This window comes from Hibiscus syriacus, unplaced genomic scaffold (assembly GCF_006381635.1).
Source record: "Hibiscus syriacus cultivar Baekdansim isolate YM2019G1 unplaced genomic scaffold, ASM638163v2 tig00110377_pilon, whole genome shotgun sequence".
Classification (NCBI taxonomy): domain Eukaryota; kingdom Viridiplantae; phylum Streptophyta; class Magnoliopsida; order Malvales; family Malvaceae; genus Hibiscus; species Hibiscus syriacus.
Window position 1 is genome coordinate 2,831,442 of NW_024062711.1, and position 72,089 is coordinate 2,903,530.

General features: G+C 34.5%; 3 protein-coding genes and 2 pseudogenes across 3 annotated transcripts; 2 read left to right on the forward strand and 3 right to left on the reverse strand.

Moving 5' to 3' along the window:
- The first annotated feature begins 6,887 nt into the window (after positions 1-6,887).
- LOC120121640 (NAC domain-containing protein 37-like) lies at positions 6,888-8,491 on the forward strand. The gene is made up of 3 exons (XM_039140956.1): positions 6,888-7,062; positions 7,243-7,514; positions 7,825-8,491. Exons 1-3 carry the CDS (start codon positions 6,903-6,905, stop codon positions 8,464-8,466), a joined length of 1,074 nt encoding a protein of 357 aa, XP_038996887.1. The 5' UTR covers positions 6,888-6,902; the 3' UTR covers positions 8,467-8,491.
- Positions 8,492-11,631: 3,140 nt separating this feature from the next.
- Positions 11,632-11,907, reverse strand: LOC120121567 (auxin-responsive protein SAUR50-like). The gene has a single exon (XM_039140889.1). The coding sequence runs from the start codon at positions 11,905-11,907 to the stop codon at positions 11,632-11,634; it is 276 nt and encodes a 91-aa protein (XP_038996820.1).
- A 19,878-nt stretch (positions 11,908-31,785) lies between these two features.
- Positions 31,786-33,733, forward strand: LOC120121568. Its single transcript, XM_039140890.1, has 2 exons — positions 31,786-32,224; positions 33,609-33,733. Exons 1-2 carry the CDS (start codon positions 31,786-31,788, stop codon positions 33,731-33,733), a joined length of 564 nt encoding a protein of 187 aa, XP_038996821.1.
- A 3,617-nt stretch (positions 33,734-37,350) lies between these two features.
- On the reverse strand, positions 37,351-40,275 carry LOC120121619 (annotated as a pseudogene).
- A 12,157-nt stretch (positions 40,276-52,432) lies between these two features.
- LOC120121620 lies at positions 52,433-54,561 on the reverse strand (annotated as a pseudogene).
- Positions 54,562-72,089: the final 17,528 nt, after the last annotated feature.

Genomic DNA, 72,089 nt, shown 5'->3' on the forward strand with positions numbered 1-72,089 from the left:
GAGTTATCTCTTTAACCAATTGTTTTGGCGGAATAGATCTAGCTTTATTATACTTACCTTATGATGACACTTCATTAATTTCATGGGTATTCGGATTCAAGATTTCTAAAGCTCATCGAGAAGAACCTTTTATAGTCTGGGTGTCTCTGAAAGTAAAAAAAAAATCATCTTTAGAGTTCAATTTCCAAGCGACTAACCTAAACTAAAATCATATATTGAACCACTCCAACCCTAAGAAAAAAAAATAAACGAAAACAATAGTTAAACGACCAAAAACGTGTCATAAGGGAAGAGAAGAATAATAAAAGCATACAAATGTACCCTAAAAGCAGAGTTATTAAATAAAAAATAAATATACAATATAATAAAACAAAATAAAACAATGAATATCAACTACCAACGACCAACATCGAGATTAGTGTTGTCATCCACAAAGATAAATAAAAAAAGAAACCAGAGGCAACACAAAGAGAAGAGAGAAAACTAGATCTGCTACACTATAAAATAATTAATTTTACTTGATTCAATGATTCGAGCATAGAAGTTTGATAAAAAAACAATCTATTAAAATAATACAAAACAATAATTACACCATTAATTTACATGTGGACTGTCATGTTAGTATCATTGATCATTATGTTATCATAGTTTATTGTTATACAAGCATCGTAACAAATAATGCCCGTTAATCAAAGAACAAAATTAATATAATTAAATGAGTTTAAAAGTTAAATTAGTATAAATTAGAAAAATAAAGATAACATTATTTATTCAAGTTTAAATGTTTTAAAGTCTATTCGGAATCGTAAAATAAAATCTTAAAAATGTTGCAAAGATTAAATGTTAACTTATGTGACATTTTGTACATCAAGGTGAGCAGATTGATGAACTTGAAAAACGATGATTAATCTCAAATACTTTTAATCTAGAAGGATCCACACGCTCACTTGGGGAATCTTGTATTTTCTTGAAGACAAAGCGGACCAAGAGTAAGTATGCAAAAAGGACCCCCCGAAGAATTAATGCATTCGATTTTGAAATAATTACAGGGCCAAGTGTAATCATTTCAATGTTCTACACATGACATATTTTTAGGTGATGAGTCCATTTTGTGATTATAGCATTTGAAATGAACCTATTCTTATAGGGAAGAGATGTTTTTTTTGTGGAAAATCATAGATAGACAAAATTCCATGTCATTACAATAAATTGATCATCACCATAGTCATACTATTTGATTACTGCCTTTGCTTTCAGTTTCAATGATGGCTCCATCAATTTTATAGCTTGGCAAATTGCTACACATAGCCTATAAACCCTATTGAATACGATCAAAAGCTTTCAATAAAATGTTTTGAGTATTCCTTCGCTGCACCCACTTTTACTATCCACATTGGTTATAACTTACAATAGAATTATAGATGAGACAAGACAAATAGTAAGTTTTTCGAGTTTAATTCGATCGAAATTTTTCAATAATTTAGATTCGAGTTTAATTCGTCTTTTAATTTTTTAAATTAGTTATAACAATAATAACAACTATATGTTGTTGTTGTTTTTAACTATAGTAAAATATATTTATGTATTTAAGATTTAGATTCGAGTTTGATCTTCAATCTAGTCAAGTTTGAGAATATTTTTAGTTCAAATTCTTTTAATATTAAGTCGAACTTTAATTTTTAATTTTTAATTCGAATCAAACTTAATAATTTTAAGCTCACAAATTTTCAAATTACACTGAATTCAATTTAATTTCACAAACTTTCAAATTATATTGAATTCAATTTAACTTTTAAATCGAATGAAATTCAACTCAAACACGTTTATAACCTAATTCCAACTATCACTATAGAAAAATATCACTTGTATAACAGCAAAATAACAAAACCCTTTGGGGTCTTGTCAAAACCCTACTAAAAACGGAATAAGGAAGCAAAAAGTTAAGGCCAAACGAATCACACCTTTTTGACAAACCAAAAAAGAAAAAACAATTCTCTAGAAGACTAGAACCCAAACACCCATCACTTGGCTTTGCAACATCCAAGGATCTTACAGGTCAACAGTCAACTGACACGCGTCGTAATAGGTGTGAACTGGACCTCCCACTTCCTACCCCCGTCCATCAAACGCCGATCATTAACCACCACGGACGCCATCATCTGCTCACCCGTGGCCATCTATTTTCTTTCCCTGGCACTGGCCCCCCATTCCCTCACAAATTTGAGGGTTCCAAGTAAGAAATGTGGTCTAACTTACAGAACTTTATCCCTTCCCTTTTAGTAAAAGATATTGTAGGCACCCAACTAATCAATATATGACATATTATAGCGCAATACTACTACTAACACTCTGTCAGTAGATATTTTCAATTCTCAAAGGCCATGGTTACATGTTACCGTGTGGACCATTTGAGAAGAAAGTGTCAGTTTGGGTGCAATTCTCAACTAATCAATAGCTTTTCCAAATTATGATGATGACAATAATAATGCATGAAATAGCCACATGATATCCACTCTAATTCACATGATGCTCAATAATCACCTCATAGAATCACATATTACTCATAATATTATCTTATTAATTCCGTTACAAAAGCCAAATGGAATAAATCGACAAGTGCAAAATATTTTGATTCTGAATGATAAGAAAATGCTATATTTTATATAGAAAAATACAAGGGGTACTGCAATCATGGTTGATGTCCCCTTTGAAAGAAGCCTTGTGTTTCACACCTTAGAAATTAAAAAAAAAAAGAGTTGAAGCATGTCGAGTTATGAGTGTGAAAAACAAGAAGTTGGAAGGGTAAGGTGGTGTTTTTGGATTGAAGGGAAAAACGTCAAAGTTTGGAGGGTGGTCGATGTCTTTAAAAAAGGAGTACTGACATCCTAATAGGACCCTCCCAGGATCTCCTCTTTTGTTTGTTACGCTAACTCTTGTAATATAACGCTGAATGTGAGAGAAGGGGTTATTTCTTTGAGGTTCACCGCCTCAACTTTCATGGTGGGGTTATTGAATTCAATGATGAGGTCCGCCGCATGATTCAAGACCGCAGCCGACCCACCACCGTCCTACGTGGACGTCTCTTCCACTTATTCCCTACCAAATTTACTGTCAACTTGTTTATTCACTTATCCCTTTTGTATTCTATTCGTGTTTTTGCTGAGATCGAGTCAGATTCTAGTTCAAGGAATAAGATATAAATATTAATAGGAAAGGAGAAGAACAAAATCAAACTAAATTAAAATAGGAAAAACAAAATTAAAATAAACTAAAATCTAAAAATCTAAATACATATTTATTTTTTTATATATTTTTAATAATAAAATATTTCGAGGAACAGTGGTCCTCAACCTCACACATAAGTAATGTCTTTGTGCTTTTGGATGACATTTCGTAACTTATTGTCGAACTAGAGATAAGGATGTAAATGAAGTTAATTTAAATAAATAAAATTGTATATATATTTATTTGTTTATTTTTAAAGGTATGCATATTAAATTTATGTTTATTTAAATTTTTAATTTTATGTTCATGTTTTATTTTATTTTTGAATGTATTCGTGTTTCATTCATTTAATGTTAAATATTTTTTAAGGTATTTACATTCGCTTAAATTTTTAATATTGTGTTCATGTTCGCTTATTTTATTTTTTAATGCGTTAATGTTTGTTCATCTAACGTACTCGAATATATGGGTGTTCAATCAGTCGGTTCGGTTAATCGACCGAACTGAACTGGCAAAAAATATCAACCAAGTTTTTTTTACCTATAACCATTAGCATAACTGAATTTTTTTGAAAAATTTTAATCAAACCGAACGTTGTTCGGTTGATTTGTCGGTTAATTGAATTAATTGAAAATTTAATAATATATGCTATATAATAAATATTTAATATTTTTCAGTTAATTCGATTAATTTGGTCGGTTAATTCGATTAAAACTAAAATTTAAACGCTCATAAAGCTAAGTGTTAGGTATGGCTTGTAGCCCTCGCGGTACGATACAGGGTTATTTTTGTAAATATGTACCAGAGTTTATTTATTATAAAAGGAGATGACATTGAATTGAATAAAATTCTAGCACCGCCTAAGGCACTGAGGACGTAAGCATATTGCTGAACCTCGTTAAAATTCTTGTGTTCTTTCTGTTTTCTTTACACGATTAATCAACACTAAGTATATGCAAATAATATAACAAATATTTAAAAATTTTGGTTAATTAATCAATTTTAAATCGAATTAATTGATAATCAAACTTTGAAAAAATTATTAATCGTTAACTAATCAAACATAAAATTAACCGATAGATTAACCGATTTTTTTTTGGTTTGGTATGTTTAATCAGTTTTTACCGATTAATGAACACCCCTACTCGAACATGTTCATTTAAATATTCATAAATGATGAAATTATGTTATTAGTCCTTTAGCTCCTTAGTCAGTTTAAACTCAAAAGTTCACATTGTGTTCAATTTAGTTTATATCTTCACCAATATTAAACTGTAAAAAATAAAAAGAAAAGAAGAATCAGGTGCTGCTATATTCAAGCTGGATGTTTGATGGTCGCGGTGGAAAACTTCTTTATTGTTCGTTACTATCTTTTTGTTTCTATGGTAGGCATTTACATGGACGGTCAATGTTGGGAGCAGGCAGTTGATTTAGATGGTTGTTGTTGGGGTGATTTCTATTATTTGTCATTCTTTCTTTCGAGTGATAGTTGGTCTATGTGTGTGGTTTTTGTCCTAATCGTCAGTATTCTTTTCCTCCACCTAGTTTAGGAAGGTTTTTAACGAGACTTATGATTTAGGCGAAAAAATTCTTCTTTAATAAAAATTTCTTGTTGAGTAAAAAATAAATAAACAATTCTATAAACAAGCTTTCAAACGAGTTTATTAGTGAATATAAAAGAACCAAACACACATTTGTCTGTATTCGTTCATTTATTAAATAAACATAAAAAATTTGTTCATACTTGTTTATTTAGTTTACTAAATGAACATAAACGAACGTTAAACGAACCGTTCATTGAATATTATGTTGATTAACAACCCTAATTATAAGATTAACAATATGCTTAAAGAGCTTAACTCTTAAATTTAACATAGTAGATATAGTACAACAATGATCAACCAATTCTGAATTGTAGAAGTTAATGATTTTGTTCAAGTTCTATCATATGTATTCGTTGTTAAGATTTTGTTATAATATAAATTTTATTATATAAAAGCTCTATTCAAATTTAAGTTTATATATATATTGATTATGAATATAATTATACTTTGTAATAATTAATTATGACGATATGTGTTTAATTTTTTATTATTTATGACAGTAGCTATATGGTAGATGGTCATATATACGAAAGAGAAGAATTGGGATCGAAGTTGATAAGAAATACAGTGAAAGCAGGAGGGTTTAAAGATTTGCGAGAAAGGTAAAGACATTTGTTTTGTAAGATGAAAAAAAACTTAGCAAGTTAAGTATGCATTGACGTAAGCCAAGTGGGGGCGGCCATGAACCATGCGCAATGGAGCGGTCCTCCCCCTCCCCTTTTTATATTCTCTTCCTCTTTTGTCTCATTATTCTTCAATTCTTTCCCTTTTCATTTCCTCTCTTTGTCGTCTTCTTCTTCATTCCTTCTCCATCTCAACTCATCAAAAACTAATAATTAATTAACTCCACCGCCACCTAACTTAGTATCCAGGTAAGCTTCTACATTTGCATGTGAAAAAAATCTATTGTGTCATGTCATCTGCTTGTCTTGCCTCAATTACAAGGTTTTTCTTTTATGTTTTTGGGTATGTTTCTTCTTCATTTAGCATATTCTGACATTAGCCATTTACTTCCAATGAAGAATCCTTGTTGCTTCTGTCACTTGTTCTTCTATCAAAGGAGAAAGAAGGGTCGGCTTTGCTATGAAAATTCTCGACAAATAGACAAACTTGACAGAATCCTTTCATTTGTAACGAGACACTAACTTCTGCAACTGCAAGTGGAGTTCGGTTTTTTTTTCACCTCTTTCACTTTTTTTAGGCTTTGATCCATTCAAAACTGTGTCTCTCATTTCGCCTCTCAAGAAGAAAAGTTTTATTTTTCTGTTTTTGGTATCTCAAACAAACGCGTGCTTAATCGTGATGACGTCATCCACCTTTGTCCATTATTCAACTTTCTAATCAGCCATGGAACTACTCAAAATCCCTTACATGTGTTTTATACTGATCTTTCTTTGATTAATTTATGTGTTTTTACCATAAAGTAACTTTTCTTTTGTTTCAGACCCTTTTGGTTAAAACTTTCTCTTGTTGAGTTTGTATGCATTCTAGAAACCCCGTCCCTTTTCTTTTAAAAGAAGAATAAAAAATTGTTATCAGTGAGTAAAATTTTAGATGAATTCTGGTTTAGTATGATGACTAAATTCAAAATTCGAAGATGATAAATGGACTAAAAGTATAATTTGACAAATTGTTTTATAATAGTTTTAGTAATGGAAACCCCGTTCTTTATGCATCATTCCCACCATTCACCAACAGAAGACAACATCATTAGCACAAACACGTAGCTGTCCGTTCCAAGTATTCTCTCTCGGTTTTCATCAATAAAACAAACCAAACTTTTTCATGATTCATTTTCTTCTCCCCTTTTCACATCAATGAAACAATGGGTTTCGTTTTATAACACGCGTTAAATTTTGTTTCCAAGAGAGTGATAAACATGGGGTTGAGCCCGTTGAGTGTTAATCACTACCGATCACCAAATGAGCTATAGCCTAGTAGCCAATGATCATTACGGGACTTTATTTTTCTTCTCTTTTCTAAGTTTTCTTTTATTGGTTATGATTTAGAGATGATGAAGTTATAAAAGAGTGGTCTGCTAATATCCGGGAGGTGGAGTCAGTGAAGCGATCAATGGAGTCGTGTGTGTGTGTCCCACCCGGATTCCGGTTCCACCCGACAGATGAGGAGCTTGTTGGGTACTACCTGAGGAAGAAAGTTGCATCGAACAAGATCGATCTCGACGTTATCAGAGACATTGATCTCTACAGGACCGAACCATGGGATCTTCAAGGTATACTATTACTCATCTTATTTTAGGGTTTCTGTAAACTAAGTTCTTCACTCTGGGGGTTAAGATGCAAGCTAGGGTTTCTCATTTGCATGAGAACTTAATTTTAAGTTTTTAAGCCTAAACTGTGTATATGTATGTCTTATTTTTATATAAGATGCGAGTGTTATTGGTGATGAGCAGAGAGGTGCCGGATCGGGAACGAGGAGCAAAACGAGTGGTATTTCTTCAGCCACAAGGATAAGAAGTATCCAACGGGGACGAGAACCAATAGAGCGACCATGGCGGGTTTTTGGAAAGCAACCGGGAGAGACAAGGCGGTTTATGATAAATCAAAGCTGATTGGCATGAGAAAGACTCTGGTTTTCTACAAAGGAAGAGCTCCAACTGGTCAGAAAACTGATTGGATCATGCATGAATACAGGCTTGAATCCCTCGACAACGGACCCCCACAGGCAAGCATATATATATATGGTCGTCCAACATTCTAAGTAGCTTTGAGTAGCTTTGTTGACCCAACTCAGTCCAAAGAAAGGGTTAGGCTTCCATTACTATCAGTCACCAAAGAAAAGACAGGATGATTAGTTAAATGTCAAACATTTATGATCATTTCTAGAACAATGAGTCCCACCATCCTAAGTCAAAATTTAACATGCATGCTTACTTCTTTCTATTCCTTTTCTGGCACATGATCTTTTTCATGTTTCTTCTGTGTTCATCAGTTTTTTCAAAGATGAAATTATTAACTTTGATTTCTTTTTTCAGGAGGAGGGATGGGTGGTTTGTCGAGCGTTCAAGAAGAGAACCGGTACTACTGGTCAAAACAAGACCATCGAACAGTGGGACTCGATCTACTTCTGCGATGAAGCGAGTGGCATCAGCACCGTTGTCGATCCGATCGATCACATTTCAAGGCAGCAAATCCAGAAATTCGTACCTCCAAATATGTTGTGTAAGCACGAGATAGATGCGGATCACTTGAACTTCGTCCGCTATGATCAGTTCGTCCAGCTTCCTCAGCTGGAGAGCCCTTCTCTGTCACTGATAAAGAGGCCGAACTCGATACCTCTAATATCAGAGAATAATAATAATAACTATCATGACAAAGAAGAAGAATGTCAGAAGCAGCAGCAGAAGAAGAACAAATTATTTTGCGACAACTCGAAGAAAGTGACTGACTGGAGAGCCCTCGACAAATTCGTAGCGTCTCAACTGAGCCAAGAGATCAGATACGGTGGTGATGAAGGTGTTTCGAGCTTTGAAGCCAATAATGAAAGTAACTCAGACATGGCATTGCTGTTATTACAGAGTAGTAGTAATGGTGAAGAAGAAGGGAATTACAAGTTGAACGAGTTCTCGAATTCAAGTCCAGATTTTGATATTGGATTCTGCGTATTTGATCAATGAGGATCGCCTAGTATATTATAAACGTTTGATGCGTAAGACGTTTGGTTTTAACTTTTTGTAAAAATATGATTGTGTAATGACTGAAGGAACCCTCTTACATAAATCATCTCTAAACTTAATTTTCCTGGAAACCAAAGCATGATGGGGAAGACAATAGTAAAAACAAAATGAATCTCCATACAAGAAAAATAGTAAAAGCAATATATATCAGACGACACATTGATTGATCTAAATGTGTGGACTTAGTGGGTCCATGGCTTGTCTCGCATGCGCTGGACATGCATGCCTCCACGATTCCATCTTTGCTCACAATATTAGAACACGATGAAACCAACAAAATCATTTCAAAATATATAACCCCTCTGGTAATTTAATCCTTTATTTTTGTAATTTTATTAATAGATTTAAATTGTAATAAAAATTTTTTTTTTTTGAATTTTTAAACAAATAACATCTTATAATTATCGTAAGAAAATTGATCTAACAGTTAGTTATTGTCGTTTAAGTAATGGTATAGCACTGGTACTAATTTTAATTTTCTGATAACATTTGTTGAAGGATGGTGATTTGTGATCGTTTATGGCAGTTAATTTTTTGATTTATAGAGAAAATCACTATTATGATAAATGAATGACTGGAAAAGATGATAATTGTACAACTTAGGCGTAACTCCTTTTCTCTCATCTCTCTCAATTTTAAGTTTTACTGCTATCAATTTCTTTAACCATCGTACCAGTAATTTTTAACCAAGTTAAAAGGGAATCAAAACACTGTACCTAAGGTTGTGCATCAGTAATATTAGAAAAGTAAATGATGTCAAATTAAGGTAAAAGGGAAAAAAATCCTGGTTTTCAGTATACTGGAGGGAGTAAAACCAACCACCAATTTTCAATCACTTCACAAAACTCGGATCTCTTCTTCCGGTTCGTATTGACCCATTAACCCGACTCAATAATACCCGCGCGGATGTTCTGTTGAAGTAGTGCACCTCGAAGACTTCCCAAAAAAAAAAATAAGGGTAAACTACATAAATGATCACTAATTGAGGGTTGGTCTCAAAATTACCACTATTTTTAAATTCCCGTCAATATGATCACATAACTATCTAAATAATTTCAATATAGCCACTTGGATAGAAGGGTTTACGTAGCAGTTAATAAAATTGATATAATTAGGATATAGGTCCTTGTAAAGTTAGGTATTTGCGACAATAGTACCCTGCTATATTTTATTCAATTTTGGTCACTACTTGTATATGATTTGTTTTCTTGAATTTTCATTTAATGCAATTTGATCGCGATTCTGTTTTAATTGTCTAATGCCTTAATTTGAGCATTAACTTTAAAATTTTTTATTCTAGTAATGTATTAAATTTATAGATTAAATCCCCTATACTTTAAAATTAATCATTGAGTCAATTCTCACACTGTTATCAAGATAATACATATGTTATATAACTGGCTCAGGTTTAAGCAGAAAAATAAAACGAAAATAACTTACTTGAACAAGTTATATAACATATGTATTATCTCAATAACAAGTGTGAAAATTAGTTTAGTGGTTAAGGCATGCGCAGGTTACCCTTGGGTGTCAAAACTCATCATTTATTTTCACTTCAATTTAAAAGATGACACATGCCACCTTTCTATTGGATTGAAAATTTATTAAATTAGTTACATTAAAAATTAAAAAAATCCTCTAATTAGATTGTGACAAAGAATTCTTTGATTTGCAAAGTAGGGTCCTAGCGCTGCAAATACGTAACTTATAAGGATCCATGCCCTAATTATATTAATTTTATTAACTGCGACGAATACACTTTTGTTAAATATTAACACAAGTGGCTATATTAAAACCATTTAAACAGTTTTTTCTTTGGGTTTATATTTGAGAAGAGTTTTTTTTTTCAAATAATTTTAGGATTTATATTTTCTTTAATTGGTTTGAGTTTAAAATTAATTGAGTTTAAAAATATTAATGGGTTTAAGGTTAAAATTTATTAAGTTTTAATATTTCAAATGGGTCTAGAGAACACCAATGAACATAAACGAACGAGCATAAACAAACGAACATAAACGAACAAATTATCGAACGAATGAGTCTTTTGTTCGTGCTCATTCATTTAATTAAACGAACATAAAAAATTGTTATCGTCCGTTCGTTTAATAAATAAATGAACTTCCTGCCGAACGATTCGTTAAACGTTCGGTGAGTGACCAAAACGTAACTTCATATAATTTAAAAAAAATAATTGAGCGACTAAAATAAGAGCGCATGAATAGTTGGATGCTAAATATGTTCTAGTTATACCAAATGATACGAATCAGTGTTCCAGTTATTACAATGGGATCGACAGGTGAGCGCTCTTTCTGTATGTAAAAAAAATTATTGAAGAACATGGCTGCCCTTGTTCATGTTTCAATCTAGACCCTTCTTCCAAGAAGATCTACGAACTCACTCTACAATCTACATCAGGCTTCTCTATCTAACAACAGTATCAACATTAATTTGCAATGAAACAAGATCAGTTGTGTTGTCTGTTTTTTCTTTCTTTCTATTTTTCAACCCCTCAAATATTGGATATTTTCTTCCACTCAAAGTAAGCACATGTGACCTTAATAACAAAATTATTAGTAAAATTTACCATCTTTAAGATGTTGTAATTGATAACTTGGAGGCTTCAAAGGTTCTAAGGCACCAAATAATTAAAGGAACTCTATCTTTTACCGTTGTTAAGTCCGTTCTATGAAATCATTAGGTTTATTTTACTATCTTCTTCCTGCTAAACCAGCAAAAAGAATATTTTGCAGTATGGTCACCTAAACCAGTAACCAATGCGACAAGACTTTGTTGGAGAACCTTTTAAACTCCACAAAATCAACTCCGTGGAGTCCATGTTTCAAGTACATCTTTTGATTCAGATAAAAATTAACAAAACCTGGAGAGGCTGGAGTTTCCCATGAATCTTTTCATTGCTTTTAAGGACACTCCCAACAGCACATGGAATGGAATACGTGCCATTTGAGAGAGAAAAGAAACTTGCTTATACATGCATATAATATACAAATATGAAGAATCAAAACAAGAAAATGTCAAAAAGTTGATGTCATGCATAAGGGTCCTGCTTATATGTAATGTATATAACATGATTGCAATGAAGCATCTTCATCCGATCATGGCCGTTAGAGATCGAAAATCGACTTCTTCGCAAGGAATCGTAAGGCCCGAGTGGTGGCAGAACCCGAACTCCTCTTCAGCTCTTGGAAGCAAGTTTTGGAACTCAGGGTGAGCCAACCATGATAAGGGGATTATGTATCTGCTCCTGTTTTCTCCGACATAGACAACGAAGTGGCCTTTAGGTACATCATCGTAACCATGTTTCTTACCGAAACTCGAGCACTTTTTGACAATCTGTTTGATGGTTGGTTTCTTGAGAGCCATGGATCGCTTTTGGAGGAAGAAAGGTTAAGGAGGTGGTGGAGGGAAGGGTATTTATATGGTGGAAATTTTTGAGCTGAGAAAAAGTAATTTCATGTGGTATGTGGGAGAAATGAAGAGATGAATAGGGTTGAACTTGTAATGGAGATGAGATGGGTGCACCTTTGTTGGCTGTCCTAAAGACAAAGATGGGTCCATTTTCTTCTCAAGTTTTCCACCAGTTGTCTGTTGTGTTGTGTCTAAAAGCGAAACACTCTCGAGTTTTGACACGTTTAAGATACAATTTCAACTTCTCCGTGATTGGCTTAATCTTCTATAAACATTTTTCTTTTGACTAATTAGTTTCTATAAACTGATAGATGTAAATGAAGAAGAACCAAATAAATCCACCAATAAAAGTGCTTTCATTTCTCTAGCTTGTGTCGCACCGGTATTGCGCCCTAATTTAGTATTGTTTTCTCTGGATGCTCATTAGTTTATATAACATTTTGTAGTAATCTTAATGAATTTTAAGATAAATTACAACAAATTTTTATAACACCTTGCGAGGGTCATCACAATTTTATATAATAGCACATTATAAAATTACGTTAAAATTTGTGAGAAAGGGGCCATCAATGACTAAAATCTGATATATTATTATGCTTCTCATGCAACTGCATCATAACCAGCTTAGATAGCAGCTATGACTTCAAGCTTACTCAATCTCTTAACTTCCTATAACAACATTCATAACAGAATTCAAAACAATCATAACAACTCACACTAACTCACACCACACTCAATGCACACATTAGCAGTGCATGTTCTAGAATGCACTGCATATTCTAGAATGCATATTCCAATATTCTCCTTACTCTTTTCCTTCTTCTTGAGCAAATGAGAAAACGAACACTTGGATCGGAAGTGCCGATGCTTCCTTCCGTTCGACTTGAATCGGAAGTGCCGATGCTTCCTTCCGTTCAACTTGAATCGGAAGTGCCGATGCTTCCTTTCGTTCGATTTGAATCGTCGGTGCACCTTGAAGGCTGAACGTGCTCGACACGCACATGAATCCTCATCATGATACTCCTGTTTCCCACCTGCTTGTTGACTTCAACACCGATGACGCGTTTCGTGACATTCCAAACCCGACCAGTGCGGCCGTGGTAGAACTTATGGGGCATACCCTTATGAACGGTGCCGTTTCCCTTGACGTCGACATAGTTGCCGATCTTGTAAGTCTTGAGATAAGTGGACAAGGGAATGCAATCCTTCTTTCTGAAGGTCTGGAGAATGAATCCTTTGTTCGAGAGCGGACACCATGACCGGTTGGCATTTCCATGAAGTAGAAGGAACCTCTTTCATCTAAAAGAAACTCAATAGTTCCTACACCAATGTAACCAATAGAAGCTGCAGCAGCAACTGCTGCATCACCCATGGCCTTCCGTAACTCTGGTGTCAATGCTGGAGAATGTGCCTCTTCTAGAAGATTTTGATTCCGTCTCCGGATGTTGTAATCACGCTAACCCAAGTGAACAACATTACCATATTTATCTGCGAGAACCTGGAACTCAATATGCCTTGGATTCTGAATGTACTTCTCCAAATAAATTCCATCATTTCCAAATGCAGCAGCTTCACTTTTGGCTTGTTGCAATAACTTCACAAACTCATGAGGTTCTTTAGCAAGATGCATCAGAGGAAAATAAGAGGGTTGCAGAAAATTGGTGCAAGCAGCAAAGGAAAGTGACAATCCAATGGAAGAAGCAACAATAGTTGAACTGATTTAGATCTACAAAAAAAATAAAAATAACAGCAGCAGATGAAGAAAAACAAATACGTCAGGATCTTTGACGACTGATACCATGTGAGAAAGGGGCCATCAATGACTAAAATCTGATATATTATTATGCTTCTCATGCAACTACATCATAACCAGCTTATATAGCAGCTATGACTTCAAGCTTATTCAATCTCTTAACTTACTATAACAACATTCATAACAGAATCCAAAACAATCATAACAACTCACACCAACTCACACCACACTCAATGCACACATTAGGAGTGCATGTTCTAGAATGCACTGCATATTCTAGAATGCATATTCCAATAAAATTAGGGATAATAAGATATGATATATATTTTTATATCATACTTTTTTTTAATGAACACAGCACATAAGCGTGCAACATTACAGCCTCTGCATGATTTCCTTCTGGAAAATCAGCTCAACCTCCCTTGGTGGTGTAGTAAAAACCGTGGAACCAATAGGCACCTCTCTCCCAATAGCTGCCAACTTATCCACAAGTTAGTTCGGCTCGTGGCCAATACGCTCCACTCGAACAACCCAGACCCTTGTACGAAGCCCCTGGAAAGCAGAAGTCAAGGCGTGACCCACCAATGCGTCGGAGCTATTATCAAAAATCCATGCTACCTTGCAATTATCAGTTTCAAGTATCACCTACCAGTAGCCTAATCTCCAAGCGTGCAATAAAATATCATGAGCTGCCCAAAGTTTGGCTAACAAAATCGAACACCGTCCTAACCGTCGCGAGAAACCAACAATTCAACCTCTCTCATGGTTCTGAAATAACACCACCTGTTGTAGCTCTCTGATTATTGGGGTTAACAGCCCCGTTCGCATTGGTTTTGACTCATCCGATAGGAGTCCACCCTACAGTCCCCTGCCCAAACTGTAACCGCTGCGTAGTATGCTCAACACTCGCACGAATAACCTCATCAGCAAACCTATGACCACGACTTAAGAGACTCTCCCTCTCAAAATAATGCAGGTCGAAAACCATACCACATCTATGCTTTCATAGAAACCAACAGAAAACAGCAAAGTGGATCGGCCAATTTACCTCAGTAATACCAAACAGACCTGTTGGGTGAATATTCTCTTCGAGCTACTCCAGCAAAGGCAACGACAAGAAGCCCCCAAGCTTGTTAGCATTCACCACAATTGGTCAAAGGCCAGCCGCAACATTGCATTTAAAGAAGAACATGGTCTATACTCTCCGCTTCTCTGGAACAAATCCCATACAAGTCATCCAATAAGATATGTCGTCTCACCATTTCAACATTATTAAAAAGCCTGTTGTGGAAAACAAGTCAAATGAATGTTTTAATTCGTTGTGGAACCCCAAGCTTCCATAACCAATCCCAACGAATTTGTCTTATCTCATCAACTCTATTATAACAAGCGTTGTAAGTTGATGCCACCGAAAACCGCTGATCCCCTTCCCATCGCCAACCAGGGATATCCCTTCCGAAGTGCGCTCGAAGCGGAGGGATGCAAGCAATCTTCACCACTATTCACTCCGGAAGAACGGGGGAAATCCTATACCAATCTCAAACCCTGGAATCTGTCACCATAGCACTCACTGGGTGGAGTATGGAGGCACAGAACCTTCAAACGAAAAAATTAGTCTCTTCTCATTCTCCACCAAGTGATCAAACCAAAAATCAGTGTCTCTACCATTACGAATATCCCTCGTAATATTCTCCAATAAATCACTCCAGATACTTCGAAGCCAATTCCAAAGTCGTGAACCATATTTATTCGAAAGCGAAAGTGGTACAGGTTCCATCCAATTATACTTTGCCCGCATCACTTGTACCCATAACTTATCCGGCTTTGTATCCAAGTGAAAGCAAGTTTCATCATAAATGCCTTGTTCTAGTGGAATAAATTCTTCAATCCCATTCCACCACTATTCAAAGGCTTTTGCATATCATCCCATTTAATAAGAGATAAGGCATTCTTCGTATCTGTACCACCCCACACAAAATGTCGGTTAATCCGTTCTATTGCCTCACACAGTCCTTTTGGAATCCATATAGATTGCATAACATTCCCCGAAATCCATCACCATAACACTCTATGGGGTGGGGTGTGGAGGCACAGAGCCTTCAAACGAAAGTCTCTTCTCATTCTCCACCCAATGATCAAACCAAAAATCAGTGTCTCTACCATTACGAATATTCCACATAATATTCTCCAAGAAATCACTTCAGATACTTCGAAGTCCATTCTAAAGTCGTGAACCATGTTTATTCGGAAGCGAAAGTGGCACAGGTTCCATCCAATTATACTTCGCCTGCATCACCTGTACCCATAACTTATCCGTCTTTGTAACTAAATGAAAAGAAAGCTTCATCATAAACGCCTTATTCTAGTGGAATAAATTCTTTATTCCCGTTCCACCACTGTCCAAAGGCTTTTGCATATCATCCTATTTAATAAGAGATAAGGCATTCTCCATATCCGTACCACCCACACAAAATGTCGGTTAATCCTTCCATTGCCTCACACAGTCCTTTAGGAATCCACGTAGATTGCATAACATACCCCGAAATTGCCTACAAAACAGCTTTTGCTAAAATGACACGTCTTGCCAAGGTCAACGTCTTCGCTACCCATCTTGAAAGTCGACTATTCATATGGCCGATAAGGTAACCATAATTGGCTTTGGTCACTCTACTATTAAGTAACGACACCCCAAGATACTTGCCTAGATCATTAACCTCTGCAAATCCAAACACCTCTGCAATTGTATTCCTTACCTGGTGCACAATTCTTCGAGAAAAAGATCTGAGTCTTAGGAACACTAATAAAATGACCCGATTCATGACAGAAACCATTAAGCATAGATTTAATAGTTTTCACCTGACTCCACTCCACTTCGGCAAACAAGATGAGGTCATCAGCAAAAAACAGGTGGGACAAACCCGAGCCATTTCTGGAAAAGGCAATCGACTTCCACTGATCCTCTGCAACCCGTTTCTCAATCATTTGGGACAATCGCTCCGTACAAATCACAAAGAAGTAGGTAGATAATGGATCCCCTTGACGGATCCCTCTTGTCAGATTGAAATAATCCGAAATTTCTCCATTCCATAAAATTCTCGTAGAGACTGAACGTACATAGATCATAATAAGATCAATAAAACGACCAGGAATACCCACATCATGAAGAGTCTGCTCAATATAATCCCACTTCAAACAGTCACACGTCTTCTAAATGTAGACACCCGTTTTTGTCCGGGTTTTTTTATCGTTATTTTATTATTATTATTATTATTATCGTTATCTTATTATTTTATTATTATTTATTATTACATATTTTTTTGCAGGCCAAAGCCCAATACAACAAGGCCCAACCAAGGCCCAAACACGAGCCCAAGTAATTAGGGTTTTAAACCCTAAACCTATCATCATTCAGCCGCCGCCGCCGCTTCTGTTGGACTTCCAGCCGCGCCGCCGTCACTGTTCCGGCCCACTCCGATGGTCCAGCCGCCGTTCCCGCGCCACCATCGTCATCTACAGTGAAAAATCAATCAAACAGCAACCCCATCAGTGACCAAATCAACCAAAAACCAAACCCCAAATTAAAATACCAATAAATCCCTAAATATTCGGGATTTATATCTTACAAAATCAGAGAAGGACATGGGCTATTCTAGACATCATCATCTCACCAAACGAAAAAAAATCAACATGCAAAGCAATATAAAAGGAAGGAAGCAAAGAGAACAGAGGGGGGGGGTCATTCGGTTAAAAAAAAAAACAGAGAGAAGAACGAGAGACCATTCGGGTTTTAAAAAAAAAAAAAACAGAAAAAAAAAGAGAGAGCAAATAAAACAACAAACAAGGAGAGAAAGATAGAACCCTTACCTCGGTCGGAGGAAGCCATCGAGAACACCAAAGGTCGACGGTGTCTTATTACTTCGAAAGGTAAACTTGTAGATCTGGGGGCCTAGAGTGGGTTTTAGACTAAGATGGTTGGGGATTTGGGTTGAGGAGAACGAGGGGGATTTTTTGAGATAGGTTGTTCCCTCCGGCCACCGTGCGTCGCCGTGGACTCCGCCGGCGGCAACGGTTGGCACCTTCTCCGATGAGAGAGTTGGGAGAGTTCTCTCCAACTCTCTCTCTCTGGTTTTTTGGTGGAAATGAAGAAATGAGGGAATATGAGAGATGAGCTCGTTTTTGGGGGGGGGTATGCCGAGCAAAACGCAGTCGTTTTGCCCCCAATATCATCTGATTTTTTGAGTTACGGGATAACTACTCTTTTGGTCCCTGATGCTTTGTAACCGTGTTATTTAGCCATGGAATGAAGTTTACATTATTTCAATTTGAGCCTTTATCTTTTCATTTTTATATTTTAGTCACTATCCTAGGTTATATCATTTTTGTGTATATTTGGTTCTGGGTTCAATATTTATAAATGTTACATCTTAGCCACTGATTTAATATTTCATGTATGTTTCTTTGATATTCGAATCTGGCCATCCCATTTTTAAATATTTTATTTTAGTCCTATTAATGTATATTATGTCATTTTTGTGAATATTTGACTTTGAGACATTATGTTTGTAATAGTTTCATTCTAGTCCTAAGTTCTTGTGTTGTGATATTTTGTGGATGTTTGAATTCATCCATCATACTTGCAAATGTTCTATTTTGGTCACTGTCTGACATTTTATTTAATTACTTTTTGATCCTCCATGTTTCTGTGAAATTTCAATTTAGTCATAAGCTTTACTTTTGGGTTATTTTCACTTCTAGTATTTGACTGTTTAATGTTTGTGATATGGGCTCTAAATTATTTTTGTTTTTATATTTAGTCCTTTAAATTTCGGTTAGTGCTATTTTTGGTCCATTAACTTTCTGTTTTTTTGCTGTTTAGCCTCCTAAGTTTCTGTTTATATTATTTTAGCCTCTTAAATGTTTTATATTTATTTTGGTTTGTAATATTTACTAATTTATTTTTAGACATTTATGTATGGATGTGTATTTTACTCATTACTTAATTATTTGGATTATGTAAATAATGTTTTCAATTTCATTTAATGTAAATATTTTATTTTGTATTTCCAATTACATTTATTTCATTATATCTTTATCTATGTAAGAAATATTCGATTATATTTTCAAGAACACGTATGCGTAGAATGGGCGTGGAAAGTACCACTTGGTCGAAGTGGTACGATCCGATACGGCATTTTAACGACATAGGAACTTGCAACAAGTCGAGTATATTTTACTAATTAATTTATTCAAACGATGCAATGTGTGTTATATTAAATGACAATTTACTTTATTTTATGTGAGTGTAAATTTCAAAATTTTTAATTTGTATTCAATTCACGTTTTCAGTTAATCAATTTATTCGTATGTAAACATTGTTTTTAATTATACTCGATTTGTATTTTTAACATAATCAATGGTAGAATATTCTTTTACGAGTGAGAAATAGTTCGAGTTAGTTTTCCCGATGGAGGATTGCTAATTTCAAGATTTCCTTTCGAGTTAAAGAATTTTCTCTAATTAAATAATTCGAAGCAAATTAATTAATGTTCGATAAATGGATCATAAATTAACTTTATATTCGATTTGTAATTTCCACCATTATGACAATGTGTAAGCGACACAGTACCAATTTTGGGCGATGTGGGGTGCTAATCCTTCCCCACGCGTAACCGACTTCCGAATCCATTTAAATGAATCTTTGGTAACGCATACCGAATTTTGTCTAAAATATGATTTTTTCTTAAAATTGTTTTAAAAGACGTTTTTAGGTATTCGACCTACCTAACCCAAAGGTCGATGGCGACTCCATTTTTAATTTAATTCAAATCAATTCAAAATCACTCATTTTTTTTCAATTTAAAGTCATAATTGTTTTTAAAAATAATATTTAATTGTTTTACAAAAAAATGGTTATGACAGCTTGGCGACTCCACTGGGGACAAACATTTAGAGAGTCAAGCTGTATGTCGCTTACACATTGTCGTTATGGTCGAAATTATGAGTTCGAGTCTTTGGTTAGCTTATGATCCGTTTATTGAAGTTTTTAATTGCTTCATTTTTTATTTGACATACTAACCTTTGATTTTTTTTTCTTTTCAGATCGGTCCCAATTTTTGTCGTTTTTTTCTTTTCTGTTTTGAGTCACAGGTAGGTACGTTCCTCCTCACACACATCACGTGCATTCGCATAACATGAGCTCTAGACACGAGCTTCGATCCAAGTTAGTCGGGGTGAATGCTTTACTCTCGTAAGAATTTATTCTTCGTATGAGTTTTAGCAAATAACCCATAGGATACATACTTTATACCTTCGTAGGAATTTATTCCTCGTATGGGTATAAGGCAGTGGATCCCCTCGAATTGAACTCGTTCCGTTTGAAACCTGTAATGGGTGAGGATCGAGGGTTTGGCAGCCCAAGGGGGCACCGACATCAAGGACAATTCGAGTCCCTTTCCTGTTAGAACCGAAACCATGCATATAGTGAACCGTAAAATGGTCACCCTAGGTATAGCTATATCGAATCTCTGTCCGTCAGCAGGTACCTAAAATAGGTGTACACAAAGGAGGAATATTTCTAAACCCTTACCTTTTGTTTTAAGTTTGTAGAATATATTTATTCTTTTAGAATAAAAGCATGCTAACTAGATACCATGCGGTTAGGATTTTCTTGAAATTAAATCAATTTTGGGTAGATAGCATGTCCGGGTATGATTGTTATCTATTGAAAGCATGTTTGGGTAGATATCATGATGGGGTAGGTGTTATATTCATCTCTAAATAATATTTTTATGTATACTAATTTCTTTTCTTTTCTTTGTGTGCACTAACTTATTTATTTTCTGTTGTTTTTTTTTTTCATTCTTCTTTACATTGCATCATCATAACATAATGCGAAAATGTTGATCAGCAAGGGGATATTCGAAAGAAAATTTTCACAAGAAGAGATAAAAGTTTTCAACCAAGCAGTCGCGTACACAGACATGCACCGAAGGCTAAAAAGAAATGCACAGAGTACAAGAAGGAGACTTGCTCAAGACGATCGTGCAACGTTCGAGACTAAAATGATGAGCCACTGATCCGATGAGTGATCCAGCAGTCGATTTTTATCTACGATCATTTCATCACTATTTATCAAGGAGCGATACACTGACTTCCGCACCACTGGGGCATTAACAGAGTTAGGTTACAGAATGCTTTAGGGGCATCAGTTCCAAATACAAAGATCCGAGACAAAGCAGTGAGCTCGAAGATCGTGTAACCTTTAAGACTGAAGTCTGGGGATTGATCCAGCAGTAGATTATTATTTACGATCGTTCCGACGTTATTCATCGAAGAGTGATGCACTGACTTCAGCATCGCCGGGGCGTTAAAAGAGTCTGTTTACAAAACGCTTGAGGGGCATCATTTTCAAGGATGAAGATCCCAGATGAAGCAGCGACCCATTTCAGATTCAACATCTAAGAGAAGTCAAGTCTGTAAAGTGGACTGTCTTGTAATGTGAAAACTTTTATTTCTGGTGAAAATTGTTCTAAAATATTCATTGTTGGGATCCACATTTCTGCATTTGCATTTGCATCGTTGCATTTTGCATAACATTCATTTAAGCATGTTTACATGCATTAATCATACCTTGCTGGAAACTTTGAGGAAGCACTTCTAACTGTGCAATTGCATTCACACAGTACTGAGAATGGATGCAAAGTTTGAGGAATTAAAGAAAGAGCTGAACGAGAGTTTGCAAAAGATGCAAGTTGAGTGGGAGGTTAAAATGGAGCAGATGCAAAAGACCACCGTGGATCGTATCTTGCAAAACCAAAAAGATCTAGTTGACCAAATGGTAGCAAAGATGGCTGAGCTCAACCAAGAAAAGGCAAAGAAAAGATTTCATTGACCCGTGAAACAGTTAAATGTGTGAAAGCACAGGCTAATTCACAACCACTTATCTCGTCCAACAGGATTCCTAGTCACCAAGCGACGAGAAGAGCCAAGAACGAGATCCCAGAGAATCTGAAACAGTGGTGCAGAGAGACATTTCAGGGAATGAGAGGACAAACCTCTCACAACGGGATGGATGCAACAGAACTAGTACTAGTTCCCGACTTGGTGCTCCCGCCCAAATTCAAGATGCCCGAGTTTGAAAAGTACAGGGGAACCAGTTGCCCCAATGCCCACCTCACGATGTTTATTCGAAGAATGACTGGATACACTAACAATGATCAGATGTTGATCCACTGCTTTCAAGACAGTTTGATTGGACCTGCTTCAAGGTGGTACCACCAACTGAGTCGTTCTCAAGTCCGCTCCTGGAGGGATTTGGTTAGTGCTTTTCTGGGCCAATACAAGCACATGATTGATATGGCCCCCGATCGAACAATGCTTCAGAATATGGGGATGAAGAATTATGAGAGTTTTCGACAGTACGCACAACGATGGAGGGATATTGCATCTCAAGTGCATCCACCAGTGACTGAAAGAGAGTTCATCACTATATTCATAGATACATTACAGTCTCCTTATATCGACTACATGATAGGGGTTGCCACTAAGAGTTTCTCTGATATTGTCATGTGTGGAGAAATGATTGAAAGAGCTATTAATAATGGCCAGATATGTGGAACTAGCCATACTGACATTGAGGAAAGAGCTGAGGTCAGTCTAGTGGATTTAACTAATCTGGGGACCGTGTCTCATAATGTTTTTCGTAAAAAGACCTGCATCAATCCAATTCCGATGACATATGAGGAATTGCTCCCAGCTCTAATTGAGAACAACCTGGTGATTCCAGTTCAATCCAAACCAAGAACTGACCCATATCCTGAAGGCCATGACATTAATGCCGTATGCAGCTATCACATTGGGATCTCAGGGCATACCACTGAGAATTGTAGGGCATTAAAGTGCAAGGTCCAAGATCTGATCGATTTAGGGACATTAACGTTCAATGTGTAATGGGGCATTCTGATCGGAAGTCGGTCGGGGCATCCATCAGGAGATTTTGTTGCATTCTCATGCATGACATCTTGTTTGAATTTGTTTTTCTTTCGTTCTTCTTATGTTTAAATTTTTGTAAGTCACTTGACGTTCGAACATTGTAAATAAAATACTTCCTTTTAAAAAAAAAAATGACAATGAGCAAATTTTAATCTTGAATTCTTTGAATATCATTTTAATTAAAAGCATTTTAATAATTGAGGTTGTAAATCTTTGACAAGTGACAAGATTGAACCCTGCAAAACAATGACCCCTTGATCCTAATCCAGAGGTACACCAGAATACATACCATTTTCTTGCAGGGACCGAGCTAGTTTTCTGTTCACATAAAGAGTCAATCAAAGGGTTTGGCATTCAGGTATGTGTTAGGAGCGGATAAAATGGGGCAACTAGCACATGAGATTGCAAAACTAATTGGTTATTATTTCTGTTTATGACGTTCAATGATGATCATAATCTTCTCAGATGGAATGGTCAAGTAGATGAATCTAGTTTAGGTCAGCTGCTTGGGAATTGAACTCTAACGATGAGATTTTCTGACCTTCAACAAACACCGAGACTATAACAGGTTCTCCTCAGCGAGCTTAAGAAATGGAATACGTAAACAAACAAACAAAAACATATATATGTATACAATAAAGCTGAGCTATTCTGCTAAAGCAATTGGTAATAGAGGAAACTCGAAAGCCCTGGCTTTATGAGTAGAGTACATTCAAACCATGACATTGATCGGGTATTTGGCAACCCGGTGTATGCTCCATTGTGGTTGTCAAGTCGAAGACTTTTGTGACGACATGAATCCTTCAGCTAGCCTGATAAAGGCAATTATAAAATATATGTACAATAAAGCTGAATTCAGCTAGCCAAACAATGGCAAATTAAATCAAATTTACTAAATAAGGAGTTTCGGTGAATATGGACTAAGGGAGTTGAGGAACACTTGTTATAGTCGACTTCACACGAGCACTCAGAAATCTCATTTTTAGACCGATATTTCTGCATTGCCTTGACTAGATAAGTCTACGAAGCTTGAACAAATGGAAGGTTTCAGAGAACTGAAATAAAAGTGTTCTAAAGAGTTTAGCAAGTGACTATGCTAGTTGTGTCATTTTGTTCGCCTCCGATTAAAGTGCCAAATCAAGAAAGAGGGGTATGTCATTACCTTCACGAGGACCAATGGATGAAACACACCTTAGAATTTAGGTAGCCAACCTCTAAACCCACCTGTCGATCTTGATATTTGTCAAAGATTTGTAACTATCAATGATTAAAAGAGCATTTGATTCTTTTGATATCCAATGAATTCATGTTTTATGATTGGATTCAATTGTGAAACTTAGAAGGAGGCAATATTTTTTGAAATTTTGAAAATTCAAGAAGAAGAAAAACATTTTCAAACAAGATAGTCTCTCTGGAGGCATATATTGGAATTCAACGAAGATCCCTCTGAAGCTCAGGATTGAAGCTGGGGCAAGAGAAGCTAAATTTTAGGGCAAAATTCGATGGAATAAACAAATGGTCTCAGGTCAAGGTTAGTAAGAGTACACATTGGTGGAAATACAGACAAATTGAATCAATGATAGAGTGAAGACTGCTCTCGCAACAATTCTCCTTCCAGATTGAGAAAACATACATACACATACATACATAATACATAACATTTGCATCAAACATTTATCATCATATATATTAAAGACATTTTTCTCCTCACTTGGGGACAAATTGGACAAAAAATCAAATAAATTTCATATTGACATCTATCATAACATCCAAGATAGTTAGTCAAAAATGCATCATTCTGATCTTTTCAGGAAATAAGAGCTCGGAAATAACCAGGTGTTTTCAACCTGAAAGAACAATGCAATCCACATATTTGGCTTCCTGAAGTCAACAATCAGATCTTCTGAAGATGTTTCCTCAACATGCAGGAATCAATAGACAAACTTTGAGCTATGAGATTATTTTCTTTAAAAAAAATAATAATAAAGTGTCGTTTCACTTGAGATCGTTTCTCAAAAACAAACTTTGTCTCGCTTGAGACAATTTCTCTAAAAACAAATGTTGTCTCATTTGAGACTATATCTTAAAGCAAATTTCGTCTCGCTTGAGACATCATTTTCTCTCATAATACAAATTTCAAGGTTGTTGTACTTAAAGCAAAATTAATATCACTTGAGATTTTCAAAGCTGATTTGTCTCGCACGAGACAGTTTCCCCTTTTAACAAATCCTGAAATTGTTTCATTTGAAACAAAATAAACACTTTTGAAAACACCCTTGAGATTATTTCCACATAAACAAAATTGACAATATTTGAATCTTCTAAAACAAAGTTTTGTCTCTCTTGAGACAGTTTCTCTTGAAAAAAATCTTTGAGTTAGTTCCTTTTAAATAAAATCTTGGAGTTTGTTCCTTTTGAATAAATATCTTTGAGTTGTTTCTTTTGAAAAATCTTTGAGTCTATTTATTTTGAAACAAAGTTTTGTCTCTCTTGAGACAGTTTTCCTTTAAACAATCTTTGAGTCTGAAACAAAGTTTTGTCTCTCTTTAGACAATTTTGTGAAAAAATCTTTGAGATTGTTTCTTTTGGAAAAAATCTTTGAGTTTGTTTCTTTGGAAACAAAATTTTGTCTCTCTTAAGATAGTTTCTTTTGAAACAAAAATCTTTGAGTCTGTTTCTTTGGAAACAAAATTTTGTCTCTCTTAAGATAATTTCTTTTGAAAAAATCTTTGAATCTGTTTTTCTTAAAATAAATTTTGTATCTCTTGAGACAGTTTCTCTTGAAGTAAATCTTTGAATATGTTCATTTTGAAAATCTTTGAGTTTGTTTCTTTGGGAACAAAATTCACCATCTTTGAGTATGTTTCCTTTGAAACAAAACAAACATCTTTGAGATCATTTCCCTTTAAACGAATTTTGTCTCATTCGAGACAGTTTTCCTTTAAACAATCTTTGAGTCATTTCTTTTGAAACAAAATTTTGTCTCTTTTGAGACAGTTGCTTTTGAAACATAACATCTTTGGGTTTGTTTCTTTTGAAACAAATCTTTAATTTGGTTTCTCTTGAAACCATAACTCCTTTAGATGACCAGATCTCCTCATCACGTATGAGCCGTGTCATTCCCCAGACCAGATCTCCTCATCACGTAGGAGCCGTGTCAACCATAGATAACCAGCCGTCCTCATCACGTAGGAACCGTGTTATCACCTTTAGATGGCCAGCCGTCCTCATCATGTAGGAACCGTGTCATCCCCAGACCAGATCTCTTCATCACGTATGAGTCGTGTCACCCTAGATAACCAGCCGTCCTCATCACGTAGGAACCGTGTTATCACCTTTAGATAGCCAGAACTCTTCATCACGTATGAGTCGTGTCATTCCCCGACCAGATCTCTTCATCACGTATGAGCCGTGTCACCCTTAGATGACCAGACCTCTTCATTGCGTATGAGTCGTGTCATTTCCCGACCAGATCTCTTCATCACGTATGAGCCGTGTCACCCTTAGATGACCAGACCTCTTCATTGCGTATGAGCAGTGTCGTCCCCACCAACAGAACTATCCATTTTTTTCAAACCAAAAAGAGGAGAACCAGACAAAAACGTGTTTTCTTGTCGTCTTTGCCCTATTCTTGTTAACACAAGAATGTGCAAAGAGGGGCAGCTGTAGACACCCGTTTTTGTCCGGGTTTTTTTATCGTTATTTTATTATTATTATTATTATTATTATCGTTATCTTATTATTTTATTATTATTTATTATTACATATTTTTTTGCAGGCCAAAGCCCAATACAACAAGGCCCAACCAAGGCCCAAACACGAGCCCAAGTAATTAGGGTTTTAAACCCTAAACCTATCATCATTCAGCCGCCGCCGCCGCTTCTGTTGGACTTCCAGCCGCGCCGCCGTCACTGTTCCGGCCCACTCCGATGGTCCAGCCGCCGTTCCCGCGCCACCATCGTCATCTACAGTGAAAAATCAATCAAACAGCAACCCCATCAGTGACCAAATCAACCAAAAACCAAACCCCAAATTAAAATACCAATAAATCCCTAAATATTCGGGATTTATATCTTACAAAATCAGAGAAGGACATGGGCTATTCTAGACATCATCATCTCACCAAACGAAAAAAAATCAACATGCAAAGCAATATAAAAGGAAGGAAGCAAAGAGAACAGAGGGGGGGGTCATTCGGTTAAAAAAAAAACAGAGAGAAGAACGAGAGACCATTCGGGTTTTAAAAAAAAAAAAACAGAAAAAAAAAGAGAGAGCAAATAAAACAACAAACAAGGAGAGAAAGATAGAACCCTTACCTCGGTCGGAGGAAGCCATCGAGAACACCAAAGGTCGACGGTGTCTTATTACTTCGAAAGGTAAACTTGTAGATCTGGGGGCCTAGAGTGGGTTTTAGACTAAGATGGTTGGGGATTTGGGTTGAGGAGAACGAGGGGGATTTTTTGAGATAGGTTGTTCCCTCCGGCCACCGTGCGTCGCCGTGGACTCCGCCGGCGGCAGCGGTTGGCACCTTCTCCGATGAGAGAGTTGGGAGAGTTCTCTCCAACTCTCTCTCTCTGGTTTTTTGGTGGAAATGAAGAAATGAGGGAATATGAGAGATGAGCTCGTTTTTGGGGGGGGTATGCCGAGCAAAACGCAGTCGTTTTGCCCCCAATATCATCTGATTTTTTGAGTTACGGGATAACTACTCTTTTGGTCCCTGATGCTTTGTAACCGTGTTATTTAGCCATGGAATGAAGTTTACATTATTTCAATTTGAGCCTTTATCTTTTCATTTTTATATTTTAGTCACTATCCTAGGTTATATCATTTTTGTGTATATTTGGTTCTGGGTTCAATATTTATAAATGTTACATCTTAGCCACTGATTTAATATTTCATGTATGTTTCTTTGATATTCGAATCTGGCCATCCCATTTTTAAATATTTTATTTTAGTCCTATTAATGTATATTATGTCATTTTTGTGAATATTTGACTTTGAGACATTATGTTTGTAATAGTTTCATTCTAGTCCTAAGTTCTTGTGTTGTGATATTTTGTGGATGTTTGAATTCAGCCATCATACTTGCAAATGTTCTATTTTGGTCACTGTCTGACATTTTATTTAATTACTTTTTGATCCTCCATGTTTCTGTGAAATTTCAATTTAGTCATAAGCTTTACTTTTGGGTTATTTTCACTTCTAGTATTTGACTGTTTAATGTTTGTGATATGGGCTCTAAATTATTTTGTTTTTATATTTAGTCCTTTAAATTTCGGTTAGTGCTATTTTTGGTCCATTAACTTTCTGTTTTTTGCTGTTTAGCCTCCTAAGTTTCTGTTTATATTATTTTAGCCTCTTAAATGTTTTATATTTATTTTGGTTTGTAATATTTACTAATTTATTTTTAGACATTTATGTATGGATGTGTATTTACTCATTACTTAATTATTTGGATTATGTAAATAATGTTTTCAATTTCATTTAATGTAAATATTTTATTTTGTATTTCCAATTACATTTATTTTCATTATATCTTTATCTATGTAAGAAATATTCGATTATATTTTCAAGAACACGTATGCGTAGAATGGGCGTGGAAAGTACCACTTGGTCGAAGTGGTACGATCCGATACGGCATTTTAACGACATAGGAACTTGCAACAAGTCGAGTATATTTTACTAATTAATTTATTCAAACGATGCAATGTGTGTTATATTAAATGACAATTTACTTTATTTTATGTGAGTGTAAATTTCAAAATTTTTAATTTGTATTCAATTCACGTTTTCAGTTAATCAATTTATTCGTATGTAAACATTGTTTTTAATTATACTCGATTTGTATTTTTAACATAATCAATGGTAGAATATTCTTTTACGAGTGAGAAATAGTTCGAGTTAGTTTTCCCGATGGAGGATTGCTAATTTCAAGATTTCCTTTCGAGTTAAAGAATTTTCTCTAATTAAATAATTCGAAGCAAATTAATTAATGTTCGATAAATGGATCATAAATTAACTTTATATTCGATTTGTAATTTCCACCATTATGACAATGTGTAAGCGACACAGTACCAATTTTGGGCGATGTGGGGTGCTAATCCTTCCCCACGCGTAACCGACTTCCGAATCCATTTAAATGAATCTTTGGTAACGCATACCGAATTTTGTCTAAAATATGATTTTTTTCTTAAAATTGTTTTAAAAGACGTTTTTAGGTATTCGACCTACCTAACCCAAAGGTCGATGGCGACTCCATTTTTAATTTAATTCAAATTAATTCAAAATCACTCATTTTTTTTCAATTTAAAGTCATAATTGTTTTTAAAAATAATATTTAATTGTTTTACAAAAAAATGGTTATGACACTAAAGATTAACCTTTATAGCCATTCAACTCTTCCTCACCGTTTTCTAGCCATGGAATGTATCGCTTCTTGAGCCACTCTAATTTTATCCGTAATCTACTGGCTTGGCACAAAACTCGCTTGAGTTTGTGCCACATATATCGGAAGAAAATGTTTCAACTGACAAACCAGAACCTTACTCACCATCTTATACAATACATTACACAGACTGATCGGTCGAAATTGGCATAGAGAGACGGGATTACTATCCTTCGGGATAAAAACCAACACAATTTTATTTACCCATTTCTCCAACAGCCCTTCATTAAAAAACGCTTCACGAACTCCAAGACAGAAGAACCCACAACACTCCAGTTCTTCTGAAAAAAGTCGCAGGAAGCTCATCAACTCCTGGAGATTTCAAAGGCGTCATACTAAACAAAAGAATTGCGAACTTCATCCATTGAGACCTCATTGAGCAGAGGGCAAAGCTCAATACCATTAAACTGGAAAAAAAATGCACTCATGAACAGTAGGACAGGAGTGAATATGCTCTGAAGCAAACAAATTATGAAAGTAACCCACGACAAGTTCTTTGAGCTGGTCGTGGTCACTACTCTAAGAAGCATTTGGAAACTGTAACATATTGATTATGTTCTGCTTCCTTCGCATCATAGTCGACCCATGAAAAAAATTAGTATTAAGGTCATCTTTCAAGATCCATAGATTACGAGAATTTTGATGCCAAAGACTCTCTTCCTGAGAGAGAACCCATCCCAACTCTTTTTTAAGATCATCTTCCAATTGTAACAAATATTCATCCTCTGAGTCCTCAAGAACTCGCTCAATGCCCCTAATGTTAGACATAATAAAAGCCTTACGCTTGCCAAGAATACCAAAAACATTCATATTCCACTCATGACTCTTACATTGAAAGTCTAAAATGTTATGGTGGATTGTTTTCCCATCAACCCAAGTATCATTCACAAGTCTGGGAAAATTGGAGTGATCGCTCCACGGATCAATATACCTGTATGGCCGATGCCGAACCAAAATAAAATCGTTACCCAAATCCAGAAGAAGTGGACAGTGATCAGATCCCAACCGTTGTAGATGCACCACCTCCGAATTAGGAAAAATAACGAGCCAAGAAGAACTACACACACCTGTCGAGCCGTTGTGACAAAGTCCCCCTCTTCCATATTAACTTCGGCCCAATGAACCCCAAATCATACAACCTATAATCAAACATAAAATCACATAAGCAATTACAAATTCCCACCCATTTTTGCAAACCCTCTTGGCACTTTGAGCGACTTCCAATAACGTTAAAATCTCCCCAAGCACCCAAGGCTTGTTTGAACCAGGATCTAACACCTTCAACTCATTCCATAAACCTCTCCTTAAATTTCTATTAGGACTAGTATAAATGCAAGTTAAGAAGAAACCTTGACCATCAATATCAATAGCACACCAACCATGAATATGAATGAACTGCCCAGAGACCTCCAGGACTGAGAACCAAATAGAACCCCTCCAAAAGGATCCAAATGCCCTCGAAAAGGCTCGTGACTCCACCCGATACTAGAAGTTAAAACCCGATTTACGAATAAACTGATCAGCAGTCAACCTATTAATCCGAGGTTCAAAGATTACCACTAAATCTGGTTTATGAGTATCTAACAAAAACTTAAAATAACGGTTGAAATCATGATCTCGAGCACCTGAACATTCCAAAAGAATAACTTAGACATAAAAACCCAAAAATTAGAGAATCAGCGCCCCTATAATTAAGTCTGCATCTTATCTAGAGTACACTGCGCAGAAACGTTACTCGCACGACAAATAGGTGACTCTTCTGCTCGACTAACAGTAGAGATAGCACCATGCCCAGGTAACACTGTTGAACTTTGTGCCTGGTCTAATTCGGTGTGCATGGACGCTAACCATTCCGTTAACACTAGTTTAGCCGGCACCCTCTCTTCCTTTTTCGAGTCTTCCAACCTTTTTGTGATAGCCCTGGAACCGCCGATAATCCTTTGTTGACCCCTTTTCTGGAAGATACTTTTTTCACTCGCCGTGAGTTACTAATTCCCTGATTCATAATCGCTTGATTCTCATCACTCGTTCTTACCTAAACAGTAATGTGATTGTCCTTGTCAAGAGATGAATGAACCTGAACTACATTATAGTATTAAGACTGATCGGTTGAAGCAGAATCCCCTAAGCACTATTGTCCACCTGTTTCGACTTTCCTGTATTTTTTCGTTGCCCTTGCCCCTTTGCCTACTAGATTCAGCCATCTCACCTAATCTAGGATGATAACTAAACAAACCAGCGCCGCTACTTCCTTGTTGATTAACTGCCTAATGTCCTTCCCGTGATGAAAATGGTCGTACATTCTCCTACCCCGTATGAGTGCCAAGTACCAAAAATCGAGACCCATTAAGGTGTCCTCCATCGTAGACAACTACCTCGGTATTACCACCTTAACGATTTGTTGAAACCTTCATGGTACGTTTGGCCACCTGCATCCAAGGCCCATACGGGTTCTCCTTTGTATTTCGTACTAGCCCCTCATCACCATTCATCGCCATGGCCGATAAATTTCCCCCACAATTATCTTGCACATGTCCACACTTACCGCAAGTATAACAGATAACCGGTAAACCTTTAAAGACGTATAATTTTATGTTAAAATAAATTATTGCATTTTGTTAAAATAAAATATTCGTAATCGTGGATGGTTATTCTCGATAGGCTGCCTACTAAAGATCGGCTTGTTCGGTTCGGCTTGGCTATTGATAATGTTTGTGGTCTGTGTGCCTCTAGTTCTGAATCTCGTGATCACCTTTTTGTTGAATGTTGTTTTGCAAAGGAAGTTTGGGATATTGTTCTAACTTCCTGTGGTGTTTGTTATACTCTGACCAACTGGGAGGATCTTTTCAATTGGCTGATAGCAAACTTGAAAGACAAATCCCTCAGAATTCGAATCTTGAGGCTCGCTTGGACTGGTATGCTGTATTCGGTCTGGGAAGAGCGTAATCACAGGCTCTTTAGACGCTCATCTCGCTCGGTTGATGCTCTTGTTAATAGTATAAAGTTAGTTGTTAGAGTTAAGTTGAGTAGATATGGCAAGCCTAGGATTGATGATGTTAACAGGCAGTTATGTTTGAATTGGGGTTTGTTTTGAGGTAACTTGTTGATTGTAGTAGCATGTCTGTTTTTTCTTGATGGAATATAAATTACTTATCCAAAAAAAAATATTCGTAATCAAAATTTTATTCAATTGTTATAAATTATAATTAAATTTATTAAGTTATTAGAAATTAATGTATATAATATAATTATATTAAAATTGTGTAAAGTACACATATAGTCCCTCAACTATAGAATACTATTTTGTTGATTCCTACGTCTATTAAAAGTTATAAAATGATTCATTAATTATAGGGTTTACTTTGTCGAGTCTCCCGACTATTAAAAGTTATAAATTAGTCACCAAACTATTCATATGTTTCAAACCCACCATTTTTTGTTAAAATATTGGCAACAGTCTGAGGTAGGCGTCAACCTGCTAATTGTGGTATGATAAAATCTGATCTCAAAATTTCAAATAGCTATTATATCTTATTCAATAGATTAATATTCAGCTTAGACCATTAATAAACTTTTAACGAAAAAATATGAGTTTGGAATATATGAATAGTCAGATGATCATTTTGTAACTTTTTATAGTCAAGTTACCCAACAAAAAAAAACTTTATAATCAGGAGATTATTTTGTAACTTTTAATAGTTGAGGGACTAAATAAAATAATGCTCTATAATCGAGGACTATTTATGTACTTTATCCTAAAAGTTTTAAAAAAATTAATAATAAATTTATTTCTCAGAGTTCATCAAACTGCAAGGAAGAGATTACCGGTAAAGGACCACACGTCCTGAACACAAAGGAGACCAAAATTTTTTCGTCCCACTAACACAAAAAATTAGCCTTTTCATCATTTAGATTGACCGGAACTAAATTCGCACTGTACTCATACTTACCTATTGTTGATCGATTTTTTCCAATACCACAGGCGTAAAATTTATTTGGCTCAATAGGCCGAACAAAATTTAATTTATAATTTACAGCATTTGTTACAGTAAATATCTGATTTATTATGTTGAGGTGACGAGTTTCAATGAAAATAATTTTTAATGAGTCTAATGTGGGTCAATATTTTAACATTTTCATAGGGAATTATCACTTCGAGGTGACGAGTCCCTTTAGAAATTTAATTTTTTTAATTCACAAAATAATTTCAAATTTTAAAGAGAAAAAAAACTTACAAAATTCGTCACTTCGAAGTGACGAATTTACCTTGAATTTTAAAAAAGTACCCGTTATACAATGAATCTTCTGAAATTTTAAAAAATGAACAGTTGAAACTCATCACGTCGAGGCGACGAGTTTCATCAGATTTAATTTTAAAATATGAAACAAAAAATAATATTAAAAACTTAAATAAAATTTATTACAAACTAATACAATGAATAATAAAATTTATTCATATTTTTTTAGTTCTTGACGATACCGAGGAGTTGTCGAACGATAATGGCGCAGGACTCATCGAGTACATTGAAGTCGTTCGCCTTGATCGTGTTCGTCTACATCTTCATTTGCATCTTGAAGTGGAGGTGTATTGAACATCTTTTCACTTTGAGATGTAAATTCGAAATATGGTGAATGGCTTATGGTATTTGACATCATTTGTGTCGTCATTGACTCGACTTGGCTATGTTGTTAACTATATATAATATGATCCCATTCACCCTCACCCGTATATTCGGTCGAATATGCTTGAATGCTTTGTATTTAATCCCATGAACCTCCAACCCAATTCGACTGAGTCTCCGTTGAAGCATGATATGGAGGATAAAAACTAAAACTGGTCCGAGATGTAAAATAATTGGCAGAAGCAGAAGAAGAAGTTGATGATGATTTCTTCTTGACCTTTGTGAATTCGTCCTTTCCTCGTTCCCATTCTTTCCTATCTTTTGATGTCGTTAATTATGGTTTCCTATTTGCTTCAAAATTTTTGAGGAAGAGAGAAATGTCAAAATCAAGGTCAGCGAGTGTAATCTCGTAACGCATAGGGACCAAGAAATGATGTTGATTCCATTGCTCAATGTAATCAACATGTTTCCTCTGCCAATTGTGGGTATGCTTCCCACGTATATCAATTCTATGAAGCGCGTTCATATTAATAATTTGCGTAAGAATCGATTGATGAGACCCAAACTGTCACAACACTCTCTCTGTTGCATGAATCTTAACAATTGCAAAGTGTAATAGAGGCGTTATGACACACCACAACTCCGACCCTTTAAAAAATCTCAATGGCAATTCAAAAAAGTATATCTCATTCGTATATCTCATAAAAAGTAGATCTCATCATCATAATACGGGATCCAAAAAACTATAAACATTAATAATAAAAGTTAGCATACATAAAGTGAAAAAAATTAACTAAATTTTAGTAAGTTAAAAAAAAATATTTACCTAATGTCGAGTGGAGATATCAATTCTCATTTGTATATCTTTTTTAGTTGCACCTGAAAATTTTGTCTCGATAATTTTATGTTGCCATCTAAATAATATAAAAATAAAAAATAAAAAAATCACAAAAAAATAAATTTAAAATTTTACTAAAAAAATAATGGTAAAAAATTACCTTGTGGCAAGAGGAAACTCAATCAGGACAACTATGATTAGTGTAAAAAATGTGAATTGGTATCACACCCAAGATTTTATGTGTGGATTATATATTATAGACTTTTAAATTTTAAATTTTAGATTTTTTATATAATTGTTTTTTAAAAAATAATATAATTTAAAGAAAAAATAAAAAAAAAATTGTGAACCGGGTAACCGTGAACTAAAAATACGGGTATCAAGATATAATGGGCCGAGACACGGGTCGATATTTTGGTACCGAAAAATTTCGAGTACCCGGTATTTCGGGTACCCAAAAACATGGCTACCTGGTTTTGAACACCCCTAATTACTGGTTATTGTTAATTTGATTTATATTGGGATACTTTTGGAATGTATTATGGAGTTCTACAAGTTCAACTTCGATCAAGCTGGTAATTCCTTATAGACCTAAGGTGACCTTTAGGTAAGCTCATGGGTCCCAAGATACTCCCTTAGGTAGGCTCTTAGGCCCCAAGGTACTCCCTTAGGTTGACTTCTATACCCAATGGGTATAAGGTAAGTTCATATGGGTGCAGTTCTAGGGAACTCCATATCGGTGTTCGGGTGGTGGGTATTATCGTGTTTTTAGAAATCTATTTTACTAAAATAAACTACTATTTCTAGTTTTTGTTGGAACACACTAGTCTCTCCAACTTCATCTTTTGAATCTGTCTGGATAACTAGGTTTCTTGACTGTTACCTGAAGATGTAATTAGTGAAATCTCAACTCATCACTAGGAATTGTATATGCCTGGATAACTAAGGAAATCTTCATACTACACCATATATTTGTTTGACCTTTAACATCTTTTGGTAGTATTGTATTACTAAGCTGCCCAAAGCTCACTTTGTTACTTATCATTTCAGGTTAAAGATTTTATCTTATGTAGTTATCGGCATGAATAATGAGAGTTCCTTCGACGTTGCTTGTGAGTACGATATATGTATAATTAGGGGGCATGTAGGTCACATTTTTTTATCGGTGTCTTAAACTTATTTTGATAATTATGTTTTATTGAATTCTTATTTAACGTCTGAACGGTTTCTGAATTTTATACATTTATGTTGAAATTGCTTTATGATTTTAAATTGTGTTTAGTAAAATTTTATTTTTTTCCGTATTTTTATTGTGGGTCGTTCCGGTAACTTTAATGTAATACCTTGGATCGAATCGGATCACCTGTATCGGTTTAAAGGTGTTACAGAGTAAGCACGGATGTAATTTTCCATCGTTATCAGCCCTACATTTCACCTACTCAAAGAACGATAAAAGACCACATCGTATATCTTAAAAACTCCATTATCAACATACTTGCAAGCTGTCTCGCAAGGTCAGCTTAGTCGGCAAGAAACTGTAGTCTCACTGTATCGACGACCAACCGAATATTAAAACATCGAGAGTTGTCAGGTGACAAGGTTTAAGATCCAAGACTGAGTGTAACTCAAGCATATGGGGGCATAAATTTAGTGTTGTGAAGTTCATATGCAACTCTAGAACACCCATGTGCTTATAATCTTAAATACAGGATTAAGGATTGCATATCAAGGTATATCAGCCTTTCATTTGTTCTAACATATGAGATATTTCCCATGTTTGAAATGCCAAAACCTGGCCTTAAATAGTTACATAATGTGATCTTTTATGACTGCTTCCTTTATATTACCTTTCAAAACAGCTAGCAAACATATAATCTTGCATGCCAAAGCCAGAACAAATATGTGAAAAGATCATGGCTAACTTCATTGCTTTAAATGTCTAAGTGATATGACCATACGTGATCACCGTTAATTACGGTGAATCTCATGATGAATTTCGATACAGTGAAAGCTAAGATAACGACAGTAGGTTGCCAGTTTCAGCTGGTGTGTAAACCCCTGCTCACACAGTATAATAAAGCTAATATTTATCCACTTTGTGATGGATAAAGCAAATGGGATACGAATCAGTAAACTTGAATCTGACATGTAGACTCAAACCAACAGATACAATCGAACTAGAACTGGAAAGCATATAAAACCATTGTTGAGACCTTACATGGAAAGCAAAGGCTAAATGGATCATCACAATATGAACAACAATGGCCATTCGTGTCCTTGACAGCACCGGTCATTGAAGGAGAAGCTTCTATTTCTATAAAGGAGGTAGACCCAACTGATATACACATCTTCACATGTTCCATCAGAATTCTCCCAGTATAAACTTGACTAGTGAACTCCAGTAGTAACCTATCACGATCATCTACATTTTGTAACTGGAGGCATCGCTTCAATGGTAGAGGCATTGTATCTATATCAGTAGCAGTCTACTGTTTCCTCACTTCAACGATATGAGATATAAAATGTCAGAAAGATATCGTCCAACAAGTTCATCAAAGATTGGAGGACCTGAACATCAAACTACCATATATATATATATATATATATATATATAAATGCCAAAGTCGGGACAAAAGAACTATGAGGTAGACCCGAAGGTATGGCTTAGATTACACGGTACTGAGTAATAATAATAATAAAATTGTGTTTCTGTAGAGATTATAATTTTTAAGTTGAAATGAAAAAGGACTGAGATTTGAACCCCATATAGAAAAGCTGAACACTTTAGACATTTTCATTAATACACCATATTTGTCATAGCACAACAATATGCATTCACACCTAAATCGTTCGATTTTCCGAAACCAAAGGCGTTAACTCAAGTTCCCTGCACTCTTCACTGTGTTACACTTTTAAGAAAGTATCAGCTATGAATTTTCCAATGCAGAGCACAACCAGTCCCACCTCACAGTTCACTATCTGGTTTTTGCATCAGCTGGAACAACGCACCAGGCAAAGTCCAACAAGCAATAGAGTGAGGTAGCTGGATCATACATTCAACGCACTTAAGGCCATCACTTTGCATTGTTCATTCATGGCCAAAACCTGAGCTTCTTTCTTGTCGAGAAGTGCAGTCAGCCTCACATTCTCTTCCATAAGCTTCTGAACTTCAGCCTCTTTCTGTTTTTTCTCACCCTCTAGCTGTGTTGTCTTTGCAACTAGTCTGGTTAAGAACAGTACTAAAAGTCATTCCATGAATAAGATACCAACTAAAAAGAAGCTTGTACACAAGAAAGATACACAAAAGTATTGTTGAATACCACCACTTCCCAGCACATCCACCCATCTACCAGATGCAAAACGCAGTTTTGCACGTATCAAAATAGTTGCCGCTATTGTGCATTTCCAATCAAATTCATTACTATAATTACATGTCCTAAAATTGCAACACTAGCAAAAAAATAGGACTTCTAAAATTAGACTCCTCAGTAGTAGAAAAACAACATGAGAATAGGCAACCTAGCTTCAAGCAAACATATCAAAGAATAAGTGAAGTCAAGGAGATCACAGAACTCAAAGATCATACTGACCGTTCAAAGAGCCTCTCAATGGTTTGAAATTGCTTCTCTGATGAAAGAAGGGTTTCTCTTACACTAATGAGACTACTAACATAAGATTTCAGGGACTCAAAATCCTGCTTCACACGAGAAAGCTCCTGTTCATTTTCAGTAGTTCGTTGCCTCTGTCTAGAAGTTTCTTCGACCAAGTCCTCAACCCTCTGCCTCATATCATTAAGAACATTATTTGTACCCAGAGCAAACCTTTCCATATCTTCTAACTTCATAGACATATTCTCAATTTGGACAGCCTTCTTTTTAATTTCTTCCTGACCTAAATTTACCTTTTCTTTCTCAAGAGCAGTTTCAGATTCTGCCATGATGACCCTCTTAACAAGAAGTTCCATTACATCCGAGACCATTAGCACAGACTTGATTAATTCTCCAATATAGGCTCCATCTTTTGCTCCAAAGAACCTTGATGTCTACTAATTCCAATCCATGTTTCATCATCCAAACAATCAAATGAAGAGAGATCAATGCTCCTTGACCAGCCAGATAGCGGTGTACCTTCTTTATCCACAATCCCCACCCCTTCCAATACTTTGATGCCACATGATTTATGGGCTAAACCAGGAACAGCCATTACTCTTGCTTTAGATTTCAGGTAAGTCAATAATGTTGCTGTAGTGTTCACCCCTCGCCAAACAACATCCAACTCCTTTGACTCCTCCTTTGACCCCTTTATGCAAGCCTTTACCTCCATAATTTTGGCTTGTATCAAATCTACTTGACATTGGCGTTTTTCAATCTCCTGCCTCCACAGTTCATGAGTTTCATTAAGCTGAGACTGCAGAGTTGACAAATCCAGATTGTCCTCGGCTGCCATGCCCTTTCCTAAGTTACAAATGTTAGGAATCAGAACATGAAGGTTTAACGTCATATGAACTTGTAACCAAAAACAAAAACAATAAAAATGCTAAGAAAACACATCACTGTTACAAAACAAATGGATTGCAAAGCAAGAAGGGCAACAAGATGCTTGCTAAAACTCCAAACCCACATTCCTCCAATACAAAAGATGCAATCCTCCCAATGTTACTAATTCACGAATATATTTCCATCACACTTACGACACTTTTACACACCTAAGATGCAAAGTTTCAATACTAGCCACCAAATTAGACTCTATATAAGATAGGAATTGCATGCCCTGACCCTGAAAAGATTCTAGTTCTCATCTACTGCTAACTTCCAAAATCCATTATCATTATCAATGAAGATACTAAGCAATAACAATGTCCATATCCAATCGAACCATTTCATCTAGTTAAAGATGCTCTGAGAAAATCTTACATCTAACACGACAACAGAATAACCTAAATAATGTTTTGCAATCTCGGCATGAAAATAAAACAACCAGGTGATCCCACTTAAGCTAGCATCACTTTCTTAGAGATGGCTACCATGCCTCTTGCAACATCAAAAACATTTTCTAATTCCTATCCATATCTTCAAGTTAACTTTTCTAAGTTTCTTTGAGCTCCCCAAAACACGAATTAGCTCCAGGAAATGTCTCAGATTGAGAAAACAGTATCTCATACCAAATTGAATTTTCCAAAATTCTTCATATTCTTTAAAAAAAATCAAACAATAATAGATCAGTTCCACGATCTGAACCAAAAAAGTCCTAGGAAACCGCGATGGCATGGAAATAAGTAAAAAAACAACAAAAAATAAACCTATAACGATTACCCATTTGCTGATCAAACACCAAACATGTTAAGACAAAAATCAAACCCTTACTCATTAAGAGAAACGAGAAGAAACAAAATCTGCCACCCAGAGGGGAAAATTCAAACTTGAAAGGAAAAGGAGTTTACATTTTCATTTACAAACAACACGAAAAATGGAGGACAATAAAAGACAAAACCAAAAAAGCTCCTTTTTCTCGTTTTGGGACTTCGAAAGAGCTTGAGGAAAAAAAGACGCGAGAGGAAGAAAGAACCTGATTGTAGGGAAACAAAAGCAATAGCTCGGTGTTTGACTGGCAGAAGACAAATTCCAAGGCACTTGGGCTTGTCTTCTTCTTCGTTCTATTAAAGAAAAACGATTTTTTTTTTAAATCTGTTGCCTAGTTTTATATACAGGTTACCCAATGCTCCAATTTTTGGTAAGGGTAAATTACAAATTTAACAGATCAACTTTATTCTCTCTTATTTTATTTATTATATTTTCAAATTTTCAATTTATTAATTAACTTTATAAATTTAGTTTTTCTTATAATTTTGTCATTAATATTTGAACGATGTTATAACCTATACTAAAACAATATCGTTTTGAATTTTTATATGAAATCAAATTGAGCTAAAAACGTTTTGAATTTTAGTGTTCAATTTTTTGATATTAAACACTTACACCCCAGTGTAAAAAACTAATTTTTCCCAAATTGAGAAAAATTGTTCAAATCCTTAAATTAGACCTAAGGATTAAATTGGAATTTTCAGAAATTTTAGTATTGTTGTAAAATTATGAAAACATATGACCTTTTTTAGAAACTATAAATATTTGAAGGATCAATCTTGTGGTTTACCTTTTTCTTTTAAAACACAGTTCCCTCCCCGTTTCTTTATATCTGCGCGGCGCCTGCACTGGTTTTCTTTTTCCCTTTTTCTTTGTTTCTTCCTCATCGCCGTTTGTCGCTTCAACATCATCTGATAGTCAAGGTAAGTCGATGGTCATCGTCCCAATAGTAACCTATCGTAACTCTGAACCTTGCCATCGCTGTTGGGTGGTGTTGAGAAGAAAACCGCGAGCTTTGGCTCGCAAGGTGCTGTTGCTTCCGCCGTGGATCGACCGTTTGTGGCTCTGAGAGACCTACGTTCATATGGACTTTAGCCGAATCGGCCAGTGGGCACTTGGGAGTCCCTCAAACGGCCGTGGATGGTGCTGTCGATTCTATTTCATGGTTCTGTCGCCTGTTTGATGCTGCCGCCAGCCGTTTAAGGCCAAGGCACGACCGACCGTGAAGTCACCGGCCCTTAGGACTGCTTCTGGTGTAGTTTCGTCATTGGCAATCCCCTTCCGTCATACTGGCAGCCTTTATATTCGAACCGAAACACCACTGTCGATTCTCTCGTATCGAATCGAGAATTAATTTAGATGTTGATTTAATTATGTCGTTAATATGAAATTGATGAATTTGGAGTATTAAATCGAGAATTACCGTTCCCTTCGCCATTACCCTTGAATTTCGAACTACTCGTATAGACCGTGAGTGCTTGTTGATATTTAAAGTTGTCTAGATTTGTCGGTTATTTAGAATTATTAATTTATCTATAAAATTAATCCATAGGCATTGATTCGGGTAGATCCATTATTCGAGTTGATCGTGAAAAACATTAGTTATTTGTCGAGATGTGTCTCTATTCGATGTTATATTATTTTGTTTAATTGCTTATTTGTTTGGTTAGTTGAAAATTTGATTGAAAGCATATTTAACTGTAAATATGATTTTGATAAATGTAATTCAGGAAATTGTCATGTGATGCATGTTAAATCGTCAAAATCGAAATATGATTGTGCATGTAATATGTGAATGTGTTGAATTATAGGAATATATGCTTCTGAATAATTTGTTTTTATGAAAGATTGTTATTCATATCGGATCAAACATAAGATATATATGTCATTTGGGTTGGATTTTGATAGGAGAAGTTCAATGCATTCACTTGAAGGGATGAATGTTATTTTTGGATTCTATGGCCTCAGCCTTTGAGGCAGACCCTACTTCGGATGGTATGATTGTAGTTAGAGTGGTTTGCGAGATCTTACTTTTTGGATAATATGACACGAGTATGGGAGGGTGCATAAACATTTGCATAACATACAAATTTAAGATTATCAGTGTTTGATTCACACTATGATTAATATTGATTGATTCAGGCTATGTTATGATTTATGTTTGGTTGTACTTTAGAGGCACACTAAGCTTAATAGATTACACCCTCGTAGTTTCTTTCTTTCAGATTCTCAGACTTAGGTAAATCAGTACTTAGAGAACTACTTCACTTATCAGATAAAATTGTTACATTTAGAGTTTGTTTGTTTGGGGGAAAATCAATTACGAATTTGGTTTTCCCCGAAATTTCGTGTTTGTTTCACGTAATTTATTTTCTGGAAAATGTTTTCCTGTGTTTGTTTCACGTAATTCGTTTTTCGGATTTGGTTGGAGGAAAACTGGTTGGTCAACGTAGAACATTTTCCTGGTCAACAGAATTTCCTTTGTGTTTTCTGAAAAATGACTTACGGTCTGATTTTCCGTAAATTATTTTCCGAACTTTTCACTTCAAATAATAAATACTCAAAATTATTTTATTTTATGAATTTAATATTAATAAAATATTTTAATATCATTTTAATCAAAATATTAATTATTAAAATATTTAAATATATTTATTAATATTTCTAATAATATAATATTATATTTTTAATATTATAATAAAATAATCAATTATATATATAATATAAGTAATTTTTTTTTAATAATATATAATAAATTATTAATAAAATATTATTTATTAATTTCATAGAAAATATTATTAATTATTACATTATTATAATGAATAATATTATTATATATTTAATATTAATATAATAATCTAATAATATTTAATAAATATATTTAAAATATACTAATTAAATTTTTAAAAATAATATAACACTATTAATTTAATAAATAATTAATATATTTAATAATATTTTTATTTCAATAAAATATACCAATATTAATCTTTTTTATTAATAAAGTTATAAAAATAATATTTAATAATAAATAAATTATTTTAACATTTTAAAAATAATAATATTAAGTTTTATGATAAATAATATTATTTATTGTATTTAATATTTGTAATAAATAATTTTTAAAAAAACTAATCAACTAGTGGAAAAAATGTTTAAACATCTTCCAAACATCGTAAAACATTTTCCAGATGTTTTTCAGAAAAATGTAATTCATTTTACGGAAAACATTTTCCAGAAAACGTTTTCAGAAATGTAATTCATTTTCCAGAATTCAAATTCAAGTAATTTATTTTTCAAAATTCAATTTCAAGAAACCCAATTACAACCAAACAAACAACCCTTAGTATAAAATTTTATTTTGGATTTTCATTTATATTTTTATTTAAGAATTATTATTTATGTTATTTAAGTGATTTAGGATTTTAGACATTATAAATTATTTTGAACTATTTTTGCATGTTTCAGGAACATTTATTAATTATATGTTATTTTAGATTTTTCTCGTATATTTTGTTCTATTAAGACTACGACATATTGAAATTGATAAATTGATTCTTATTTATTAACATTTTTTAAGTTTGGAACGAACACGTTTTTTACGAGAGAAAAAAATTTCAATTTTGCCCTCTAGACTTGACCTATTTCTTCTAAGTTGGGTTAAGGGGGTTACATTTAGTGGTATCAGAGTCAAGTTTAACCCTCACATTGTGGAGCCTGACAACAAAATTTTTAACCAAAAAAATATTTTTGCATGCATAAAAATATTTTTGAGTTAAAATGAGAATTTTTCAGAATTTTTTTATTATTTTTCCTTTTTTTTCTTATTGTTCTTTTTATTTTGAAAATGGTAAATAAATATTTTAATTCGGGAACTCCAAGTACCAATTATGACAATAGGATTTTGTCTTTTGTAGATAGTTCACATGACACCTCATAATAGTTCTCGTTTAGCGGCTAGTCACAGTCAAGATCGTACCACTCTGGCTGAGATTAATCCTTCACCCCCAGCGGGCCAAACCCAAAATTCGAATGAAGTTAATGAGATTGAAAGAGTTGACCAACTCGTGGATCAGATTGGAGTTCAATAGAGTGCAGGTGAAAATCCACCCCCACATCAGACTTAGGGTGATGATAAATCCAATGATGGTGAGACTATTGAAATTGATAATATTGTTGTGAATCGGGAGTTAATTCGTTATCTCCATCAGACTGAGGGTGGCCAAAAACTCATCACGACTAAGTTCTTAGCTGCTAGGATGACTGTGTTTGTGGGTAAGATCGAAACTGACCTGCTAATGTTAAATATTGGTTGAAGAAGTTACATCGACTGTTTGAGGAAATAGATTATCCGATTAATTGTATATTAAGGGTTATTGTATCGTTGTTAGGCGGTGAAGCTCGGGACTGGTGAGAGTTTGAGTAGGATACCGTTCTGACCGAGAAACTCACTTGGGGGTACTTCCGACAGGCTTTCCGAGATCGCTATGTGGGGGTTGAGTATTTGGTAAAATGTGGGGAGAATTTTATGAATCTGAAGTAGAATGATATGTCTATGACCGATTATGAGATTGAGTTCCTGAGATTGATCAAGTATGCTACGGGATTGATTGCAAATGAGGAAGAAAAGTGTGATTGATTCCTAAAAGGTTTTCGGCCCTCGATTCAGTCAGGTGTTACCTTACACCATGACAGGATGTTTAATAGTTTAACTTCTCAGGCCAAGACTGCTAGAAGATTGAGCCATTGTTGTCGGGTCTTAAATCCTAGAATTTTTATAGAGCCCGAAGACAACCAAGACCATCTACTTAGGTAGGGTATAGAAATCAGTTTGGTAAAAGATGGAGAGACGATTATGATTCTAAAAAATATACACGAGTTAAATTGATGACATATACTATTTCGACTGTTAGTGCCAGAGGTTCGACTGATACTCAATTAGTACCATAATTTTCATAGTGTCAGAAGAGGTATGTGGGAGAGTGTTGGAGGAAGACTAGAGCGTGTCTCCGTTGTGGGTCTTTATAGCAACGTTTCAAGGAGTGTCATCTTTCGGTTACTGGTTCTTATGGTCCTAGTTAGTCGTAGGCTTCTGTTTAGGCACTGACTTGAGGTATGGTTCAAAATAGATTGATTAGTTCTGGTTCGGCTAGTAGGGATAGATCGACTCAGAGTAGAAGTTTAAATAGATATGTAGTGAGGCAACTTGAGTTGGTATATGTTACTCAAAGGTATGAGGATCAGGATGAATCATACGATATTGAAGGTGTTTTCGTAAGTCATTTCATTTCTATTTTGATCAATTTCGAGTTCAAAATTTTTTGTAAAGAGGGAAAAATTGTAACACCCTGATTTTTTCACAAATTTGAATCCCTAAATTATACCTAAAGCTTAAATTGGAATTTTCAGAAATTTTAGTGATCGTTTTGTAAAAAGATTAAAACTTTTGTTTATTTGTATAAAGAATAAATATTTGGATGATCAATCTTGTAGTTTACCCTTTTTCTTTTAAAACACAATTCCAGACCTCATTCCGCCTCCACAATTTTTTCTTGAGAAAATCACCTCAGTGACCAAAAATACCTTATAATATACGATTTTAACCAACTTTTTTTGGATTTGCCAAAATGACCAATAAAATCGCAACGCGATATCAAAATCGCAACGTGATTTAGAAAATCGCAACGTTAAAAAGAAAATCGCAACGGTCAAACGAAAATCGCAACGCGAGCTTCCAAGTTCGCAACGCGATTTAGAAGAAAATCGCAATGCGATTGATAGAATCGCAATGCGATTGAGAGAGTCGCAACGCGATTTAGAAGAAAATCGCAATGCGACTGAGAGAATCGCAATGCGACTGAGAGAATCGCAATGCGATTTATAGAATCGCAATGCGATTGAGAGAATCGCAACGCGATTTAGAAAATCGCAACGTTAAAAAGAAAATCTCAACGGTCAAAAGAATAGTTAAAAAAATTTTGTTTCTTAAGAATTTTCTCTAAAAAGATAGTATCCGCGCGGAGTGTCGAAGACACGTATTACCACGACCACGACCACGACCAAGACACGACCACGACCACGACACGACCACGACCACGACCACGACCACGACCTATCATCCATTACAATATGAATTATCGATAATAATTAATTCATTTTAATAAGTATTTAAAATTATAACTTGATAAATACATGAAATAATTCTATTATTAAATAAAAAATATATTTTTTATATTAAAATTATTGAGATAGATTTTACTATAAAGTAAAAGTTTTTTTTTTCACGTACAACCTCTATGTGAATTAGTTTCACAATAAGGTATCGGTTATGCATTGGATTCTTTCGTATTAGATGGTCTTTAATAAGATCATCATCATCATTCTTTTGTTCAACAATCCATATATTAATGAGGTATATTGGTTCATTAACACGACTAATTAATTGTAATGGATGATATTATGAAGAATAATGATTGGAACAAGTGTTGGTAATGCTCAATCCCACATAGTATGGAAACACTATTGGGAATTATTTAAGGCTTGTATTTTGCACTTCCTTGTTGAGTGAAAGAGGACAAGGGGGACTCTCGCGCGCCGCCGCCGCGCCGTCGCCGTCTCGTCTCGGGTCGGGTCGGGTCGTGGTCGTCGTCGTGGTCGTGGTCGGGTCGTGGTCGTGGTCGGTCGTGGTCGTGGTCGTGGTCGTGGTCGTGGTCGTGGTAGTGGTCGGTCGTGGTCGTGGTCGTGGTCGGTCGTGGTCGTGGTCGTGGTCGTGGAGTGGTAATACGTGTCTTCGACACGTCCGCGCGGATACTATTTAGAGAAAATTCTTAAGAAAAAATTTTTTTAACTATTCTTTGACCGTTGAGATTTTCTTTTTAACGTTGTGATTTTCTAAATCGCGTTGCGATTCTCTCAATAATCGCATTGCGATTCTCTCAGTCGTGGTCGTGGTCGTGGTCGTGGTCGTGGTCGTGGTCGTGGTCGTGGTCGTGGTCGTGTCGTGGTCGTGGTCGTGGTCGTGGTCGTGGTCGTGGTCGTGGTAATACGTGTCTTCGACACGTCCGCGCGGATACTATCTTTTAGAGAAAATTCTTAAGAAACAAAATTTTTTTTAACTATCTTTTGACCGTTGAGATTTCTTTTTAACGTTGCGATTTTCTAAATCGCGTTGCGATTCTCTCTTGAGATTTTCTTTTTAACGTTGTGATTTTCTAAATCGCGTTGCGATTCTCTCAATAAATCGCATTGCGATTCTCTCAGTCGTGGCGTGGTCGTGGGCGTGGTCGTGGTCGTGGTCGTGGTCGTGGTGTGGTCGTGGTCGTGGTCGTGGTCGTGTCGTGGTCGTGGTCGTGGGTCGTGGTAATACGTGTCTTCGACACGTCCGCGCGGATACTATCTTTTTAGAGAAAATTCTTAAGAAACAAAATTTTTTTAACTATTCTTTTGACCGTTGAGATTTTCTTTTTAACGTTGCGATTTTCTAAATCGCGTTGCGATTCTCTCAATAAATCGCATTGCGATTCTCTCAGTCGCATTGCGATTCTCTCAGTCGCATTGTGATTTTCTTCTAAATCGCGTTGCGACTTTCTTCTAAATCGCGTTGCGGCTTTCTTCTAAATCGCGTTGCGACTCTCTCAATCGCATTGCGATTCTATAAATCGCATTGCGATTCTATCAATCGCATTGCGATTTTCTTCTAAATCGCGTTGCGAACTTGGAAGCTCGCGTTGCGATTTTCTTTTGACCGTTGCGATTTTCTTTTTAACGTTGCGATTTTTTAAATCGCGTTGCGATTTTGATATCGCGTTGCGATTTTATTGGTCATTTTGGCAAATCCAAAAAAAATTGGTTAAAATCGTATATTATAAGGTATTTTTGGTAGCGATTTTATCTTTTTTCTTTTTACCTTTTCTTTGTTTCTTCCTCGCCGTTGTTTGTCGCTTCAACGTTGTCTGGTAGTGAAGGTAAGTCGTCAGTCACTGTCCCAACAATACCCTTCGTAACCCTAACCCTTGCCATGATTGTTGGGCGGTGTTGGGAAGAAAACCGCGAGCTTTGGGTCGCAAGGTGCTACTGCTGCCGCCGTGGTTCGACCGTTTCTGGCTTTGAGAGACTGGTGTTCATATGGAGTTTAGTTGAATCGGCCAGTGAGCAATTAGGAGTCCCTTAAACGGTCGTGTTTGGTGCTGTCGATTTTGTTTCATGGTTCTATCGCTCGTTTGATGCTACCGGTGGCTGTTTAAGGCCAAGGCATGACTGACTGTGAAGTCACCGACCCTTTGGACTGCTGCTGGTGCAGTTTCATCGTCGGCAGTCCCTTTCTATCATATTGGCAGCCTTTATATTTGAACCGAAACACCACTATCGATTTAATTATATCGTTAATATGAAATTGATGAATTTGGAATATTAAATCGGATATCGTATTTTTACACGAGACTTTGACTCGAAACCGGAATTACTGTTCCCTCTGTCATTACCCGTGAATTTTGAACCAACTCGTATAGACTGTAAGTGCTTGTTGATATTTAAAGTTGTCTAGATTTGTGTTTGTTTGCACTTTAAAGATATGTCAGTGACCGATCATGAGATTAATCAAGTATGCTCCGGGATTGATTTCAAATGAGAAGGAAAAGTGTGATTGGTTCGATTCAGTTAGGTGTTGGCTTACACCATAACACGATGTTTAATAGTTTAACTTCTCAGGCCAGGGCTGTTGAGAAGATCGAGCCATTGTTGTTAGGTCTTAAATCCTAGAATTCTTATAGAGCCCGAAGACAACCAAGACCATCTACTCAGACAGGGTATAGAAACCAGTTTGGTAAAAGAGGGAGAGACAATTATGATTCTAAAAATACACACGAGTTACACTGATGACGTATACTATTCCGATTGTTATTGTCGGAGGTTCGATTGTTACTCGATGAGTACCACAATGTTCACATTGTCAGAAGAGGCATGTGGGAGAGTGTTGGAGGAAGATTGTAGTGTGTCTCTGTTGTGGGTCTTTAGAGCACCGTTCAAGGACTTTCCTCTTCCAGTTACTGGTTCTTGTGGTCTTAGTCAGTCTCAAGCATTTGTTTAGGCACCGACTCGAGGTAAGGATAAGAGTAGATGGACTGGTTTTGGTTCGACTAGTTGAGGTAGACTGACTCAAAGTAGAGGTTCAGATAAATCTGTAGTTAGACAACCTGAGTTGGTATATGCTACTAGGAGGTATGAGGATCGAAATAAGCCACATGATATTGAAAGTATTTTCTTAAGTCATTTCATTTTCATTTTGATAAATTTCGAGGATAAAATTTTCTTTAAGAAGGGATAATTGTAAGAACTTGAATTTTCTCTAAATTTAAAACCCTAAAATATGAGGAAATTATTCAAGTCCCCAAATTAGACCTAAGAATTAAATTAGAATTTTCAAAAATTTTAGTGATCATTTTGTAAAAGAATTAAAACTTATAACTATTTTTAGAAACCCTAAAGAGTTAGATGATCAATCAATGTGATTTACCATTTTTCTTTTAAAACACAATTCCCTCCCCTGTTTCTTTATATCTACGCGGCGCCTCCATTGTTCTTTTTTCCCTTTTCTTTTTTTCTTCCTCGCGGCCTTTTGTTGCTTCAACGTCGTCCGATAGTCAAGGTAAGTCGCTGGTCATCATCCCAACAATATCCTATCGTAACTCTGACTCTTGTCATCGCTGTTGGGCGGTGTTTGGAAGAAACCAATGAGATTTGGCTCGTAAGGTGCTGCTTCTACCGTCGTAGTTCATCCGTTTGTAACTTTGTGAGACCGACGTTCATATAGGGTTTAACCTAATCAGCTAGTGGGCACTTGGGAGTCCCTCAAAAGGTAGTGGATGGTGCTGTCAGTTCTATTTCATGGTTCTGTCTCCCGTTTGATGCTTTCACCGACCGTTTAAGGCCAAGGCACGACCGACAGTAAAGTCACGGGCCCTTAGGACTGTTGCCGGTGTAGTTCCGTCGTCGGTAGTCCCTTCTGTCATATTGACAGCCTTTATATTCGAACCGAAACACCATTGTCGATTCCCTTTTATCGAATCGAGAATTAATTTTATATATCGATTTATTTAGGTCTTTAATCCGAAATTGATGAATTTGGAATATTAAATTGGAGATCGTATTTTTGCAGGAGTCTTTAACTCGAAATCGGAATTATCGTCTCCTCCACTGTTACCCGCTAATTTCGAACTGACTCGTATAGACCGTGAGTGCTAGTTGATATTTAAAGTTGTCTAGATTTGTCGGTTATTTAGAATTATTAATTTATTTATTAAATTTATCCGTAGGAATTAATTTAGGTCGATCCACTATTTGGGTTGACCGTGAAAAACGTTAGTTATTTGTCAAGGTGTGTCTCTATTCGGTGCTAAAATATTTTGTTTGGTTACTTATTTGCTTGGTTGGTTGAAAATTTGATTGAAAGTATGTTCGATTGTGAATTTGATCGTCATGAATGTAATTTGGGAAAATTGCCATGTGATGCTGGTTGAACTGTCGAAATCAAAATATGATTGTGCATACGTAATATGTGAATGTGTTGAATTATTGAAATATATGCTTTAGAATAATTGTTTATGAAATATTGTTATTCGAATCGGACATCAGATATATATATCATTTGATTTGGATTTTGATAGCTGAAGTTCAGTGCATTCACTCGATGGGGTGAATGTTACTTTCGGATTCTATAGTCTTTGCCTTTGTGACGGACCCCCTTTAGATGATGTGATTGTAGTTAAAGTGGCTCAGGAAATCTACTCTTCGGATGGTGTGACAGGAATATGGGTGAGTGCATAAATATTTGCATAACATACAAATTTAAGATTATCACTTTTGATTCGGATTATAATTAATATTGATTGATTCGGACTATGTTATGACTTGTGTTTGTTCTCAGATATTTTATTCTATTAAGACTATGAAATATTGAATTTGATAAATTGATTCTTATTTATTAATATTTTTTAAGTTTGAAACGAACACATTTTTTATGAGGGAAAATGATTTCAAATTTTCCCTCTAAATTCGACCTTTTTTTTAGATCGGGTTAAGAGGGTTACATCTGTCATCTATAGTGTTCGAATTCGGGTCCTTAAGGAATAACAACGATTTTTTTACTACGGAAGTCACTTAATTGTTATTGGTAAAATATTTTGAATTTTAAATATAGAAAGGAATATTATTTTTTTGAAGATTCAAATTCTATATATTTTGTCTGTATCAATGTCTGGATTGTAGTTTAATGTATCAATGTCTGGATTGTAGTTTAATGTAGTTTGTATCTAAGAATCCTACATGGAACAAGGCAAATATCGAAGATTACTGTCTTTTCTTCTTGATATGTCTGTTGGTGAATCTGGTTGAAGACCATACACGACGGCTTGAGCTGTTTTTGTTAGAAGTTAACGATGCGAGATGATAAAATAAATTCGCCTTTCGGAATGTAACTACGTAGTACCTTTAAGGTAAATTTTCACTTTTTTTATGGTGTTTGAGATCGTTGATCGTCTGTATCCCAAGATACAACTAGATATATGATCAGCTACAGTTGTACTATTGTAGAGATCACAAACTATTTTTTGTCTTCATCTATCACCGTAAAAAAATTAGAGAATAGAACTTTTTGAATTTTGAAGTGTGTTTAACCTAGTAGGTTTACATGGTATTTATAGGGATTTGTGAACTATTGAATTTTTTTTTGACCTAATGAAACATTAATGAGAATCAAGCAATCCAACAATTTTTAAAATTAAGGTTTTTGATTAAAGGATCACTTTATATTTAACTTTTTAATTCCAAAATAAAATTTGAAAATATATACTCTATTTTAAGGAAAAATATTTTACATTTGGATTAAAATATTCGTAAATTCACAAAGAATTTGAACAATTTAGACATTTAGGTTACACGTCTACACATGTACAAACCAACAATTGGATTCACATTGTACTGCATAATATTTGGATCAATTTCTTGTTTAAAGTTTTAAAATTATAATTTTTTTCCCAACAGATTTTGCGTGCATCGGTTCTCGACTCTCTTTTAGTGATCGTGAACGGGGAATGTATGATAAAATATAAGAAGTGAAATTCTATGGAAAATTAAAAGCTGACAGATGATCAAGAAACGAAATCAGACAGCTGAGGAAGCTTTTAATTTGTCTGCTTACAACTGGTTTAGTTTCTTGATATAAATTACAAACATCACATAGAAATCCTAAAGTTAGTGAATTCCGATTGTTCGAAACCACAAGCTGAATGTGGACTACTTTTTTCAAGTTGCTGCTTTTTTCTCCATGCATGTAATTCCTGTCCGTTATTGTCCGGCTCTCATACCATCGTTTTCACATTATTATATCTTGTCTTAAGCTTCTTTAAAGTTATCACTTTGGCAGGAAAAGTCAAAAAAAAAATGAAAGATTCTCACTTATTTCTTGAGGAAAGTGGATTTATGAGTCAATAAATTAACATTATTTATAAGATTCCTCTGAATTATTACAATATTTTAGTTACCAGCAAATGGCTTCAGTTCATGAAGAAAGTAACCTATATAATATTGACCTAAAAGATCTCCGACTAGAGCTTAGTATCTGAGGGATATCTAGTGTGACTTTTTTCATATTGTGGCCTTAATCTTGGCCAGTTTATTTGGAGTCGCACATGACTTCTTTTCTAGTGTTATTATTGCTTCTTTGTAGCTCAACAGCTCCTTTTCCATGTCTTCAATGACATGTAGGATATTATGGAATGAAGGTTGAGCCCGGATTAAATCCTTCGTGTCGAAGTTACTGTCAACCTTGCCGCCTGATCCATTCTCCCTTAACTTTGACTCGATTTTGGCCGTCTCTTTATCGGAAAAAACATGTGATTTGGGATCTGGAGACTTTACATTGTCCATACTAGTTCCATTAGTTTCCAAAGGAAGGGATATTGAGGATTCCTCGACTTGGCAATTTGATGTCTGAGAAGGAGATGAAAGATGCATGGGACTAAGACCAAGTAAAATGTACCAATTTTCCAATATGCATAAACACTAGTTCTTATGTTTACCTTTTCTTCAAGATGCTTGATCAGGCCCTCAAGAGATACCTTAGGGTCCCTAGTCTTCACCAGGTTCACCAGCAACCTCAGCAGGAGAAACTTTAACCTCTGGCAGAAGCTTTTCGATGTGATGGAAGAGATTGTGATCGGAAATCTCTAAGTACTTTAAAGCCAGTTGCTTAAAGGCAGAGAAAGTACAGTGAGTGAGGTGGATGTGCATGTCCATTCGACCAGCTCGAAGTAGTGCAGGGTCGATCCGATCTTTGTAATTGGTGGTGGCAACCAGAATCTTTCCTTCCCCACAGCAGGATAAAATACCATCAAAGAAGTTGAGTAGTCCAGAAAGTGTTACCTGTGAGAATGACTTGAAAGATGGAATTACACTCATTAAATAGAAAACTTTAAATAGGATTGACTCGAGCAAAGCTTTACATTTACCCACAATTTATATTTGTTCACCACAGAATCTCATGATGAAAGTAAGATATCAAGTTACTTAGAACTCAAATACACAATTTTCAGGTACATGGCATACTGACCTTGTTCTGTTGATGATACTTTATAGGTTGCTCGATCCCGGATTCTCTGTTCTGCAGCTTAATGGAGCAGTCTATATCTTCTATCACAAGAATGGAACGATTAGCCATGCTAAGCAACAAATTCTGCAAAACAAGGTCCGAGGAGACAGATGAGAGATTCAAGTTATAGATGTCGAAATTCAGATGATTTGCCATAGCAGCGATCAAGCTCGATTTCCCGGTTCCTGGAGGACCATAAAGCAAATACCCTCTTTTCCACACTTTCCCAATCCGTTGGTAATATTCCTTACTATTCATGAATCTGTCCAGATCCTCCAGAAGTTCCTTCTTCAGATTACCGTTCATGGCCAAGGTCTCAAATGTCATGGGGTGCTGAATTATCACAGGTTTCGGGGTCCAAAAATCATGAGCCGCCGTATGAAGCTGCACCACCCGGTTCCTCTCCTTGATCTTGTCGGCTCTTTCCAGGATGTATGGCAAATAAGACTTGGTGACCAAGCCCTTGTACTGTTTGTGAAATGAGAGCTCGTACCATCTGATCTCGTGCTTGTGCATTCCTTGGCTATAATCAGAGAAGTACCTCCACTTCATTGGTACACTTTCGAAGACATCGATCATCTCAGTGTTCTTCTCCATGGAAAAGGTAAGGTTCCTCACGCTCTCGGTCTTCTCTACGGTCACACGAGGGATCGAAATGGTGGGAAGTGATTCCCCGAGGTAAAGGTTTGCAGCCTGGAAAAGTTGGTTCATCTTTGAGCTTTGGTAATCTTTAAACACCATGGTCTCCTCCGAGGTGAAACGGCTAGTCCATTCCTCGAAGCGTGAAGAGATGTATAAGCGCAGTCTTTCGGGCAGGTAACTGTAGATGGTAGTACGAATCAATGCAATGGAAGCCAAAAATGCCCACAACGAGTTCATGCTCTTGGCTTTGTAATCTTTCAAATACCAAAATGCTTTAGAGTTGCAGGCAAAAATAGAAGGAAAGAAGCAAAGTGGGTATACAATAAAACGAAGAAATATCCTTTTTATACTAAAAACTAAAGTAAATAGTAATTGTACTGAAATTTCTTTTGAGTTGCCTTGAAGAAGAAATGGAAAAGAAAGAAAGGAGCTTTCGAGGAAACTATACGATGACTTAGAACATATAGTTTAGGACAAATGCCGCGTGGTCTTTATTTATTATTTGCTTCAAGGTACAGATAATTTGGACGGTACATTGAAATTTTAAACACCATTATTAATAGTATTGAATTGGAGCGTCGCCTTTCGGCGTCATATCACCAATACAGTCAGCAGTCAAGTTTTGGCTTTACTTAGCCCAACCACATTCTACTACATGAATTAGCTAACTTTGTTTTTGCTTTCTTGCTTTTTGATACGCAAGAGACAGAAAATTGCAGTAAAGAGAAAGAGATGGAATTTGAAAACTTTAATATATCAATTTCCATATTCATTGATGAAAAGACCCCACTTATTTTTATAATTGAATTACTACAGCTGGGAAATGTAACCGGTTAAATATATTTTTAGGTGTCTAAATTATATCTTAAATTGATTTTTAGTGCTTAAAGATTTTTTCGTTAAAAATAGATATATAATGTTTTCTCCGTTACACTTTTAGATGTCTATCGTAAAAAAATCGTTAAGTGACATGTGTAATGTTTATGTTTTTTAAAATAAAATATTATTTAAAATATTTTTTTTAAAAACTAAATATAACATGTCGCTTAATGGTTTTTTAAAGATAGTCACCTAAAAGTATAATAAAGAAAACATTAGACATCTATTTTTAATAAACAAAAGTTTAAGCACCAAAAATAAATTTGAGATATAATTTAGACACCTAAAAGTGTATTAAGCCAAAAAAAAATATAATTACTTATAACTGTCCTTATTACGTGATTTAACAAATGTTAACGACTAACAGCTTTCACTGTGTCTGATACTCCAATATCTTTATGGTTCCTTCATTATCTTTTATCAGAATAAACTAATATTTTCTTGGTTCAAGTCTCAAATATTTTGATGAGCAGGAGATGATATTGATCAACAAGTGATGGCAATCCAAGTCATCAAACATCGAGACAGCTTCTCCTCCATAGCTTCTTCTTCTCTTTTCTTTTTTTGTTTTCCACCATGGAAGCTCTTTTAAACTCCAAAATCTTCCTCATTTATCGTGTTTCTTGTAATATCTCTATTTTCTATATCAGGACACAATCAACAGCAGCATTAAGTTCAATAGATTTTAAATTTTTAAGTGCAAATATGATAATTCCCGTCTTGGTTATATATTATAACCTATCGATAAATAATTAAATTTATAGCTTTGTCTAATGGTTAATGTTGAACCATGCTTTAATATTTTGACATATCGAAAATTAATATTTTTTAAAAATAAATTTAAGATTATTTTCGATTCGATTTTTAAAATTATATTTGATTCAATAGTTCGAATATAGAAATTATTTTAAGGTCAAAAATTCCATTTGTTCTCTTTACTTTTTTTAAAATTTAAGTTATATACTGGAAATATTTTTCAACATTTTTACAAAGGGTTTTGAATATTAATCAATTTTTAACATTGCAGTACCAATACTGCAAGAACAATATTGATATTGTTCATGTGGTATCGATACTGGTATTGATACAAATGACTTAAAATGTGAATCAGTACTGATACTTCCCATATAAGTATCAATACTTGAAATGAGAGTACTGATACATCACATATAAGTATCAATACTTGAAATGAGAGTATCGATACTCGCTTTATGTTTTTGACAATTGCAAATTCTGGTATACCATTTTAGTACCAATATTCCTATGAGTACCGACACTCCCTTGGTGAGTACCGATACTCCCTTGGTGAATACCGATACTCTCCTTCATGAGTACCGATACTCTCTCTCCCCAATGGCTAGAATTTTTGTAGATAATGCAGGGAGTATCGATACTCAAGGTGTCTAGGCATCATTTATTGTAGGAAATTTCTTCCCAACAACTCTATTAATACCCACAACAACTTAAACGGCTAGAATTGAATGAAGAGGTATAAAAACAAGACTCCAAGTAATATGTGAAGACATGAGATCCAAGAGAAAGCCAAAGAAATCAAATTGAGCCAAAATTAAAGTAAACATTCCTCAAAATTCTTTTTCGCTTTCAAAGAACACTTTTGTACCCATTTGTTTTATTTGTCAAGTGTTCTTATTTGTGCAAATAATTTCCTTGTGAGGCTTTTCTAAGTTTGTAAATTTGTAATTTTCTCTTTGAGATAGTATCTTAAAGAATTTGGGGTATAATTCTCGAGGAGGTTGTAAGGTTACACCTTATCCTTAAAAGTTGATACAAATTAGTGAATTTGTGAAAATTTTTTGTGTGGATAGCTAAGGTATTAGATACAGACTTTGATTTAGAAAGTCGAGCACTCTAAAATCTTGTGCTCAATTTTCCAATTTTCCTTTAAGCTTCCACCAAATTTTTATTTACCAATTCACCTCTCTTGGCTATTTTATCCTTCCGATTGACTCAACAATTTGTATCAGAGCTAATCTCATTAGAAGACTTAACATCCTCTTAAGAAGATCCTTGGAAGAAGTCAATCAACTTATCATCAATGACCACTTCATCTACTTCTGAAATTTATGGTGAGTCTCAATCCATGTCGAATCCTCCTTATTTTAATGGTGCCAACTATTCTTATTGGAAGAATATGATGATGTTATTCATTCAAGTCACCGATTATTCAGCGTGGGATATGATTATTGTTGAAGCATATATTCATTCCAAGATGCAAGGAGAGCTAGTTGTGCCTAAGGTCATGGATTGACGAAGATTGAAGTCTCGTTTAACTCAACAATAAGGCCATGTACATCATATTTTATGCTCTAGGCGCCCCGATGAGTATAGTAGGGTGTCTACTTTCTCAAATGCAAAAGAAATATGGGACAAGTTTGAAGTCACACATGAGGGTACAATTCAAGTAAAGAAATCAAAGATTGGAATTCTCATACTCAATTATTAGAATTTCAAAATGTAGGCTGATGAAAACATCAAAACCATGTCGAATCATTTTACTGCCATCATCAACGATTTGAAGGCCTTTGGAAAATTCTACACCAATGAAGAAATTGTGAGAAAATTTCTTAATAGCTTGTCAATGACATGGAAATCCAAGAGGATGATTATTGAGTAAGCCAAAGAGTTGAAGCTCATTGGGTCTCTTCTCACCCATGAGATAAGACTCGAGAATGAGGAAGAGAAGAATGTGAAATAGAAGAAAGTTGGGATTGCTCTCAAGTCCACCAAGGAAGAGAGTGATTCTAGTGATGAAAAAGATGAAGAAAAGACAATGTTTGCCAAAAGATTTAGGATATTCATAAAGTCTAACAAAGGAAGAAAATTTCAAAGAAACGAGGGCTTCAAGAATTAATCTAAGAAGGATCCCCGCCGTTTGTTACGAATGAAAGAAATCGGGACATATCAAGTTTGAGTGTCCTTAATTGAAGAAGTGGTAAATCAAGAAGGCGCAAAAGACATATGTAAATAGATGGAGCGATGAAGAATGCTCCGATGAGAAGAATAAAAAGTAGCCAACTTATGTTTTATGACAATCAAGGAAGAAACTAAGGTAACATGTAGTTCATCCAATTTAAATGAATATTCTTTTGATGAACTACAAGAGGCCTATGATGAATTAGCCTTAGAATTTGATATCATGCTTTCAAAGAATAAGAAAAATATTTCAAAAATGAAGAATGAAAATATCTCTTAGCTAAGACCAAAAGTGAAATTTAAAGTAAGATTAAAGATATGTAAGTTAAACTTGATGAATTTGAAAAGAAAAATCAAGATTTGCATAACTTACTTTCTAAAGTTTATGATGATAATCAAAAGGAAATTGATGACCTCAGAGCTTCTTTTAACAAAGTTGGGTCAAACCATTTTCAAAATGGTCAAACTTCAAAATCCAATTATGTAAAAAATAACTTTGGACAATACAAACATATAGGTCCCCAAATAATCTCTAATGAGAAAGTTGTTAGGAGCATATGGGTTTCCAAATAGATCATTGATACTAAGGACAAGGATATCCTAAAAAAATGGATACCTAAGGGGACTAAATTATTGGGAACTAATACCTATGGACCCAAAAGAATTTAGGTACCAGAAATAAAAAATTAATCTATGTTTCTAGGTGGAGGAGCATTGCTACAAGGCACAAAACATAAGCGCAAATTCATTGTACCTTGATAGTGGATGCTCAAGACATATGAGCAGTGAAAAAACCATTTTAAAGAGCTCAAACCTAAAAGTATATGAGTAGTAACTTTTGGTGACAACTCCAAAGGCAACATAGAAGAAATAAGTTCAATTGGTAACAATTATTATATTTTAATTAAAAATGTGTTATATGTTAATGGTTTGAAGCATAATCTACTTAGTATAAGCCAATTGTTTGATAAGAGATACAATGTCATTTTTGAGTATAATGGTTGTAAAATAGTTGGCATTGCGTCAAACATGATTACGCTTGTTGAACATAGAATAGGAAACATTTACATGGTGAATTTAGATGATAGTGTTTTCTCAAATGTATTCCTAGTAGCCAAAGATGAAAAAGATTCATGGTTATGTCATAGAAAACTTGTACATGCTAGTATGAGAATATTAGATAAACTTGTTAAAGGTGATCTAGTAAGATATTTACCAAAGTTAAAATTTGATTTAGACAAATTTTGTGATGCATGTGTAAAGGGTAAGCATAAAATAGTTTCCTTTAAATCTATTAATGATGTTTCCTTTAGTAGAGTATTGCAATTGATTCATATGAATTTATTTGGGCCTATTAGAACTACTAGCTTGGGTGGAAAACAATATACTTTTGTGCTTTTTGATGATTTTTCTATATTCACATGATTTCTCTTTTTAAGTACTAATATGAAGATTTAGAAAAATTCATCACATTTTCAAAAAATAATCCAAAATGAAAAAGGTTACTCAATTTCCAATGTTAGGAGTGACAGTGGAAACGAATTTCAAAATCTTGGTTTTGAAGATTTTTACAACTCTTGTGGTATTAGCTATAATTTTTCAGCCCCTAGAACCCCTCAACAAAATGAAGTTGTTGAGAGGGAAAATATAATTTTAGAGGAAATGGCTAGAACCATGCTTTGTGAAAATGATTTGCCAATATATATTTGGTTGAAAGCCACAAACACCGCTTGCTATATTATAAATAGAGTAATGATTAAATATATTTTAAAGAAAAGTCTATACAAACTTTTCAAAAATAAAAAACCTAACATTAGCTATTTTCACCCTTTTGGTTGCAAGTGTTTTGTTTTAAATAATGGAAAAGACAATCTTGACAAATTTGATGTAAAAAGGGATGGAGAAATATTCCTTGGATATTCCATGAATTCTAAAGCTTACTGAGTCATTAACAAAAGAACTTTAGTGGTAGAAGAGTTTTTTCATGTTGTTTTCGATAATAACCCCTTCCAAGGAATGATATGAAGTAAGTATTATGACATCAAATGAAGTTGGTGAACCATAATCTAAAAATGATATGCAAAAACAAACACAAGATGCTCTTGAAGAGCCAACTCTATAGGAAATAGAAGTTTCATAACCAATGGAGTATAACTATGTCAAGGACGGTGAGATTTTGGGTGATTCATTCAAAGGAGTAACCAATAGATCATCTCTTAGTAATATTTGTAATTTTGTTTCATTTATCTCATGCATAAAGCCTAAGAATATCAAAGAAACATTAAATGATGAATTTTAGATAATGACTATGCAAGATGAGTTAAATCAATTTGAGGGAAGTTAAGTATGAACATTAGTTGAAAGACCTAATGATAAAAATCTATTATAGGTACTAAATTAGTATTTAGAAATAAATTAGATGAAAATGGTAACATAGTGAGGAACAAGTCTAAACATTTTGCTCTAGGGTATACTCAAGAATAATGAATAAATTTTGATGAAACTTATGCTCTATAGCTAGGATTAAGGCAATTGGAATATTATTACATTTGTATGTTTTCATGGTTTTACTTTATATCAAATGTATGTTAAAAGTGCTTTTCTAAATGATTTTATAAAAGAAGAAGTGTATGTTAAACAACCTCCCAGTTTTGAGGATTCAAAATTTCTAAATCAAGTTTTTAAGTTGACAAAAGTTTTATATGGTTTAAAACAAGCTCCTAGAGCTTAGTATGAAATATTGTCAAATTTTCTTGTTGAAAAAGGTTTTTCAAAAGAGAAGGTTGACACTACCTTATTTAAAAAAAGTGAAGGTAAAGATTTGTAATTAGTTTAAGTTTATGTTGATGATATAATTTTTTGATCTACTAATGATAATCTTGTCCAAGAATTTGCTAAATTAATTCAAGGTGAGTTTGAGATGAGCATGATGGGGGAGCTCTCATTCTCTTTGGGAGTCCATGTAACTACTTAAAATTCGGGTCAATAGTTCAAGTCAGTAATTATTGAACCATGCTTTGAGATTTTGATATACCAAAAGTTAATAAGTTTAGAGAAATTTTAAGGTTATTTTTAATTTGATTTCTAAACTTATATTCGATTTCTAAACTTATATTCGATTTAAAAATTTGAATATAGATATTCTTTTTAAAGTAAAAAACTTCTTAGTTACTTCTTACTCTTTTGAAAAATTCAGGTCATATACTGGAAATATTTTTCAAACATTTTTACAAAGGATTTCAGATCTTAATTGAGTCAAAAATCAATTTTTAACAATAGAGTACCAATACTGTAAGAACAATATCGATATTGTTCAAGTGGTTACCAATATGGGTACTGATATTAATGTGTACAAATACACTGAAATATAAATACTTGTACCGATATTCCCTTTATGTTTTTGACAAACTCGATTCAAGTATGCTATTTTCGTACCAGTACTCTTTGAGTATCTATACAAGTATCGATACTCTAGGTGGAGTACCGATATTCCTGTCTGTCCAACGGCTAGATTTTTGTATTTAATGCAGGAAGTACAGATACTCTAAGCCCGAGTACCGGTATTCAAGGTGTCCGAGTAGTATTTATTGCGAGAAAATTCTTCCCAACGAATATATTAACTCCCATAACAACCCAAATGGTTAGAATTGAGTGAAGATGTATAAAAACAAGATTCTAAGTCATATGTGAAGACAATAGATTATAGAGAAAGCCAAAAGTAATCAATTTGAGCCAAAATCAAGTCAACATTCTTCAATATTCTTTTTACTTTCAAAGAACACTTTTGTACTCATTGGTTTCATTTTGTTGAGTGTTCTTCTTTGTTCTCGAATTGTGCAAACACATTTCTAGTGAGGTTTTTTAAGTTTCCTATTTGTAATTTCTTCTTAGAAAGGGTTGTACACTTGAGACTTTGGGGTATAAGTCTAGTTGTGTTGTAAGGTTACACCTTATCCTAAAAGGTTTGAACAAATTATCGAATTTGTTGAAATCATAAGTGTGAAAGCTAAGGTAGCGGATGTAAATTTCATTGAGGAAGTTGAACCACTCTAAAATTGCCCGTGTCAATTTTCTTCATTCTCTTGCAAAAAGCTTCCATTAAATTTTATTTGCCAATTCAACCCCTATTGGATATTTCATTGATTTGATTGACTCAACAAGTGGTATCAAAGCTAATTTCATTGGAAGACTTAACATCCTCTTGAAAAGATCCTTAGAAGAAGTCAATCAATTACTCTACAATGTCCATTCCATATACTTCTGGCATTTTTTGTGAGTCTCAATCCATCTCCAAGTTTCCGTATTTCAATGGTGCCAACTATTCTTATTGGAAGAATAAAATGATGCAATTTATTCAAGCCACCGATTATTCGGTGTGGGATGTTATCATTGACAGAGCATCAATTCCCTCCAAGAAGCAATGAGAGCTTATTATATCAAAGGTCATATAGGAATAGATCGATGAAGACCGAAGACTCGTATAACTCAATGCAAAGGCCATGCACATTATATTTTGTGCATTAGGCCCTAATAAATATAGTAGGGTGTCTCTTACTCAAATGAAAAAAAAAGATTTGGGACAAACTTGAAGTCATACATGAGGGTACAACTTAAGTGAAGAAATCAAATATTGGAATTCTCACTCTCAATCAAGAGAATTTCAAAATGAAGGCCGATGAAGACAATAAAACGATGTCATATCGTTTTACCACCATCATCAACGATTTAAGGAACTTTGGGAAAATTTATCCCAATGAGGAAATGGTAAGAAAAATGCTTGCATCATTGAACTCATCTTCAGAAGGCAAAGCAACCGCTATTGAAGAAGCCAAAGATTTGGAGTTGTACACCCTTGATGAACTCATCAGATAATTACTCACCCACGAAGTGAAACTTCAAAATAAGAAAGAAGAAAATAAGAGAAGAAGGTGGAGAAGAAGAAATTTGGGAATTTTCTCAAGTCCAACAAAGAAGAGTGTGATTCTAGTGAGGAGGAAGATGAAGAAATGGAAATGTTTGCCAAAAGATTTAGGAGATTCATGAGGTCCAACAAAGGAAGAAGATTTCAAATAAAGGAAGGCTTCAAGAATGAATATAAGGAGAAAGACCCCGTCATTTGTTATGAATGCAAGAAATCGGGATTTATCAAGTTTGAGTGTCCTCAACTGAAGAAGAAAGTGTCAACCAAGAATGCACAAAAGGAACATGTAGCTATATGAAGTGATGACGATTGCTTCGATGATGAAGAATAAGAAGTGTCCAATTTTTGTGTTATGTCCATCGAGGGAGAAACTAAGGTAACCTTTAGTTCATCCAATTAAAATGAATATTCTTTTGATAAACTATAAGAGGCTTATGATGAATTGGCCTTCGAATTTGAGATCATGGTTTCAAAGAATAAGAAAAATGTTTCAAAAATGAAAAATGAAAATGATCTCTTATTTAAGACCAATAATGAATTTGAAAGTAAGATGAAAGACACGCAAGGCAAACTTAATGAGTTTGAAAAGAAAAATAAAGATTTGCATAACTTACTTTCAAAGGTCATGATGATCATCAAAACAATCTTGATGATATTAAACCTTCTTTTAACAAAGTTGGATATTCTCGATCTCAAAAAGGTAAAACTTCAAACCCAACTATGTTAAAAATAACTTTAGACAATACAAACATAGAAGTCCCTAAAAAACCTCAAATAGGAAAGTTTTTAGAAGAATATGGGTCCCCAAAGAGCTCATTGCTACTAAGGATAATGATATCCTAGAAAAATGGATACCTAAGGGGAATAGATTATTGGGAACTAATGCCTATGGTCCTAAAAGAATTTGGGTACCAAAAATAAAAATTTAATCTATGTTTGTAAGTTGATGAGCATTGCTACAAGGCCCAAAATATAAGCGCAAATTCATGGTACCTTGATAGTGGATGCTTAAGACATATGATTGGTGACAAGAATCATTTCAAAGAGCTCAAACCTAAAAATGAAGGAGTACTAACTTTTGGTGACAACTCTAAAGGCCGTATAGAAGGAATTGATTCAATTGGTAACATTTTTTCCATTTTAATTGAAAATGTGTTATACGTCAATAGTTTGAAGCATAATCTACTTAGTATAAGTCAATTGTGTGATAAAGGATACAATGTTATTTTTGAGTCTAATGGTTGTAAAATAGTTGACATTGCATCAAACATGATTATGCTTGTTGGACATAGAATATGAAATATTTAAATGGTGCATTTAGATGATATTGTTTCCTCAAATGTATGCCTAGTATCTAAAGATGAAAATAATTCATGGTTCTAAGATAGAAAACTTGGACATGATAGTATGAGCTTATTAGATAAACTTGTTCAAGATGATCTAGTAAGAGGTTTACCAAAGCTAAAATTTGACGTTGATAAAATTTATGATGCATGTGTTAAAGGCAAACATAAAAGAGTTTCCTTTAAATTCATTAATGATGTTTACTTTAGTAGAGTATTACAATTGATTCACATGGATTTATTTGGGCCTATTAGGACTACTAGCTTGGGTGGAAAACAATATGTTTTTACACTTGTTGGTGATTACTCTATATTCACACGTGTTCTCTTTTTAAGTTCTAAGGATGAATATTTAGATAAATTCATCACATTTTCTAAAATAAACCAAATGAAAAAGGTTACTCAATTTCTAGTGTTATAAGTCACCATTGAATCGAATTTCAAAATTTTGGTTTTCATGAATTTTGCAACACTTGTGGTATTAGCTATAATTTTTCAGCTCCTAAAACCCTCAACAAAATAGAGTTGTTGAGAGAAAAAATCGAACTTTAGAGGAAATGGCTAGAGCCATGCTTTATGGAAATAATTTGCCAAAATATTTTTGGGTGGAAGCCACAAACACCGCTTGCTATATCATAAATAGAGTAATGATTAGACCTATTTTAAAGAAAACTCCATGCGAACTTTTAAAAAATAAAAACCTAACATTAGTTATTTTCACCCTTTTGGATGCAAGTGTTTTGTTTTAAACAATGGAAAAGAAAATTTTGGTAAATTTGATGCCAAAAGTGATGAAGGAATATTCCTTGGATATTGCATTAACTTAAAGCTTTTTAATTTTTTTTATAAAATAACTCTTGTGGTAGAAGAGTTTATTCATGTTTTTTTATGATAACCCCCTTCTTAGGAATGAGACTTGTGTGGAAGATGATGTAGGTATTATGACATCAAATGAAGTTGGTGAACCATCATCTAAAGAGGAAATGCAATAAAAAACACAAGATGCTCTTAAGGAGCCTATTCAAGAGGAAATAGAAGGGAGTACAACTATGTCAAGGATGGTGAGATATTGGATGATCCATCCAAAGCGGTAACTACTAGATCATCTCTAAGAAATATTTGTAATTTTGTTGCATATATCTCATGTATAGAGCCTAAGAATATCAAAAAAGCATTAAAAGATGAATTTTGGATATTGGCTATGCAAGATGAGTTAAATCAATTTGAAAGGAGTTAAGTATGGACATTAGTTGAAAGACCTAGTGAAAAATCTATTATATGTACTAATTGGGTATTTAGGAATAAATTAGTTGAAAGTGGTAACATATTGAGGAACAAGGTTAGACTTGCTGCTTAAGGGTATACTCAAGAAGAAGGAATATATTTTGATAAAACTTATACTCTCGTAGCTAGGATGGAGGCAATTAGAATATTATTAGTATTTTTATGTTATCATGGATTTACTTTATATCAAATGGATGTTAAAAGTGATTTTCTAAATGATTTTATAAAAGAAAAAGTGTATGTAGAACAACCTCCCGATTTTGCAGATTCAAAATTTCCAAATCATGTTTTTAAATTGACAAAAGCTTTATATGGTTTGGAACAAGGTCATAGAGCTTGATATGAAAGATTGTCAAATTTTCTTGTTAAAAAGGTTTTTCAAAAGGGAATGTTGACACTACCTTATTTATAAAAACTAAAGGTAAAGACTTGTTAATAGTTCAATTTTATGTTAATGAAATTATTTTTGGATCTGCTAATGATAATCTTTGCCAAGAATTTGCTAAGTTAATGCAAGGTGAGTTTGGGATGAGCATGATGGGGGAGCTCTCAATTTTTTAGGACTCCAAATCAAGCAAAGAAAATATCACATCTTCATCAATCAAGCAGGGTACATCAAAGATATGCTCATTGGAGGATGTGAAACCCCAAGCTACTGCTATGAGCTCATCTACAAAGCTTGACAAGGATGAGGAAGGTAAGTGTGTAGATGTTAAGATTTATAGTTATATGATTTGATCATTGCTTTATCTTACCGCATGTATACCAAAAATTATATTTAATGTTTGCTTATGTGCTAGATTTTAATCATGTCATGAGGAATCTAATTTACATAAGAGAATCTTTAAATACCTAAGAGACACTCATAATATAGGACTCTGGTATCATAGAGACTCTAACTTTAGCTTGCATACCTTCTCGAATATGGATTATGGAGGTTGTAAATTAGATAGGAAAAGTACCTCTAGTACTTGCCAATTCCTATTTAATATGTTAATTTCATGGTTTTCAAAGAAACATAATAGTGTAGCATTATCAACCACAAGGCGGAATATATTTCAGTCGTTAGTTGTTGTGCTCAAGTTTTATGGATGAAACAACAATTAATAGACTATGGAATTGATGTAGGTATTCTTCCTATCATGTGTGACAATACTAGTACTATTTGTCTCACCAAAAATCCCATCTAACATTCTAGAACCAAAAATATTGAAATTAGACATCATTTCATTAGAGTTCATGTCTCAAAGGAAGATATAATTCTAGAGTATGTAGATACTTTGCATGAAGTAGCAGATATCTTTACAAAACCTTTAGATAAAGAAAGATTTTGGGCACTTAGGAGAGAATTACGTTTGACAAACCTACCTTGACTTTGTATTTAAATATTTTATGCACTCTTATGATTTTATGAAAAATCATGCTAAATGATTTTTTTTGCCTACCACACAATTAGTTAGGGAGAGTTTAGGATTTTTCATTTAAATTGATAAAATGTTCAAAGTATGCTTAACTATGTATTTGCTTGGTTGAACATGTTTTCCTTGTCTATTTAGAGTTGCTTATACCAATTTTGATGCCCTAAAGTATACATTATGACTTTTGACCTGTTGGTGCACTTTAACTAGAATTTCATGCAATTTTAGCTTTCATAGGTGTTTTTATTGTTAAATCTTGTATGAGTAAATGAATGGTTGTATCTTGGTCATAATTTTATGTCTCATATGGTCAATTAAGTTGAGAGTGTTTAATTTGTGATAAAAATGACATCTTAGGACTTATTTGCTATAATTTTTGACCATTTCATGCATTTAGTATCAATATTGTTCATACAATACCGATATTATTCTTTATCTGTATCGATATTGTTTGTAAATTACTGATATTGTTCTCATAGTATCGTTAAGAGTATCGATAAACTTTATTGACACTATCCATTTCTATGTATGAATACCAATACTTATTTAAATGAGTATCAATACTCGGGGTTTGGAACACGTTATATCTTTCAAAAATCCCCAAAATTCTTTATTTGTTTCAAACCCGAAACACCCATTTCAAAAACCTCTCATCCCTAACTTAAATTACTGTCATTTTTTCATTATTTTTGGATCGTTTTGGGTCAATTTTTTGTCTTGTTACCTGCATTTCATCAAATTCGATTTACATTATCTCATTTCCTTCTCAAATCATGATTCAAGTTAAATTTTTTTGAAACCCTATTTTTTAATGTAGGCTTAAATCATGTTAGTTTAGGTTAAATTAGTGAATGAACGTAGTTCATACAATATTTTTGCACTATTATCTACCAAATTTCACTACAAATTTACAATTTTTTTACACAAAAAAATTTCAAATTTATTAAATAAATGCACCTTATATTTTGTTCATACACATTTATACATATACATATAGATTCATATATGAACTTATATTATATACAATGTTTATTTCAAAATTTCTATGTATTTGTTCATATTTTGTTTACATTTTTTATATACTTATATATACAAAATTTTTATTTCTATATATACATTTATATTTATACTTATTTTTTCAATATATTACTTATTTTTCACATTTCTTTTTATACTCATACATATTTAAAACTCATTAAGATTCTAAGTTTTACTTAATCTTTTATTACCTTGAATATAACATACTATTTTTGAGTTTAAGGAATTGATGTTAGCATATGTGTATATACTGTGTCATTTTGCAGGTTTCCCTATCATGCTTTTGTGAATATGTCAAAACGAGCCCATTATTCTTGATCTCACGCTCCTCCCTGAGCACCTCCACCTCAACCTCCAAATCCTATTCCCAATCCCGTTCCCAATCCAAATGAGCTTATCATTCAAAATTCATGCTTTAATGAACCCGATCACCAAAACCTTTGACATCGATACTCGTAATTCTTTGAGTCTTTACTCTTTAAGGGCCATCGTATGCCTTCACTTTTCCTCATGATCAAACTTAATTTCAAATACCTTCCACAACTCCAATCTTTGAAACTAGACAACACCTTCAAAATCAAACTCGTTATCTTTCAACAACTTGTTCGTATTTTCTATTCAAACAATCTTTGTGTTGTTAATTAAACTCTAAATGTCACTGTTAGTATTTGCTCCTATCTCACAAGACAATAACTTCACATAGATGTTGTTTTCATAGCCCGAGAGTTAGGTCTAGAAGTTAAGGGTATAAAAAATGAAAAGATACTGTTGAATCCTCTTATAAGGTTGGTCATAGTGTTAATACCCTAGACATTCATGAGCACTTCTTGCACCTTATTATCACTTGGTGAAATCGACCATCCGGTGATAAATTCTCCACCCTTCGTATTGTTAATATTTGGTGGATTCATTTCTTTCAAAATCATAAACAAATCAATTTCCCAAATTATCTTTGGTGAGTTTGTCGACGTCATTAATAACTTTCAATCTAAGAAATTTGATACCCTTGTTTATGGTTGTCTTCTTAGCCATATCTTTTTCAAAACAGGTATCATTGTCTCTCTAGATCCCGCTATTCATCTATCCTCCTATATTGATGTTAAATCTCTTCATAAATCAAGAAGGGAAAAGCTTGGGACAACGTGGATAAGAAAAGAGAAGCAAGTTGTAGGCTCTACCATTGGTGCACCTCAGTCTCATGACGATAATCCGATACGAGATATCGATGATCCAGTGCACCATGTTCCTATTGATCCCCCTCAAGTTGACGGTGAGGATGCGAGTGCAATTCCACCTTACTTTTAGATATTTATGAAAATGATAGACATGTAGTTTACTACCATAAAGTCTCACTTATCTGAGATTGGTGCTCGATAAATATCTTTAAAGGCAATGTATGTGGACTCCCGACGCTATCTTCATGCTAGATTCGACACAGTGAAGAATAGGATTGACACTTTTTCTTGTAACTTTGCTTCCTTCCGCACTCCATCTTCAGATCATGATCCTTCTCTGTCGGAAGCCTGATTGCTTTTCTTTGATTAACTGTTTCTTTTGTGCTCATGTTTGACATTGCGTTTAGACTTGGTTGGATTTGTTTTTCTTATTTCATCTGTGGATGTTGATTTTCATACTTTTGTTATGGCTTTGGATTTTTATGCGCATGGATGTTTATATGTAATATTTATGTCATTTTGAATGCATGATATGGTTTCTACTATTTGATATTTTAGACGTGGTATGTTTTATGACCATGTTTATTGCTTTGAGAATATTATTTATGTTGACTAACCTCATTTGATACGTTTGATCTTCACGGTTTATATATATATCTTTCTTTTTAAACTTTTTGATTTAACAAAAAGGGAGAGAAATATTAAAGTAAGGAGGAGTAGTTATTTTCAAGAAAATCTTAATCTTAATTTTTTTTTCAAAAGTTTTGTTATATCAAAAAGAAGGAGATTGTTGAACCATACTTTGAGATTTTGACATACGAAAAATTATTAAGTTTAAAGAAATTTTAAGGTTATTTTTAATTTGGTTTTTAAACTTATATTCGATTCAACCATTCGAATATAGAACTTCTTTTTAAAGTCAAAAACTTCATAATTACTTCTTACTCTTTTGAAAAATTCAAGTCATATATTGGAAATATTTTTCAAATGTTTTTACAAAGGATTTTGGATCATAATCGAGTCAAAAAACTATTTTTAACACTAGAGTACTGATACTGTAAGAACAACACCGATACTGTTCAAGTGGTACCTATACGGATACCGATACTAATGTGTAAAAATACACTGAAGTATCGATATTGGTACCGATACTCCCTTTATGTTTTTGACAAACTCAATTCCATTATGCTATTTTCGTATCGATACTCTCTGAGTATCGATATGAGTATTGAATACTCTAGGTGGAGTACCGATACTCCTCTCTCTCAAACTGCTAGTTTTTTGTATTTAATGCAGGAAGTAACAGTACTTCAAGCCTGAGTACCGGTACTCAAGGCATCTAGTAACATTTGTAGACACCAAATTTTGACATTTTCCATTCAATTAAAAATTATTATATTATATAATATAGTTATGTATTATATTTTATAATACACATATATTTACATATTATTTTACATTTTACAGGCCCAACAACGGGTGGCCCAAATGCCAGTCAGTAGCCCAGCTGGTCCAAACCCGTGACCCAAATAGCAGAAAACTAGGGTTTTCATAACCCTAGTTCCAAGATCCATCAGCGCCGCGCTCCACTCACTGTGGACTCCTTGCCACTCACGCATCTCATCCAAGCCAACACCGTAAGCTTCCCTCATGTTCCACGTCCCCAATATCGGTTTCCTCGGCAACAAACCAAATCAAGAAACGTGCAAAAAACAAAGACCAGTGTAGTTAGGACTCTAAAAATAGCATATTTTCTTCAGTATAAATATTGCATGTAACTTAGATGAAGAGGAGGTTTTTTTTTTTACAGAGAATATCACACGAAAATGCTAGCAAATCCTAAAAGGAAATACGGGCATTTGTAAAGTTTTTGACAGAGAAATAAAAGAAAGATTGTCTTTTACCTTATTCGGTTGTTATTGTTGTATGCCTTCCAATTCTTGTTTTGTTTTTGAACCCGAATAACCCAAAAGCGGGTTGCGCCGATGATCGGAGGGGGGTGGTCGAATCTTCTTTTTTGGATCTACACCCCTACGAGGCGAATTTTGGAAAAATATGCTGATTTTCAGAACGAGGGTACAAGGATCTTTTGAAAAAATGAAAGCTTTTTCAATTTCGTCGCCGATGAACGGCGGCCGACGAGGTAGCGCACGGCGGAGCGCGGCTGGGTTCTGGGTTCCTCATGAGTACCGGCCACCTTTGTTCTTCAGCATGAAGAACAGATGAGAGCAAAATAAAGAAGGGGGAGGGGTGCTCTCGTGGAGAAGAAGAGAAATGAGGTTTTAAAAAATATATATTGGCTTTTATAGTAAAGCCCACAACCCGACCCGATAACCCAAGCGGATCCGCATGTTTTTGAATAAAATAGGGTAAACTACCCTTTTGGCCCCTCTGATGTTTCAGTACCTTTATTTTGACCCCAAAATTGAATTTAAACCCGATTTTCTTTTAATTTGGCCATTTGATTTGTTTTTCTTTTCAATTTAGCCCCTATTAAAAGTCAATTAGTGTTTTAGCTTTTAAATTTTATTTTATTTATTTTTTACATTATTTAACATATTACGTTTTTTGTTTATTTTATTAGTATTATGGTATATTATATATATGTATACGTTCCATACTTCATCGTATTTATATTAATAATTTTAGTTATTACTTTTGTGTATTATTGTTATTGTTAGGAATGTGATCTTAATTCCCTTAAGTCAAATTTTTTGCCGTGTAAACAGATTTTGGCATTGTCTTGTTCAGAAAATTCAATGAAAATGGAATCCAATGCTGTAAATTTCTACTAAGTGGTTCCCACGTATATGTTACTTTATGACTATATTCCAACAAAGCAACAATTATTT

Excerpts from the sequence above, each read along its gene's own strand:
- LOC120121568 (XM_039140890.1), top strand. The coding sequence starts at position 31,786 with ATGGTTATTCTCGATAGGCTGCCTACTAAAGATCGGCTTGTTCGGTTC. Across the intron at positions 32,225-33,608 it reads GCAGTTATGTTTGAATTGGG|TTCTTGACGATACCGAGGAG; the intron begins GTTTGTTTTGAG and ends ATATTTTTTTAG.
- LOC120121640 (XM_039140956.1), top strand. The coding sequence starts at position 6,903 with ATGGAGTCGTGTGTGTGTGTCCCACCCGGATTCCGGTTCCACCCGACA. Across the intron at positions 7,063-7,242 it reads CGAACCATGGGATCTTCAAG|AGAGGTGCCGGATCGGGAAC; the intron begins GTATACTATTAC and ends GGTGATGAGCAG. Across the intron at positions 7,515-7,824 it reads TCGACAACGGACCCCCACAG|GAGGAGGGATGGGTGGTTTG; the intron begins GCAAGCATATAT and ends TTCTTTTTTCAG.
- LOC120121567 (XM_039140889.1), bottom strand. The coding sequence starts at position 11,907 with ATGGCTCTCAAGAAACCAACCATCAAACAGATTGTCAAAAAGTGCTCG.